At 33.9% G+C, this 65322-nt stretch overlaps 4 protein-coding genes across 6 annotated transcripts in view; 1 reads left to right on the top strand and 3 right to left on the bottom strand.

Moving 5' to 3' along the window:
- Positions 1 to 6208: 6208 nt before the first annotated feature.
- On the bottom strand, positions 6209 to 8378 carry LOC105958159 (universal stress protein A-like protein). The gene is made up of 4 exons (XM_088814910.1): positions 8082 to 8378; positions 7843 to 7952; positions 7623 to 7741; positions 6209 to 6480 (listed from the first exon to the last, which is right to left on the bottom strand). Exons 1-4 carry the CDS (start codon positions 8248 to 8250, stop codon positions 6375 to 6377), a joined length of 504 nt encoding a protein of 167 aa, XP_088671036.1. The 5' UTR covers positions 8251 to 8378; the 3' UTR covers positions 6209 to 6374.
- Positions 8379 to 41342: 32964 nt separating this feature from the next.
- LOC105958210 (universal stress protein A-like protein) lies at positions 41343 to 42513 on the bottom strand. The gene is made up of 4 exons (XM_012982214.2): positions 42098 to 42513; positions 41904 to 42013; positions 41694 to 41812; positions 41343 to 41553 (listed from the first exon to the last, which is right to left on the bottom strand). The coding sequence occupies exons 1-4, from the start codon at positions 42261 to 42263 to the stop codon at positions 41457 to 41459; spliced, it is 492 nt and encodes a 163-aa protein (XP_012837668.2). The 5' UTR covers positions 42264 to 42513; the 3' UTR covers positions 41343 to 41456.
- Positions 42514 to 62586: 20073 nt separating this feature from the next.
- The window catches only part of LOC105958227 (uncharacterized), an 8157-nt gene continuing 5421 nt past the window's right edge, over positions 62587 to 65322 (bottom strand). Inside the window, exons 10-11 of one of the 3 annotated variants that reach the window (XM_088826598.1) lie at positions 63354 to 64394; positions 62587 to 63231 (exon numbers count right to left, since the gene is read on the bottom strand). The gene's annotated coding sequence lies outside the window, so the exon portion shown is untranslated. Of the gene's footprint in view, positions 63232 to 63353; positions 64395 to 65322 lie in introns of those variants that run through there. The other 2 variants (XM_088826595.1, XM_012982227.2) reach the window with 2 other exon arrangements.
- Positions 63484 to 65322, top strand: part of LOC105958157 (zeatin O-xylosyltransferase) — a 1902-nt gene continuing 63 nt past the window's right edge. Inside the window, exon 1 of the mRNA XM_012982167.2 lies at positions 63484 to 65322. This exon is cut by the window's right edge and continues 63 nt beyond it. Coding sequence (XP_012837621.2) covers positions 63484 to 65172 — 1689 coding nt within the window. The 3' untranslated portion in view covers positions 65173 to 65322.

Below are 65322 nucleotides of genomic sequence, written 5' to 3'. Positions count from 1 at the left end.
TGTGAGATTTAGCCTATTTTTGGCGCGGCCGTGCCAACTGCAGAATTTGGACAGAAAGCTTCGGCGATTCTCGCGTGGCCGTGTGAGAATTGTACTGATTCTTCCGCGGCCATGTGAAAACACGCTGGAAGCAATTTTGGACTTTTATTCACACAAGGAAACCTATTTCTTCTACCAAGTTGAGACATCTATTTCAAGGCAAAGACCAAGCACGAATTAGAGAACCTTTTACACAATCTTAGAGGAAGAGGAGCGAGATAACGGAGAATCGAAGACGGAGAACTGACAAATCTTCATCATAATTCTTCATTCATCTATCTTTTCTGAATCTATGTCTTTTAATATTTTTATTATGTTTTTCATAGAGAATATAAGTAGCTAGGTTTTTAATCTTGGATTTTATTAAAACCATATGTGGTAATTCGAACCTATTTTTTCTAATATTATGCAAGTTTAAATTCCATGATTATTTTTTCTATCTGATCTTATTTAGGGCAAGAACCTAGCTAATTTATGGCGCTATGTGTTATTATTAGAATTGAATCGACAGATCGTTTTAATAATTAGAACAGAGATAGAAGAGCCTTGGAGTAGTTTTCACCGGCTAAGTGTGTTGATTGCATGTGTTATCGTAGACATACATATAATACCTTAGGTAGCTGTTTACGAGACTTGTTATTTAATGCTTTATTCATCATTGGTTTGCACAGACATATATTGAATCGTTTATGAATAATAGACTTATAATACACGCGACAGTGCGTTATGAGTAATTGAGTGTCTCGGGTTAATAATTGGGAATAGTAACTTGCATGATAGAGGTTTAAATGGGTGATGAATTATCGCATAGGGGGAAGATAAAATCCTCGATCCGTTTTTATATTGATATTCTTTCTTGTTTATTTGCTTTCTAATTAGTTTAATTATTTAATTAATTAAATTTGAAAACCTTACGTAGGCTGGATAAAAATCATAGTTGTTAGAATTCGGTACTTAGGATTAGATAATTTTAGTATTCCCTGTGGGATCGACATCCGACTCTCACGAGTCCACTTTTACTACTTGTTTGCGATAGGTGCACTTGCGTTTTAGTATTTAGCCCAACACACAGGAAAGGGATTCTCACGAGCTCGAGCTAACATTCGTGGTCGTGGTGGTCGTAACCCTGGTGGTCGGCACTTTTCCACCGCACCTCCTTGTTTCTCCTCCGACCGACCAACTTTTCAGGTTTGTCCAAAGCGTGAACACTCGGCTATGAATTGCTATCATCGGTTGGACTTCATCTATCAACCTCCGCCTCCGCCATCGCTCTCCGCCCACTATACGTCTACCCCAATTCTCTCCAACTCCAATGATTCTTCCTGGTATCCAGACACTGTTGCCGGTCATCACTTCACACATGATTTTAACAATCTCTCCATTAACCCTTCGGCATATAAAGGCAATGATCAAGTCCGAATCGGCGATGGATCTGGTCTTCCTATTCATCATGTTGGCAGCTCCAACCTTTCCTCATCTCATGGAAATTTACTATGTTCCTTCCATTGCCAAGAAAATAATCTCTGCTAGACAATTCTGTGAAGATAACCATGTGTATTTTGAGTTTCATGCATCTTCTTTCCTTTTGAAGGATTCTCGAACCAAGACCAATCTTCTCCATGGCCATACTAAGGATGGACTGTATGTTTTTCCGGCCCCTTCTCCTCCTCAAGTCCATCTAAGTGTTCGTGCCTCTTCATCTCTTTGGCATACAAGGCTTGGTCATCCTTCTTAAGATTTGGTGAATAAAATCATCTCTCATCATTCTCTCCCAACAACTCATTCTGCTGGCTCTTCAAAGTTATGCATGTTTGCTACAAGCTAAAGTCCACCAGCTACCTTATCCCACATCCCCACATCATTCTACCGCTCCTTTTCAATTGGTATTTGCTGATGTTTGGGGGCCTTCTCTACATATTTCACGTGGGGGTTATCGATATTATCTATCTTTTGTTGATGATTTTAGTCGTTTTGGTTGGATCTTTCCATTAAAATGTAAATAGGATGTTGTTGCTTCTTTTCAATCGTTCAAAAAGCATATTGAGAAACTTTTGGGATTTAATAGAAATTGATTGGGGTGGCGAGTTTTGTTCATTAAACAAAGATTTACGTTTATTTGGCATGAATCATCGCCTCTCATGTCCATATATATGCTCACTGTCAAAATGGATCGGTGGAACGTAAATATCGACACATTGTTGAAATTGAGCTTGCTCTTCTATCTCATGCCTCCCTACAATATTGCTCTGATGCATTTGTTACGGCAGTGTTTTTAATTAATCGTCTGCCTACCCCCACAATAAACTACACCTCACCATACGAAATCCTCTTTAACCAAAAACCAGATTATCGTTTCCTCAAAAAAATTGGGTGTCAATGTTAGCCTAATCTCCGACCATACAACAAACACAAAATGGATTTTCGATCCATCCCTTGTTTCTTTCTTGGATATAGCATCACCCATCATGGATATCTATGTTTTCATGTTCGTACTTCAAGAATATATATTTCTAGAGATGTTCGTTTTGACGAAAATAATTTCCCTTACTCTTCTTCTATCTCTTTTTCTCTTACACCAAGTCCCACCACTAACTCATATCTACCTATTTCAGTTCCATCTCCACCAAACCCACAAATTTTATCAAACTCACCGAATCCACCAATTTTATTAAACAAAAGCAGAATCACCAATTTTACCAAATCCACACCAGGCCCATGTCCCTCACCCTTTCCCCCCTTTTACCAACTCAAGTTCATCTGGCCCAATACCTACTAACTATGACCCAAGTCAATCCATCCCAAACCCCTCTTCTCCTCCACCTCTTGCTTCCAACAGACACCGAATTCCTGTAGGTCCCTCTCCCTCACAAGATAATGCAAACTCAAACTTGGATATTGGTCCCACCATCGTCGGGGCAAAATGTCGTTGGTTGTCGCTGGATTTTCAAAACAATGTTCATTGCTAATGGCTCTATTGAGCGTCGTAAAGCTCATTTGGTGGCCAAAGGATACAAACAATTGGAAGGATTAGATTATACGGAAACCTTCAGCTCCGTCATCAAAACCGACTTCTATTCGGTTAGTATTAACTATTGCTATCCCTTTCCATTGACCCATAACTCAATTGGATATTCAAAATGCATTTTTGCCCAGGTCCCTCGAAGAGTCGGTTTTTATGGTACAACCCCCTGGCTTTATTCATATGGAATATCCCAATCATGTATGTAAGTTAAACCAAAATTTGTATGGCTTAAGGCAGGGACCTCGTGCATGGTTCGTACACCTTAGTTCCAGATTGCTAGAGTTGGGTTTTGTTGCCTCCAAATCTGATGCTTCCATGTTTATTTATCGGCAAGGGTCAGTGATTCTCTACTTTCTTGTCTACGTGGATGATATTATTGTCATTGGATCTTCTTCGGATGTCGTGAGTCATTTAATGAATGTTCTTGGTCAAGATTTTCCACTTAAAATTTTTGGAGGTCTTCATTATTTCTTAGGTTTGGAGTGCTCTTGGACTGAGTCAGGGTTATTTATCTCTCAGCATTAATATATCAATGATTTGTTACGAATTGCAATCCTGTTAATAGTCCCATGACACCTTCAACCAAGTTATCAGCCTTTGATTATGCATCTTTTGAGAATCCAACTTTATATCAGAGTGTTGTTGGCAGTCTACAGTACTTCTCGTTCACTCGTCCTGACCTTGCCTTTTCCGTTAGTAAAGTGTGCCAATATATGCATGCTCCGTGCATCTCTCATTGGAAATATGTGAAACAAGTTCTTTGTTGTTTAAAACACACTGTAGATCATGGACTCCTTTTTCGACCATCTAAACTTCATAAGTTGACTGACTTTACGAACACCAATTGGGCTGGTTGTCCCGATAATCGCAAATCAACATGAGGTTTCTGTATATTTTTTGGAGAAAATTTTAATATCTTGGAGTTCCAAGAAACAGGCTACCATAGCACGCTCTTGTATGGAAGCCGAGTACAAGGCCCTTGCCCTAGGCACTTGTGAGTTACTCTGGTTGCAATCCCTTCTGACTGAATTAGGAATTATTTCTTCGTCTCCTTCAGTTTTACTCTGTGATAATTTGGGTGCCACTTATCTGTCCAAAAATCCAATTTTTCACTCCCGCACCAAGCATGTTGAAATAGATTTTCACTTTGTCTGTGATCGAGTTCAAGCCAAGACCTTGAAAGTTTCATTTGTCTCTAGTAAAGATCAACTCGATGATATTCTCACAAAACCATTATCTAGCTCGAAGTTTAATCCTCTGCGTACGATCCTAGCTGTCGTTCCTTCTTCGCTTGGCTCGAGAGGGCGTATTAACAATACATCTAATACAGTACATGGGATAATTCTATATCCAATTGTATTCTCTTTTGAGTCAATATACATCACAGTGTAAATCAATGAATTTGACGTTTGATGCATATTGGGAGAGCTTTGAGAAATTGAATAGGATCATATACATAGCCAATGTTCTTGGTTAAAGTGTTAGAATATTTTACTGTGGTTTCATACATATCGTCTTATTATAATTTATATCATTTAAAGTGTAACAAATTAAAATTAATGGTAGTACCACATACCAATATGTCGTGCCGAAAGTAACGGTATACCTGTTGAGTGTAGATTTTACACTCAATACGTTTACTTTATGTGGATCTTTTGTTTAGATTTAATTATATATGTGCTTTAATTGATTGATTATGTGTTCTATAGGTGAAAAACGAGAATTATGTGTCCATAAAGGAAAAATGATCAAGAGGAAAGGAAAAAGTTGCAATAAAGAAATAAATCAAATTGAAAGAATGAATCTCGACACATCTTTATCAAGAAAAGCCTATAAAAGCAACAAATCTCTATACCATGAGCACGAAATTTGACACCACATAACGCAAAGAACGAATATCGACGAAGACTCCAACATAGTTTTTTTTTGTTTTTTTTTTTTGTAATTCTATATTGTTTATCATAAGAATTATGAGTAGCTAAACTCTTTTCTTCTAGGAATTTATTCGAACCCTCTATGGGATTTATGAACCATTTTCTATGATTTTATGCAAGTTTTAATTCCGGGATATTTCTTCTACTTGTTTTATTAAGTGCATGAAACAAACCATTTTATGTGGTTTTTTGTTATTGTAAAACGCATGAGTCAGAAGATGGGTTTAATAATTAGAACGTAGAAGAACCTTTGTTATGCTATCATAGGAATATAGTTAGCCTCTTACGTAGCCATTATTGAGATATATACTTAAAGTTGTGTTCTAGATCTAATTGGGTAGGAATACAGTAATTTAATCTAGAATATTAGAATCGTAATACACGCGGAAGCGGGTTATGATTAATTTATCATCTCATGTTTCGGGTTAGTCACTTGCATAATTGAAGGAATTGGAGAATTAGGAATCACATGGGGGGAATATAAAATCCTAGGTTTGTTTAATTTGATAATCTTCATTTTTATTAGCTTGTGCTTGCCTTTTAATTTGCGCTTTAAAATTTTGTTTAGTTTAGAATTTATGATAGATCGTCTTTAATTAGGCTGTGTAGGGTGGGCCTGAATATAGTTGTGAGAATCTAGCGCTTAGAATTAGACGGTTGAATATTTCTCGTGGGATCAATATCCGTACATAATTGTCCACTATATTACATGTTCGATACGTGCACTTGCATGTAGGTATTTCCACCAAAAATACCGAATAGCGGTATACCAACTTTTTGGTACGGTAACGAGATTGAATTTCACAATACCATATGATTCGGTAGGTACACGGTATTGATCAAAATATTCGGCAATCGTACCAAAACCACCCCTATGAATGAATATTCATATGAAGATCTATGGGTTTTGGTTTGAAATGGGTTCATATAATTTCTAAATCTGTAAACTCCGTCCCGCTCCACCATGCAAACCGATATCGTTTTGCCAAAATTGCTTCTAGAGTTTCAGGTCAAATCGTTCTTTTATATATAAAGATTAGCTTTATTAAGAAAATGTTGTGGCGAAAAATAAAATATATTATTAGTATTCATGTAATATAATAAAAAATGTTAACGCAATTTTGCAATCTAAGTTTAAAAGCAACGAAGCAGATAAGATTTCTAAATACACGGGGCACGGCTAATTGTTAAAACAAATTGCCAATCTTACATATACTGCGAAACACACTTTCAGTTGATAAAAAAATGAACTTGGTCAAATGATAATTACATCTTATCATCGGCGCTCAAAACCATAAGAAATAAAGAAAAAAAAAATCATTCATGAATTCACAAAAGAGAATACAAAGCAAAGAGCAATTCGAAGCATTTGAAATTAATTAGTGATCTGCATTATCTGAGTTTGAGTTTGGCTTCTTCACTATCAAAACTGGACAACACCGCACGTTCTTCGCACAGTGATTACTCACACTATCAGGAAATACCCTGTCATAACAGACCAGACCAAATGAAAAGAAGAACACACATAAAAACAAAAAAAAACTACTTATCAGCGGATACTAAACATTAAATGTCTTATTAATACAATTACAATAATATTATTAATTTTGTTATGATTAAATTGTGATCATTTTAAATATCTTTTTCTTTTTCTTTTTAATTTAATGAAGTTGTTTGCTTATAATTCAATAAAAAAAAGGGTAAATTACAACCACACCTTAAGGTATGGTCAAATTATGAAAATCCCCCTTCTGTTTGGGTAATTACAACCACCCCTCAACTTTAAATCTTCTTATGTTCACCCTTGCGGTTTCAAATTAAGTGGAATTTTCTAGATTTTATGGAATATAATCACTTTTGTACCCGTTTTATAACATTTTAGCTCCACATATTGAAGTAAGATGATCATAAGATGTGTTCTTTGGCTTGTATATATCAGATTTTGGTGCATAAGAAACTGTATTTTTACACTAAACGAATACAAACTAGAGCACATTCCACGGAATCTAGATGATTATGTTGAATTTGACACCATAATGGTGGAGGTGTAAGAAGATTCATAGTTGAGGGGGATGGATGTAATTATTCAAATAAGAGGGGGTTTTTTCTTAATTTGACCATACCTCAAGGTGGTTGTAATTTACCCTAAAAAAATATTCAGTATGCGTTAATGATGTTTTAAGAACTTCCTCTATATAGTAAAATTATCATCTTTCACTTCATTGCGAGTATAGTTTCAGTGACATTGTTAGTTAAAATATATCATAATTCATATATTTGCAGTTGTTTTATCATTTTCATTTTCATGATACTGAAAATATATTCAACATCTATTAACTGGGATAATTCAACTCCGTAATTAAATTTTATAGTTCTTGTGTGCTTCATCGTCTAATCTAACCATTAATTAACATTCCGATAAAGTAATTTAATGACTCAAGTATAGAGATGACAATTCAATCCCATCCCAACGGGTACCCATGTTTAGGGTGCGAGTTTGAACATTTTAGACTCCTAAACGCGTATGGAGAACCACGAGTTGTACTTGTACCACATCTTATGCTTTATATTTAAAATGATACATTTCACAATATAAATGGTAGCTATAAAGGGCGAGAAAGGGGCACCTCTTAAGAGGACCATAGTCACGGCTACCGACGACCAAAAAGTCAACCTTCAACCTCTCAGCCACATCACATATCACATCCCTTGGATCACCGTGCTCCGCCATCGTCTCCACCTTAATCTGAGCACACACCATAAACATCTCAAAAGACCATTGTAACCCTCACTCACCAACAAATTTACATAACCATAAAAAAAAAAAAAAAAAAAAAAATCAATGACCTGGTCATTGAAATCTTTGCAAATTTGTGTGGCCTTGCCCATGACCTTTTCCGCCACTTCGTTTGCGTACTTTTCCCCGCTAGCAATTACAGTCGGGGAAATATCATGTCCTGATCATGACACGGAGTACATATATTAGATGTATGAATACTTCTACAAATTAATGAATAATTATTAAACCAACCATTGAAGTATTTGGCAATTAATTAATTAATGATTAAATAAATTAGATGTTGTACCAATGCCTGAGTAGACAGGTAGAGGCCTTTTGGCGAAGAGGAGGATGAGGGTATCTTTGTAATTTTGATGGTTGTCGGAGAGGAGATTCTGGATACACCATGACAGTGCGTAGCTGCTCTCCTCGCCATCATCGACTGCAACCAAAATCTTGCGCCCGTTTTCCCCCATTTTATTTCTTTTCTCTAATAATAACTCGAGGATATATGTATGACTTGATGATATATACTACTGTTTTATGGAATTCATCAATCAAATATATCTATATACACGTTATTGACTTATTATATACAAGAGAGAGAGAGAGAGAGAGAGAGAGAGAGAGAGAGAGAGAGAGAGAGAGATCCAATTGATGGTTTTTGTAGCTGATGTTTTCTTCGGTGGTTTTGTAAATAATATATGTGGGCATTAACGGTATTTTCATATATTAGTTTAGCCTTATTTTTGCCTTTTTTTTTTTTTTTTTTTTTTTTTATTTATTTTTTTTCTAATTGAGGCCTTATTATATATGTTCCAAAAATACAAGTCAAAGATCCCAAAATGTTTAATTAATAACGAGTTTCAACGTGTGAATGTTGGGAACTACGACAAACCCGCAGCATATTGAAAATACATTTAAAACTTACTGCGAGTGTCGATTTTGCTAGAAATGTGCAATTATAACTCACACAAACCCGTATAATTAAGGATATCATGTACGTACAGAAAATAGAGCAAGTTAAAGAGTTCTATCAAATCTCACTCAACAATTTTTCGAAGAGTTAAATTATGTTTTTTTGCTCGTTTTAATTATTTATAACAAATGGAATTTGCACAGATGAATTTTGAATTTTGTTCCTATATTGGGACATAAACAGTGAAGACCATGTAAATGAGTGAAATATATATGGTTAATAAATATAGGTTTTGTATGTCATAGTTTACAATTGTTTACGAGATGCTATACCCAATGAAAAATATCAGATAGTTTTATACTATTAATTTATACAAATAATAACTACCCAACTAAGTACATACGAGGGCGTGTGTGATTATTTGTAGATGAATGATATAGGATCACTCAGTGTATTCCATCGAACGTAACATTTACAAAATTGTTTACAATATTATTTCGAATAAAATACTTGCTCAAACTATTTAATTATATGGGTAAATTACAACCACCCCTGATGTATGGTCAAATTACAAAAATCCCCCTCTTATTTGGGTACAAAAATAATAAAATTCCATATAATCAAGAAGATTCCACTAAATTTGAAACCGCAAGGGTGGACGTGTAAGAAAATTTATAATTGAAGAGGGTGGTTGTAATTATCCAAACAAAATGGAGGTTTTGTAATTTAACCATACCTTAAGGGATGGTTGTAATTTACCCTAATTCTAATTATATCGATACGCTTCTTGTAGATATAAAGCATGTCACTTCGAACATGGTACAATAGCATACTTGCTCAAATACACAAATCTCTTTTAGATAGAAAGTATATATATAATATACGTAGACGAGATCTGACACAAAAGAGAAAAATTGGCACTTATCATCTATGATCTTATTCTTTTTTTAACTTTTCACTCAAAAACTTACAAGAGAAACATATTAGTCCAAAAGATTCATTTTTTTTATATCAAACACGATCGCATAAATTAGGCACCGAAGGCCAAATCAAAGGGAGGCGAAGAACCCTCCAAACAGTCTTCAACATCAAGAGAAGCAATAGAGTGGGCAAGTCTATTTTCGTATCAACATAAAGGAGCAAAACGAAAATAAACGGGAATAGAAAAAGTATTCTTCCAAAATCGGCCTAATGAATGGGGTGAAGACTCGTTAAACTTTGTTCTAATTTCATTGAGGGCAATGTAAATTTTAAGTTTGGGGGTGGAAAAATAACTTGTTTTTATGTGCGTTAATTTTTTAGTTTGCATGCATTAGAAATTTTTTTAGTTGTTTATTGCTTTCAAAAAGAAAAAAAAATGTTTGAGTTGAATGCATTGATGAATTTTGATGATGAAATATGACCAATGTTTGATGATGATATTGCTTGCTTTGTTGTAGTTATACTTGAATTTTTGTGAGCTTTCAATTCAATATAATTTAGGAGTGAGTCATTGTTGAGAATCATGAATTATGTGTCGCTTTTGTTGAAAATTTTGTTTTTAAAAAAAATAAAAAGAAAAAGAAAAAAAGAACGAAGAAGAAGAGAACTAGAAGGGAAAAGGAGGACATGCGCAAATATTCGAATAAGAACTCGAACCATACCTCAAGAGCAAAAGTGGAGACTTTTGAACTCTTGAGAATTGAGTAGGGTAATAAGTCCTTAGAGGTGAAAAAAATAATTCAAAAAAAAGACTAATCTTCAAATCTCGGCGAAAACACCTCGATTCAAGGAAAAAAAATATATAAGCATCTTTGAATTTTAAGCTTGTGAATTTTTGAGAAGTGGCATGACAATTGCAAGTTCAGAAAATGTGAAGTTGACCATAGTAATCTATATGATGAGATGCATTTATTAATTTCGTTGCTAGATATTGCTTGAGGACAAGCCAAAGTTCAAGTTTGGGAGTGTGTTGAGTGTAGATTTTACACTCAATACGTTTACTTTACGTGGATCTTTTGTTTAGATTTAATTATATTTGTGCTTTAATTGATTGATTTTGTGTTTTATAGGTGAAAAACGAGAAATAGGTGTCCATGAAGGAAAAAATATAAAAAAAAGGAAAAAGTTGCAAATAAGGAAACAAATCAAATTAGAAGAAGGAATCTCGCCACAGCTTTGGCAGTGTCCACCATTTCAAGCATATCTCTCTCATACAAACTTCGAATCAGCTGATTTTGGCGGCATTGGAAAGCTAATGTCAAGGGTTACAATTCTTATTCACGCAACATTCCAAAATTCGGACTCCAACGTGGCCAAAAACGAAGAACAAATCCTGATGGGGGAAAGTGGCGGAAATTGATTCCTATTAAGTTTCCACTACTTCCTTATCAAGAAAAGCCTATAAAAGCAACAATTCTCTACACCATAAGCACGAAATTTTACACCACAAAACGCGAAGAACGAAGAATCAAGCATAGTTTTTCTTATTTATTTTATATATTCTATTTTGTTTATCATACGAGTAGCTAAGTTTTTAATCTAGGATTTTATTAGAACCCTATGTATTAATTCGAACCTATTTTTCTAATATTATGCAAGTTTAATTCCATGATTATTTCTTCTATCTGATCTTATTTAGTGCATGAATCTAGGTAATTTATGTTGCTATGTGTTATTACTAGAATTCAATCGACATATCGTTTCAATAATTAGAACAGGGATAGAAGAGCCTTTGAGTAGTTTTCACCGGATGAATGTGTTAATTGCATGTATTATCATAGACATATAGATAATACCTTAGGTAGCTGTTTACGAGACTTGTTATTTAATGCTTTATTCATTATTGGTTTGCATAGACATATAGTGAATCGGTTATAAATAATAGACTCATAAAACATGCGACAGCGGGTTATGAGTAATTGAATGTCTTGGGTTAATAATCGGGAATCGTAACTTGAGTGATAGAGGTTTAATTGGGTGAAGAATTATCGCATATGGGGAAGATAAAATCCTAGATCCGTTTTTATATTGATATTTTCTCGTGATTATTTGCTTTCATAATTAGTTTAATTATTTAGTTGATTAAATTTGACAACCTTGCGTAGGCTGGATAAAAATCGTAATTGTTAGAATTTGGTACATATGATTAGATAATTTGAGTATTCCATGTGGGATCGACATCCAACTCTCACGAGTACACTTTTACTACTTGTTTGCGATACGTGCACTTGCGTGTTAGGTATTTAGCCCAACAAGTTTTTGGCGTCGTTGCCAGGGAATACAGCTAAATTATCTATTTATTCTAATATCAAATTTGAGCAATTTTCTTACTTCAACCATTTAATTTTAATTTTAATTTTAATTTTTAATTTTGGTCTTTTGTTGCTTGTGTTACATGTCTTGTTACAATGTTCGGGCACCTCAAACGGGATATGAATGCCTTCCATCTGACCAATACCTCCAAAACACCTATGATATGCCTCCGTTTTGTTAAGCATGTGGTGGAAATCATTATTCCAATCAATGTTGGGGATCAGCAAAAGCGACAAATTTCGTCGAAATTACCAACGGAGGTTATTGGAACACTTACACCAACACATGCGAGCAAAGCTTTCAAGACCAAGATTTGAACGAGTTTCAACATAGAGAGCCACAATTTTATGATTTTGAAAATTATTATCCATCGCAGCAACAAACCATTTATGAACAACTTGATCTGGTATCCCTCATTGCCGAATTCATGAAGTCACTTCAAGCATCATTTCGAAACATGGAAATACAATTGGAAGAGATGACGCTAAAATTAAAATCTGAGTCTCTTGAAAATATTCCAGACGAAATCGGCAATGGTTATATCAAGGAAAATTCTGGTAAAGCCTGCGGTGAGAAAAATCTCCTATGTCCGGAAAATAGTGTCGATATGAGAGAAATATAAATTACGAAGACACTTGAGCATGATGAATCTGAGAAGGCAATCGAGCTAAACCACGAAGATGCCTCAGAACAAGAGAAGAAGGAGATAGATGTAATGATTGAAGATATTCTAGTTGTGGACCCTGTCGTTGATCTAAATGTGGATTTGAAGGCATCAAAAGTGGTTGATGAGAAGGCTAATGTTTTTGAGATGGAGGTTATACGCAGACTGGAGATTTTTGTATACCGATTTGAGGGAGCGGATGACAAACATCCTATCTTGATATTGTACCGATTGTTGATTAACAAAGAAGGGTACCAACTAAGGTGGATGTGGACACTAGCATATTGCAACCCTGTCCATGCACTGGTTGAAAAAGATGTAGTAAAGCAAATGGATGGATGTGCAATCTACAAGGCTTTGGATTGGACATAACAGTTTTAAGAAGCAAAGTCCGGCTGAAGAGTTAAAACTTAGCGTTTCTCAGGAGGCAACCCGAGCATTTATCGATTTTCGTATTTTTCTTAGGATTTTAGCATGCGTAAACTTATAATTTAATCTTTTTTTTTTTATTTTTAGGTCGAAAATCAAACACTAAGGGATCAGACGTTAAAGGTGGAGCAAACGAACATTAAATAGTGCATCCTAGAGAATGACCTTTCGACTAATCAGTTGTATTCTATCCTTAAACTTTGTTCTAATTACATTGATGGCAATGTAAATTTTAAGTTTGGGGGTGGAAAAATAACTTGTTTTTATGTGCGTTAATTGTTTAGTTTGCATGTATTAGAATTTTTTTTAGTTGTTTATTGCTTTCAAAAACAAAAAAAAAATGTTTGAGTTGAATGCATTGATGAATTTTGATGATGAAATATGGCCAATGTTTGATGATGATATTACTTGCTTTGTTGTAGTTATACTTGTATTTTGGTGAGCTTTCAATTCAAAGTAATTTAGGAGTGAGTCATTGTTGAGAATCATGAATTATGTGTTGCTTTTGTTGAAAATTTTGTTTTTAAAAAAAAAAAAAAAAAAGAAAAAAAGAACAAAGAATAAGAGAACTAAAAGGGAAAAGGCGGACATGCGCAAATATTCGAATAAGAACTCGAACCATACCTCAAGAGCAAAAGTGGAGACTTTTGAACTCTTGAGAATTGAGTAGGGTAATAAGTCCTTAGAGGTGAAAAAATTAATTAAAAAAAAAAACCTAATCTTCAAATCTCGGCGAAAACACCTCGATCCAAGGAAAAAAAAAAATATAAGCATCTTGTTTAGTGCAACTCTTTATTCAATAATGAGAAGATGGAAAAGAGAAGAGTAGCCACTTATACCCATATTTCCTACCTTGCACCAAAGAGCCCAACAATTGAAAGCCAAAAAGTCCCAATGATCCCAATAGCTCAATTTCAAGGGCTACAAATCTTATTCACGCAACATTTCAAAATTCGGACTCCAACATGGCCAAAAACGAAGAACAAAGTCTGATGGGGGAAACTAGCGGAAATTGATTCCTATTAAGTTTCCACTACTTCCTTAACAAGAAAAGCGTATAAAAGCAACAAGTATCTACACCATAAGCACAAAATGTTTACATCACAAAACGCGAAGAACGAAGATCAAACGAAGACTCAAGCATAGTTTTTCTTATTTATTTTATTTATTCTATTTTGCTTATCATAAGAATTACGAGTAGCTAAGTTTTTAATCTAGGATTTTATTAGAACCCTATGGTAATTCGAACCTATTTTTCTAATATTATGCAAGTTTAATTCCATGATTGTTTCTTCTATCTGATCTTATTTAGTGCATGAATCTAGCAAATTTATGTTGCTATGTGTTATTATTAGAATTGAATCGACAGATCGTTTTAATAATTAGAACAGGGATAGAAGAGCCTTCGAATAGTTTTCACCGGATGAGTGTGTTAATTGCATGTATTATCATAGACATACAGATAATACCTTAGGTAGCTGTTTACAAGACTTGTTATTTAATGCTTTATTCATAATTGGTTTGCATAGACATATAGTGAATCTGTTATAAATAATAGACTCATAATACACGCGACATCGGGTTATGAGTAATTGAGTGTCTCGGGTTAATAATCAGGAATCGTAACTTGAATGATAGATGTTTAATTGGGTGAAGAATTATCGCATATGGGGAAGATAAAATCCTAGATCCAATTTTATATTGATATTTTCTCGTGATTATTTGCTTTCATAATCAGTTTAATTATTTAGTTGATTAAATTTGACAACCTTGCGTAGGGTGGATAAAAAATATAATTGTTAGAATTTGGTACTTAAGATTAGGTAATTTGAGTATTTCCTGCGGAATCGACATCTGACTCTCACGAGTCAACTTTTACTACTTGTTTGCGATACGTGCACTTGCGTGTTAGGTATTTAGCCCAACAGTCACCTCGGAAGAGAACTTTGCAGACCCCTTAACGAAGCCTTTACCAAGGTCGGTCCACGAGAAACATCAAGATTCGATGGGATTACGATTTATGGGTAGTTGGCTTTTAGGTCAAGTGGGAGATTGTTAGAGTAGGTGACCAACAAGCCAACTTGTGGCTGTGGTCTTTCAATTTATTCTTGTAATAAATAATCCCTTTTTATATTAATGTTAAAACACCTTGGCATTCTATATTTTTATCCCTTGTTCAAACATTTATATTGTCTATAGAGTTATTACAATTACTTGTAATTGATCTTTTAGGATCGTGAGATATTTAGTTAAGTATTATAACTGTTAAACCGTGTTCCTAGTCGAAGGGTTACGCCACCAATGAGGATACCGGCCTTTCCCATTAAGAGACTAGAACTTATTGTATGTGTACTCCGTCTCATCAGTAAACAGTACTGTGATATCGGCATGCATAAGTGGGTGCTCGTAAATTGACGAGTTCACTGAACTCCCTCATCCTAGAAATCTCTAAGTGGTTCTCAATAATCGAGTAGAGATCTCTATGATATAGTTGTACACCATTAGTCATTGAGACCTACACCGTGACTTCACTAGAGGACCATCTGTATTGTGACCTGTCCCCAAGGTCTGTGCATTGTAGTCGGGGATTCAATCGCTAGAACAGTCTTGGATGTCCTGTGTGTTCTCATAGTTTGTAATCTTTAAGTCTCTGGCCAGAGCTGACTAAGTGATGATTAGGGAATTCGATTCTCTAAGTCATGCATGTATCCATTACAATACTTAGAACAATCGCACATGTATTGAACTACTAAGGAGGTCTCGATGAACCAATGCCTCTAGTTCAATCGGGACATATAAATCGAAGGGATCGTACTGTACGTTAACTATATCACACGATTCTTGCAGGCACTTCATTTGTATCTAGGGAATTATGACGCGTAGTTGCTAGACTCTAAACTTGATTCGTTGGGTGATTAAGTTGAAACGAGCTTCATCTTAATTGTAACTCTGGGGACGAGTTTAAACCACAATGAGTTGTGGACCCACGGCTAGCTTACACCCGAACCATCGAGGGTCACACTGCTTGTGCACTCGAGTTCTTCGAATAAACGGTCAAAGATAAAAATGTTTACTCTTTGCATAATTGGAAGTCAATATGATTGAGTCCAACATTCCTAATTTGGAATTATGAATGAGAATAAGAAAAGGAAAGAACTAGGCGAACATCTTAGTGAACTTTCTAAATTGGGAAGTTTCCAAATTTAGAAGATCCACTGATTAGGGTTTCCACTTTTAGAAATTGGAAACCGAGAATTGGCATTCATAATGACGAGGACATTTCAATGATTCCGAAAATATAATTGTTATAATTTTCCAATCATTGAGTTGTGAGAAAATAGCGAAGAAAGACTAATGAACTTAAGTTGTTGGGCCCCATCCAACTTAAGCCCGTTACGGCTTTTATACAAGACACTATAAATACAAAATTTATAGGTCTTGCACAAAACAGACAACACAAACAAGAAACCCTAGCCGCTCACACACACGGCCGTTGCCATCTCCATCGCCGCCGTCGCCCCGTCGCCTGAAATCGGTGCCCCACGCGCCGATACTCTTCGGTAGTTCCATTCCTTTTGTTTTATTCTTCCTTTTATTCTAACTTTTGCGTGCCTAGTGCCACGTATTTAGTAGAACTTGGTATACGAGGTGAAATCCGAGAGGAGGAAGAAAAATGAGTCAATCTTCCGAGAAGCCGCCGTCGAACCACCGTCGCACGCCCCCTCACGCGCCGCCCAAAGACAGCGCGTGAATCTCACGCGCCGCCACTGATCCGCGCGTCTGCCGCCGCTTCTTCACCGCTGCTCCTCCCAACTGCATGGATTGGTTTCCGTGGCAGTTTGTTTCAATCCGAGAACTCGCCTCACACTTCAAGAGGTAAAGTTCGGATCCGTATCGTATTAGGTTTTAATTTAATTAGATTAAATTAAATGTTGGTATTCGCACTATGATTTTTCTTGAATGTTTTTCGTAAAATTGTTTATGTACGATTTTGCATGAATGTTTTTTCGTGAAATCGTTTATATATGAATTGTGATTCACTACGAGCATGCTACATGGTTTAATTATCGAACTAATATGCATGTTCTATTTTAATTTGCGTTAGAAGCATTAAGGTACGCAATTAATTACTATTATCGAGTACTTGTTTATGTGATTAAAATTGTTTTTCATGTGAAATTTTTGTTTCCGCTGCGTACACGTGCCTGATTCCCAAAAGGGTGATAGGGGGTCACCTTGTCGGAGTCCTCGACCCGGTTGGAGCGCACCATGCTTGGAACCATTTAACAAGAATGAGTAATTAACATATGATACACAGTTCATAACCAAATCAATCAAATTAGCAGGGAAGCCCAAACAATTCAACCATTTCCGTAAATAGGACCATTCGATTCGGTCACAGGCCTTACTAATGTCTAATTTAAGGGTCATATACTTTGATCTTTCCTTAGAGGTAGTTTTAATGTAGTGGTTGATTTCAAAAGCCACCAATACATTATCAGTTATTAGCCTTTGAGGAACAAAAGCCGATTGAATAGGGAATATCAAATCGCTCAACACCGTTTTTATTCGATTAGCAATGACTTTAGAGCCGAATTTATAAATGACATTGCAAAGACTAAAGGGCCTATATTCGGAAATTTTTTAGGGGCTTTAAGTTTAGGAATCAAGACAATAAATGTAGAATTAAAACCCCTAGGCAAACAATTATTGTTTAAAAATTTAAGCACACAATCAATAATACTCGAGCCCAAAATAGGCCAAAATTTGGTGTGAAACAACACCGGGAGCCCATCGGGGCAAGGTGATTTAGTAGGGTGCATTTGTGAAATAGCTGGGGTTACCTCATCATCTGCTGGAAAATGAATGGAAAGCTGATGAGTGATCTCGCCTGAAATCCGGGGCTCGATATGGCTCAAAACTTCCTCGATCACACTCTCATCCGGATTAGAAGATTCAAACAGATTAGCAAAATACCGCGAGATGATCCCTTCAGTATCCTTCCTACCCTCTTCCCACAACCCATTCTCCTCCTCTATACGGTGAACCCAGTTATTCTTCTTTCTCTTGGAAGCCCTATAATGAAAGTATTTGGTATTCTTATCCCCTTCTTTAATCCATTGATCCCTGCTTCGTTGTTTCTAGTATATATCAGGATCCCCGTAGCATCTCTCCAACTCCATTTTTAACTCATTCTGACATTCCAAGGATTCTCGAGACTGCACCCCCATGCTTAACCTATGAATCTGCTCCGTCAGATTGGTTATACACTTTTGTGGCAATCCAACTGAGGTGTGACTCCAGTGGCGAAGGCTCTTGTTTGACCAGGTGAATGGATCGCCAAAGAATCCCAAGTCCGACAAATCACAATCTGATAGTGCATTACCGAAAGGCAACATCTGATTCTAATTACCACCTTGTTTCTCATTCCCTGTTTGAATCTTGTTGAAATCACCTCCCACCACCCACGACAGGTCAAGATTGGTGGATAACTTGCGCATGAATTCCCATGTCTGACCGCGCCTAGTAACCTCTGGGAAGCCGTAGAATCCTCTAAACCGCCTATTTGGGGCAACCGAGTTTTCCTGGACGACAACATCAATGTGGTTCGTTGAAAAACTAAGCAACTCAACGCAAATCTCCTTCTGCCATAATAAAGCTAGCCCACCAGCCTTCCCTACACACGGGATCTCCTCACTAAATAAATTCCATTTCCTTTTTAGCTTATCCATATACGTAGATTTTTCCTTCGCCACCGAGAGGAAAACTAACGAGGGGTGAGAGTTTTCAAAGGAAACCTCCGAGAGAATGAATCGTCAGGGGCACCCCCAACCCTCGACAATTCCAACTAAGGCAATTCCTGAGGCTCGGCGGGACTGCAACGTAGTCTCCGCCATTTTGTAGAAAGATCGTCGTCTCGAAGCACCAACGAAAGCCTCTTTCCCCGGCGTGCATTCTCGCTTTCAATGCACTTGTCTAATTTTTTTTTCGGTCGTTTTGCAATCACTACTTTCTTCCTAGTCCCTTGGGCTCGAGGATGAAGCTAGTTGCACTGGGTTATTATAAAGTGCCATCGCTTCTGCATTGATGTCATTTTCTTTATTCCAGACACTCATTGCATGATCACGGTTAAATGGGGGTGTCGACGCCGCAAAACCGAATATCTCCACACCTTTGGCCACATTCCAAGTAGGTAAAGTGTTGGTCGGATTTTGAGGAATTCAGGGTTGTAGTGGGGCTCTTGGTTGGTCAGATTCATTATTTTCCGATGCTCTCATCCACTTTCCATAAGGAAAAATTTCCCCCGGATCTACAAAAGCATCGTCGTACCTCATGGGGCATCGGTTCTCAGCATGTCCCGCCATACCACAGAGGAAACAAAATTGAGGGAGACGTTCATAAGTGAACCCGATCCAAATCTTATTACCATTAGAACCACGCATGAACATACCCCTATGTAGCCGATTATTGACGTTCGGCGTGACCTTGACCCTCAAGAAAATCAAATCCTCCCTATTCTTAATGGTCATCAGTTCCCGAAACTTGCCCATCTTATTCGCCATTTGTTCCACCACCTCCTTCTTGCATTGACACACCGGGAAGTTGTGCATTCTCATGATGATGTTCATACTGCCGACTTTAATCAGATTCGCATCCTCCCCATTGTCTAACCTCTGAAATAGGATAGCATGTCTGTCCACCAGCCACGGGCAACCTTCAAGTGCTTGTTTCCGATCCAACTCATGGAAGAGAGTCATTATAACTTTGTTAAATCCAGCGGGCCTGACCTCGCACCCCTTCATCGGAGCAAGGAGGCGGATTAGATTAGATTTAAGAATATGAAAAGAAATCTCTCTTGAACACACTAGTCTTCCCACCACTCTGATCATATTGCCAGCCCCGAATCGAGGCTGTTTCATACTCGACCCCATCTTCTTCTCCATCTTCCGTAAGGGAGAACCCTTTATCCATAGCCGCTGAGTGTGTTGGAGATATTAATACTAAATAATACATTTCACTAACAACTTAAATTTTTGGTTGAGATGGTCATTCAACATGATATCAGAGCCATGCCAAATGAAAGGTCCGGAGTTCGAATCCCACCGCCACCCATTCAAATATTTCAAGTGCAAGGCTTCAAATGTAATTTGCCGACACTTGAGGGGGCGTGTTGGAGATATTAATACTAAATGATAGATTTCACTAACAACTTAAGCTTTTGGTTGAGATGGTCATTCAACATGGTATCAGAGGTTAACCTCCAGCAGAGTGTGAGCGATGAGGTGTGACCAATTGAAGATCCGGACTCGGGGAGACCGACAAACAACTAAAAGAGAAACGGTGTTGAGCGAGGTAAAAATTAGGTTAAGAGGCGAAAGTAGAAAAAAGTAAACCATCAACGGCTGATAAATGAGTAAACTCACGAAAAAACCTAAACACATAAGACCCTAAAAAAGGCGTAAACCCTAGAAACCAAACCAAACAAATCCCAATAAACGGAAGATCCGAGCACGCAAGTCCTTCTCCACTGCCACCACTCGGAGAAAATTGGATGATGATTAGGGGTGAAAGTCGGATGGATCGGATCGGAATTAGCTTTTTCGAAAAATTTCCAAAACATTTCGGAAGTACAAAATCAATTCCAATTCCAATTCCAAAATTTTCGGAATCTAAAAATTCATTCCAATTCAAAAAGGCCCGGAAATTTCGGAATTTCGGAAAAAAATCGGAAATCACGTAAGCTTTAAAATTTCAAAACTTAGCCGAAATTTTCTAAAATGTTCATAATTTTTCAAATATAAGAACATCCACGTCGATAAAAACAAAACTAATAACTGCTAAATTTCAGTTTACAAAAATAAATAAAAATAAACACAACATAATATCCAATAAAACTTCTAGCAACAATTCATTATGTGAAATTCCTAAAACAAAAATTATAGGTGTATTTTTCGGAAAATAAGTATTATATAATATATATTATTTATAGGTGTATTTTTCGGAAAAAACTCGGAATTTTTCGGGATTATTTCGGAATTAAATCTGATCAGAAATCGGAAATTCCAAATTTATTTTATTTAATTCCAATTCCAATCCAAAAAAATCGGAAAAATTCGGAAATCGGAATTTCGGAAGTCGGAATGAAAAAATTGTTCCAAATTCAGAACTTTTCGGATCGGAATCGGCGGATATTGGAAATTCCGTTCCAACTTGCACCCCTAATGATGATAGACACCGGAGGGGCAGTTTACCCAGGATAATCCAAGCCTCTCAGATGAGAGAAGGCTGTCTCTGAGACGAGAGAATTTAGCTCCGTGTTCAAAAATATTCATTTATACTATCTATAAAAGTGTAATATTTGGTGACATTTCTACCATTTTTTGTGTGTCCTAAAATATTCTTTAGCCAATATCTAATTGAAAGGATAATATGGTAAAAAAATTACCTACAACCACAAAGTGTAAAAAAAAAATCCACATGTAATAGTAATTAATATTAAAATAATTATCTCAGTATACTATTAATTGCCCATGGTAAACAAAAAAAATCATTTCCACAAGTAGTGTGCATTATATTGAACTTAAAATTGCCCAAAGTTAAAAAAGCATAAGTCACTTAAACAATAAAAATATAAATTATCATTAGTCACTTTATATAATTATAAAGTCAAAACAAAAAAAAATTCCACATGTAACATGAATTAACATTAAATAGTTATCACAGTATTAATTGTCACAAGTAAAAAATAATTAAATAATATCCACTTGTAGTATGTATTAACTTTAAAATTGCCCAAAGTAAAAAAATCGCCAAAACAATAATATTATATAAAATTCATTTTCACAAATATTAACCTCAAAAATTGCACCAAGTCAAAAAAACAAAAAATTACAAAACTATAATAATTATATCAATTATCATTAGCCACCACATTACAATTAGGGATGGAAAAAAAAAACCCGACCCGCTAGCTATCCACGGGTATCCGCTCCGTTTAAAACCCGTTACGAAAACCATTAGGGTTTGGTAATGGTTTTGGTATGCTTCTGGTTTTACCTTTACAGCCATGGGCACCCGACCATTTAATATATATATAATGTTAATAAAAAAAATAATTTTCCACAATTTTAAATAAAAATATTAAACAATTTAGGGAGTATATATAATTTTTTTTCTTCCTTTTTATTGAGAATTACTTAAACGTTATCGGACCCAAAGTTATTTTTATTACCATAATTTAAATGGTAAATGGGGACACGTGGCTACCCGAATATTCGTGGTAATGATTTTGGTATTTCCATTAACTTTTTAAATGGGGATCGTATGATCATAGTTTGAGCTATAGTAAATGGTAATGATTCTGTTATTGTACTTTTTCGATGGTACCCGTTCCGCTGCCATCCTTAATGACAATTACAAAGGTAGTAAAAAAATCATTTCCACAAATCATATGAATTAACATTAAGTAATTATATCTTCCCATAAATATATATAACGCCAAAAAATAAAAAAAGACATTTCCACATGTAATATGAATTAACATCAAATAACTATATCAATTTTAATTGAATATTTTTATTCATTTCCACAAGTAAAATAATTATATCAATTTTGATTGTTCGCTGTACAGAAAACAATCATTTCACACAGGGATGATAGCGAAGCGGGTATCGTAAAAAAAGTGCAATACCAGAACCATTACTATTTAATATTGCTTAAACCATGACCATACCAAACTCATTTATTAATTTAATCAAAATACCAGAACCATTACCACGAATATTTGGGTACCCACGGGTACCCATTTACTATTTAAATTATGGTGATAAAAATAACATTTAAGTAACTCTCAGAAAAGAGGAAGAAAGAAAGACAAGAAAAATAAAAGGTGAATTATACAAATATATCCTTCCTAAATTATTTAATACTTTTATTTAAAAAAAAATTATTCATATATTCATATTATGTTGAATTAATATATATATATATATATATATATATATATATATATATATATATATATATATATATATATATATATATATATATATAATTGTGTACCTATGACCGTAAAGGTAAAACCAGAATTATACCAAAATCATGACGGTTTTCTTTCCTTTTACCAAAACCATAACAAACCCTAATGGTTTCGGTAACTGGTTTTAAATGGAGCGGATACCCACAGATAACTAGCGGTTCGAGCTTTTTTGCCATACATAATTTCACAAATTCAATTTTAATTGTCCACTATAAAGAAAATCATTTTACAAGTCAATTTTAATTGTCCACTATAAAAAAAATCATTTCATAAAGTCAATTTTTAATTGCCCAGTCCCAGAAAAAAATCAGTTCACAAAGTCAACAAAAATAAAAATATTGCCAATATTATAGAATAAATATTATATATGTACTGTGTATTAAAAGCAGTGTTCTAAAAATCGGTCGAGGCGGCCGATTAATCGGTCTCCGAGGCGGAGGCGGTCCAAAACCTTTACGATTTTAGTGTAAAGGTTTGAAAAATCGGTTTTTTTTCTGTAAGGCGGTTTGAGGCAGTCTGAGGCGGTCAAACCTTTAAGGTGGGTCAAACTCGGTGGCAAAAATCGGTTTTTTATTTTTTATTTTTTTATTATTATTTTTTATTTTATTTTTTATAATTCAAAATAAAAGTTGAGATTTTAATTAAAAAATATGAGTTTATGCTTTATTTTGTTTATGTTAACTGTTATTGTTAAAGAACTAATGATTATGTTAGTAATGTTCAAGAATAAATGTAAATTCAAAAAATCTGTCTTTTTATTTTATAAGGATATTTATGTATTATGATCTTATTATTATTAAACTTTTATTATGTTATTAGGATATATACATGATGGAGATATAACTATGTTTAAATATATTTTTATATATGCTTTGAGTATTTATAAATAATATCTAGAAATATATTATATTAAATTTTAAAAACCGATTTATTTCCGATTTATCACCGATTAATCACCGCCGTACCGATTAATCGTGAATCAGTGCTTGACCGCCTCCGACCCGATTACTGATTTTTTCAACCTCGATTAAAAGTAAAGAATAACTATAACCGAGGGCGAGAGAAGAGATATTAGTCTATATATTGCATTCATTTGGAACACATATTTATACATGAGAATTACAAGCATAGTCATAAAAAATGCTAACTCGTCATATTGATGGTGATGACGCGTGTCTTGGAAGACTTACTCCATAAGTATAGGATATATATTATAATACTCCCCTTTGGATTAAGCATTGTAGCGACTGTAAATTCGGATGAGTAAAATGTATAACTCGTTAAAAACCTCAAGCCGGAAAATCTAGTGGGATAAAACTGGTCAGAAGGGAAAAATAGTGCATGGCTCGAATCCAAGTTGAGTGCATAAGCTGCCTCATTGAAAACCTTTACTAGAAAACCCAACGGGACAAAACAAGTCATAAGGGAAAAACAGTGCAGCGCACTGTTGCTCCCCCTGTGATGTGCTATATAATTAACATTATCATGACAATGGGCATGTCTGTTTGGTAAATCAACAACATGTACTTGCAACATTATAAAACATTGTTCACTCTTATAATCATCATACACAGTCTATTGAGAAATTGAGAATGTAAAAATATTATCGATGATTACCTCATTCATATCCCATATTTCATTGAAATAACTTATGGGATTCTCGGTATTCTCGAGATTTAATATCGCTTTTTAGATATCAGTCTCAACAGATTCATCTGAATCATACTCACTAGCAACCGCCTCATTTGAGGGTTCATTGATTTTCCCTTTCCCTATTCAAGGAACAACGTCCTTTAATCCAACAGGTTTACCCTGTTTTTGTCGTGGGCAATCATCATTCAGTTTCGCATGTTCTTCAGGGACAGCGATAGTAGCTGGCACATATACTACTGGAATACAAGACTTCGTGACTTTAGTGGATCATTAGATGCATCAGGAGGTCTATTGGCAATATTTTATAAATGAATGATTCTATGGATCTCATTTTTTACATTCAGAGGTACTTGGGTCTAGATGAGATAAATGTTGCTCACGCCATGTGAGATTCTCGATTGGTTTATTTTTATCATTATCACGGATATTCTGAATATCCTTACTTAATCGGTATAAATAATGTCTCATCAAAGTGACAATCCACAAATCTAGCGGTAGATAAATCCCCCGTCATTGGTTACAAGAACCTAATAATTGACGGTGAATCAAATCTAACGTATATGCCAAGTCGGCGTTGGGGACCCATTTTAGTTCTCTAAGGAGGAGGAAGTGACACTTGCACAGCGCAACCGTGCGAAGGTGCGAAATATCGGGCATAAAGCCTAATGACAATTGTATTGGGGAATGCATATGATAAGCAATGGGGTCTAATGTAATTTAATCAGTGTTGATGCATGCAAAGTACGAGCAATTATTTGGACGCGTTTAATCAAAGATCCTGCCAGTCCATTTTGAGTGTGAACGTATGCTATTGGGTGCTCGACATTTAGTCCCAGAGTTGCACAATATTTTGTCCTAGCAAAATGCGCAAATGCCACATTTCGCGTAGTACTGTTAGGCAACATAATTGTTGCTATCCCGGAGCCATTTATTATCTCCATGGGATCTGATATGGTTTTAATTTGTGCGTTGCACAATGTCACACTGAGGAAATATATTTTCTTATTGAGTATTGAGTGTTTCGTTGCACTATTAAGTAGGCAATATGCATATGTATCCATATTTTTCATGTATGTGTATCAAAATCAGCTCGACCTCGGGTATTTATCCTCCAAGGGAGATATGTATATGTGGGTTTATTCAAAACAACTCAATCTTGGGAATCACACCTTTCAAGAGAGATTTATATACAGTGGGAACAAAATAACCCAAAACCCTTTAAATTTGGACTTGTTATCAATAGCCTCTAAGTTGGCTCTTGACGGGTTTTACCCTCTTCTACTGACTCTATGAGCTTCAAGCTCGGAGTTATTTTCAGATCTCTGGCCTTCAACTCGTCTTTTGACAGATACTACCACGTCTTGACCAAACAATCTTTAGGCTCGGAGTTATATTTATTATTTAGCCTCTAAATCAGCTTTCTCGTCTCAACGAGTTTAGACTCGGAGTTATATTAAAGATTTAGTCTCTAAATTGGCTTTCTTGTCTCCATGAGCTTAGGCTCGGAGCTATATTAATGGTTGAGCCTCTAAATCGGCCTTCTTGTCTCAACGAGTTTAGACTCGGAGTTATATTAAAGATTTAGCCTCTATATCGGCTTTCTTGTCTCAACGAGTTTAGGCTCGGAGCTATATCAAAGATTTAGCCTCTAAATCGGCCTTCAACGGAGATTGTTTATTTGCCCAGCTCCACAATCTTGTGGTTGGAGTTAATCTCATAGTCTCTAAATCGACCTTCATTTGAGATTATCATATCTTTTACTCGACAAGCATCATGCTCGGAGTTCATATATAATCATCTAAATCGACCTACAGATCTGTTAAACTTAGCACGTGCTTATAACACTGCATGGGATCCACAAGGTTGCGAATATAAATTTCAGTAGCAATTCAGCAAATATATGAGCTATATATGTATATATACGAATCCATCATGTCCTCTTAGAAATGATAGCGTATAAAATGCGCGCCGAAGTATTCGCTCATTATTCTCATTTATCTTTTCGACAATAGTATCGAGGATCTGACTTTTCGTAAAATAAAATAAGAAGAAGAATACGAAAATAGCAAATCCCTATCGAGCAAAATATCGTACTGATAACGTGTTATAGAATAAATATTATATTATATACAAGACAAATTAGGAATATATGTACTGTGTATTGAAAGCAAAGAATAACTACAACCGAGGGAGAGAGAAGAGACTAGTCTCTATATTCCATTCAGTGGGAACACAGATTTATTTATACATGAGAATTACAAGCATAGTCATAAAAAATGCTAACTCATCAGATTGATGGTGACGACGTGTGTCTTGGAAGACTTAGTTCATAAGTATAGCATCTACATTATAATAGCCAAAACAATAATAATTATATAATTGCACAAGTAATGTGCTTGGCCAAAGTCCTAACAAAAAGTATTCCAAATTATATTTGTAACCGCCATAAAATGGATTAATCCAATTTTACACCCTTGAAATATTGTATTTTGGCACTTTGCACTCTGAAACAAAAGTAATAGCATTTTGCAATTGCCATAAAATGGATTAATCCAATTTTACACCCTTGAAATATTGTATTTTGGCACTTCGCACTCTAAAAAAAAATTAATAGCATTTTGCACCCTCGAAACACATGAATCATTTATAATGCACCATGAATTCAATATTTAAAACTTAATAAGAGTAATTTTATATTTTGTTTATTTTTTCTCTGGTGCAAAATTAACAAATTAAGTTTTTTATTTTCTTCTACCTCCGACCTAATTTCAAGTGTACAATGTGCGGAAAAAACAAAACTGACCCTGAATTACTAAAAAAATTATATTTTCTTACAAATACAAAATAAAATAAAACTTTCTCACTATAGTATTCGTTTGGTGGATCTTTTATCGTAATTGATGAAAATATTTAGTACAACTATTTAGGAAAAAAGCATAATTCAAATAATATGATAACAAACTAGCTAAATGGATTTTTTTTTTTTGGTAAAATCTCTTTTTGTGATAAAACATATAAGTTCAAGAAAGATATTTCTTTTATTCACATTGAAGGTTCGAAATGATTAATGAATATACAAAGTTTTATTCCATATTATGTATTAAAAAACACCACTAAAAGTATTAAATTACCTGTATTAGCTTTAAAAATTCATTCGGGGTGCATTGTGCATGATTTATTGTGTTTGAAATGTTCAAAGTGTTATTAATTTGTTCGAGGTACAAAACGCTCAAAAGCTATATTTCAAGAGTTCGAAAGGAAATTAAGCCCTAAAAATCTTAATTTGAAATGAATAGTGCTCATCATTACAGTATAAAAAAAACGAATGGGTTACATAAGAACCGCTGCACGTCATCTGCAATTTAAGTCCACGTCAATGACTCATTCTCTATCAAATATTGTTACACCTCATTCGCTCATAATTGCAAAATAAATTACATTTAATTAATTATATCAATAGTTCTTGCACGGATGCCCACTCCCTTTCTATTACATTATACTATTATTTCACTCGTACGATATATGGTGATTAAATTTAAAATTAAAATATTATTAAACAAAACATGATTTTTTTGAAAAAAATGACAATATCAATGTGATATAACTTAGGATATTGGAAAAAAAAAAAATCAGACAACCTTTACCTTAACAATCGTCCAAAACAAATACTTAACATAATAGGATGGAGACGTATTGCGGACCATGCTATAAATACATGACTAAAAGGGGTAATATGCTATGAGCCCCTTAAATCAAACCTAATTTGAACTAAATGACAAGTCTAAATCTAATATTTTATTGAAATCCTTAGTTTGAAATAATATTGACTCACATCCTTAATTTTTCTTTTATTCTTATTTTGACCTTATTTAAATCATATAACTTCACGTTTCTCTACTCATATTTATTTATTTTCTTTTGTCTTCTCTCTCGCCTCTTCTCCTCCCCCTGTCTCTCGTTTTCAGTCTGTCAATTTCTTCTCTCTCTCTTTTTTTTTTTTTTATCTCCCACCTCTTTATCTCTATCTCGCTCTCTCAGGTAAACATAAAAGCCGGGGGCGACGGCTGAGGGAGCAGGAGAGGGGGCAACGACAGAGAGAGCAGAAGCTGAGGGCGACGGGGAAAGTGGTGGTGGAGGCGGCGGTGGGTGCGTGGCGGAGGTGGCGGAGGCGGCAACGGCTGCGTGGCGAAGAGAGCAGAGTTCTTATATATATATATATATATATATATATATATATATATATATATATATATATATATATATATATATATATATATATATATATATATATATATATATAAGGATTTGCTATTTTTTTGTATTTTTTTACAGATCTATTATTGATAGTATATTTTGATTGATTGCATATGATTTTAGTGATATTTAAGATTTTTTGTTTGGTTTGGATCTGATTTGTTACTTTAATTTGACTTGTTGCAGGTTATTAAGAACGTTCTTAGGGCGAGATGATTGCGTGGCGGCATACGTTAGGGTTCAACATGACAGATCTAGGTTTTTCAAAAGTAGGTAGGTGACTATGGATGCAGCGGCTGCGTGGTTGGCTGCTAGGGTTTTCACGGTGGTTGCGTTGATTGCTAGGGTTGGCAACGGCTGGGAGTTATTGGCGACTAGGGTTTGGAATATTATATTGTAGTAAATTATAGTACACCGTAGTATACCATAGTAAATCGTAGTTTAGCATAGTAAACCGTAGTAATGTTGTTGTACTATATATGAACAACCATATGGTGTTGTACTGTATATGTTGTGACTATATATAACTACATTTATTGATAGAAGATAAAATTAAATTAAAAAAGATAAATAACATGTTTTTTTATTTTTTTTATTATTGTAATTTTCAATATATATATATATATATATATAATATTATATAAAATGCTAAAATGACGAAAGAAAAAAAAAGACAAACTAGAAAAAAAAATTAAAAAACGTAAGATGGAAAAATGAAAAAATTAAATGCATCATCAAAAACTGATAAATGCAGTTTAAATTTACTTAATGCAAATTTTGAATTTTGTACTGGAGGGGTATTTTTGGAATAAATTTTATGAAGAATGTGAAGCAAAGGTTTAGTTGGACTTGTCATTTAGTTCTAATAAGTTTTGTCACTAGAGACCTATATCTTAAGGCCCCTTACTAAAATTAATGTAATGGAACCCTAACGTAATCTTGTACATCCAAAATATTTCTCAAATTGTAGATCAAGCTATTAAAGTAAATTTAAACACATATTGGGCAGTTAACATGTAATTTTTTTGTAATTAGTATTAAGTAAGTGCAACACATTACTCAAACAACATCAATAAATGTGAAACAAGAAAATATTTACATTAATGTACCTTAAAAACGACAGCACCAAATGCATCAGAAAAAATTAACCTCGTGAAAATACTTAATGAGTAAATGTGTGATACCCCTTGTTTTGATAAATTATATGAGGAGTTCTTATGAGTTTTTTGGCCCTATTAAAAAATTCAAATTTTGATCTTTATTCGTCAAACCCCTCTAAGGTATAGTGATGTGACTGTTTTATCCTTAATGGACAATTTTTATGAAATAAGGCCGAGGAATCACAATCTGCCCATTTGATTCTCTCTTCCCCACTCAATCCCTAACCCTTCTCTCCACCCACAACCCCTCCCCTCCAAGTGCCGCTCGCGCCGCTCCACCTTCATCCTTTTTGTTTTGCCTCCCTCTCTACCGTCTCTCTTCTGTAACGACGGGAAACAAATCAGCAAGGAGATCAAAAGCCTCACAGTCCAAGTCTACCACCTCGATCGACCAAATAGGGCGTGAACGTCTAGCCGTACAACGGCTCTCCGGCGACTTTCGCCGCATACACGGCGGTGCTCGACCCACACAATCGGACCATGGGTGGTGGCCAGAGAAGCATTCATCTGACACAGCTGAGAAAGCAAAGATGCAGAGCGTCAGCAGACGATTGGGTTACTAATACATCAGGCATTCGGCCGTGTTGGTTGAAATACCTACACAGAAGTGCACGTACCGTATAAGTAATATAATGGATAAAAAGTCCGGGTGTCGATCCCACGAGGAATATTCAACCGTCTAATTTTAAGCGCTAGATTCTCACAACTATGTTCAAGCCCACCCTACACAATCGAAAGCTGATTGATATCTAAAATTAAAAAGGAAGGAAAAACAAGTAAGCAACTAGCACGAAGATTTATCAAAGTAAAAAGTCTTAGGATTTTATCTCCCCCCATATGTGATTATTGAGCCTCCAATTCCCTCAATTATGCAAGTAAATAATTTGAATTACTAACCTGAGATTTTAAATTAATCATAACTCGCTTCCGCGTGTATTATGATTCTATTATTCAAGACTAAATTATTGTATTCCTACGCAATTCAATTAAGAACAAAGCATTAAGCACAAATCTCAATAGTGGCTACGTAAGAGGTTAACTATATTCATATGCTAACACCTCAAAGGCTCTTCTACCACAGTTCTAATTGTTGAACCGACGCTCCGATTCATGCATCCAACAATAGCAATAAATCACATAAATTGATCAAGTTCATGCGCTTAATAAATCAAGTAGAACAAATAATCTAAAATTAATACTTGCATTAAATCATAGAATTGGGTTCACAAATCCCATATAGGGTTCGAATAAAATCCTCGAAACTAAAAGCTTAGCTAGCTACTCATAATTCTTATGATAAAAAAAAATACAATTAATAAAAGAAATAAAAAAAAAAAAATTGTGCTTGAGTCTTCGATCTTCGATCTTTATTCTTCGCGTTTTGTGGTGTAAAATTTCGTGTTTATGGTGTAGAGACTTGTTGCTTTTATAGGCTTTTCTTGATAAAGATTAACTGGAAGCCTAATAGGAATCAATTTCTGCCACTTTTCCCCATTAGGATTTGTTCTTCGATTTTGGCCATGTTGGAGTCTGAATTTTGGAATCTTGCGTGAAATAACAATAGTATCCCTGGAAATAATCTTTCCAATGCAGCCAAAATCAGTTGAGTTGGAGTTCGTATGAGAGAGATATGCTCGAAATTGTGGACACTGCCAGAGATGTGGCGAGATTCCTTCTTCCAATTTGATTTATTTTCTTATTGCAAATTTTTCCTTTTGTTTTTTATCCTTTCTCCTTCATGGACACCTAATTCTCGTTTTTCACCTATAAAACACAAAATCAATCTATTAAAGCACAAATATAATTAAATATAAACAAAAGATCCACGTAATGTAAATGTATCAAGTGTAAAATCTACACTCAACCACCCCCAAACATGAACTTTTGCTTGTCGTCAAGCAATATCTTGCAACTTGCAAAGCAACGAAATCAATAAATGCATCTCATTATATAAAATAATATGGTCAACTTCACGTTTTCAGAACTTGCAATTTTCGTGATACTTCTAAAAAATTCACAAGCTTAAAATTCAAAGATAGTTAATTGATCATCCTTGCCAAGAACCAAAAATCACGTTATCACTTCAAACATCGAATATTTGTAATCTAAAAATAAAGAAAATTTATACTTACATAGGAAAAATGTTTTAGCATTTAAACACTTGCACAATTTAGCAATTAATGCGTACCTTCTTTGCTTCGAGCGCAAATTAAAACATAAATGAATATTATAAATATGATTTGATTAAAACATGTAACATGCTCGCATTAAATCAAAGCTCATGTGTCAAATAACTCACGACATCATTCATTAAAAGAATCCATGTAAAGAATCTCAATTCACTATTAATCATAATTAACAATGACAATAATCAATCACTAACGGATTCGAATTTTACCTCTTAGAGCGTGAGGTAGATGATTCGACGAGAGCAGACTTTCCCAGAAACCAAAACGTACAACCTGGTGGAGCAGCGGCGAAGCGGCGGTGTCAGAGGCGCGGACAGCGGTGGCACGTGGAGATCACATGCTGGTCTACAAGCAGAGCATACGGGCTCGTGGGGTGGCGGTTCGACGACCTGACTGCGGCGATCCGACTCCCTTGTCTTCCTCTTCTTGGATTTCACCTCGTATATTGAGTACTACAATCACGTGGGACTAGACACGCAAAGGTTAGAATAAACGGAATAAAGGACAAGGAAAATGACTACCAATCAACAACAACGGTGCGTGGAGGCGAAGGCCGGCAACGGCAGCGGAGAGGAGACGACCGTAAGCTTGGGAGAAAGAGGGAGCGGCTAGTGTATATATCATGTGTGCAAGACCTATAAATATTGTATTTATAGTGTCTTGTGCATAAACCCTAACAGGCTTAAGTTGGACCGGGCCCAATAGCCTAAGCCCGTTAGTCTATCTCTACTTCTTTCTCACAAACCAATGATCGGAAGAGTATAAAAATTATATTTTCGGAATCACTGAAACGTCCTCATCAATACGAGTGTCAATTCTCTATTTCCGATTTCTACAACTGGAAACTCTAATTTAGTATACATGTTAATTCGAGAAACTTCCCAATTTAGAAAGTTCACTAAAATCATCGCCTGGTTCTTTTCTTTTACATTCTCATTCATAATTCACAATTATGAATGTTAGACTCAACCGTATTGACTTCCAATTATGCAAAGACAAACGTTTTAATCTTTGACCGTTTATTCAATGAATTCATGTACATGAGCAGTGTGACCCTCGATGTTTCAGTTGTAAGCTAGCCATGGGCCTCAACCCATTGTGGTTTAAACTTGTCCCTAGACTTATAATTAAGATGAAGCTTGTTTCAACTTAACCACCCAATTAATCAAGATTGACGTCCAGCAACTATGCGTCATGATTCCCTAGATAAAAATGATGTATCTGCAAGAACCGTGTGATATAGTTAATGTACAGTACGGGCCCCTTGATACATGTCTCAATTGAACTAGAGACATTAGTTCATCGAGACCACCTTTATATTTCAATAATTGTGTGATCGTTCTAAGTATTGCGATTAGTTTGTGCATAAATAGGAACATGGTTTAATAGATATATTACTTAACTAAATATCTCATGATTCTACTAGATCAATTATCAGTAATTATAATGACTGTAAGTACTACATCTATGCTTATGCAAGGGACAAAGATATAGAATGTCAAATGGGGTTTTATCATTCATATGAAAAATTATTATTTATTACAATAATAAATAAAAGACCACAACAACAAGTTGACTTGTTGGTCTCCTACTCTAACATTCTATTGGTTGATGGTTTATCATTTTCAGTCTAACTTTATTGGTTATGTTTGTTAAGCTTTTCAAATTCTTTCCACACTTTCTCCAAAATGAAAATTACCTTTCTACACTATTTTCAAAAAATTTCCCCAAAACAAATTCAAATATTTCTCTCTCTAACAAACATGATTTGACCGCTACAGTGAAAATTGTCTTCACTAAAATACAAAATCAAATCACTTTATTTTTTAAATTTTTCTTCCAAAATACCTTTTTCCAACACCTTTCACACATGATTTGACTTGCTACAGTACAAATTGTCTCCTCCCAAAACACAAACAAACTTTATTTAATTTTCAAATTCTTCTCCCAAAACATCTTTCCCCAAAATAAAATGGAAATGGAAGCCCAAAAGCTTACCAAACACAGCCATTGTTTTTATTTACGCATGGTATTATCTATGAGATAGGATGGTATTCTTTCTGTTGGGTGATTGTTTATCATTTTCAGTCTAACTGTGTTGTATTTATTTACACATGGTATTATCTATGAAATAGGATGTTATGCCTTACTCAATTTATGACCGTTACAAACTAATATAGCCGTTGTTTATTTTTTGAAGTAATCAAGTCATAATATGAGCATAAATGGCACATATGTTTATTTTGATTCTCATTCATGGCTTCTTCGAGTAGGACCACTAAAATGTGTGGATTAAAATATAAAAAAAAAAAAAAAAAAAATGCAAGCGTCTTGATCGTGGGAAGATCAAAACAGTAATCATGGTTTTGGAAACTAGTTTGAATTCCGAAAGACTATTTTACGATTGCCCACACCATGGCTACTCTCATTGGTGTGAACCATTTGAATTTGGGAATTTTTTTCCCACAACAACACTAATCGTGATGATAATTAAGCTACAAGTGCATCGATGGAAATTTGTACAACTCAATTTATCACAAAATATAGTACGCTTTGTTCCACAAGTAAGTACAATGTATAAACTGGTAAGCTTATGATTATTCATGCATATAGTAATATGAGTTCATCCATAAAGTATATGTTGGCTATTCATATTGTACTCTCACGTTCTATATATTATTATGGGGCCAATGCATCCATATAATCGCATTTCAAGACACATTTCTTCATTTTAAGACTATTTAAAATGAAATGAGACAATGTGAGGGTCGATCAACATCTATTATGGTAACATTTGAGGAAAATATTAGTTTTACACAGGAGAATTATACACTTACATGAATATCATGTAAGAAATCCAGCACATTGATGGTATCTTGTACACTTATATGAGTATCATGTAGAAAATTCAACATATTTATGGCATCTTGTACTCCAAACGCAACAATAATGCTCACCTACCTTAAAATACTCATATATAACATAATTTATACATCTCCCATACTAATTGATCTTTAAAGTGTAAAGGAAATTGGTGCAACTTAATTCATCACAAAATATAGTACGCTTTGTTCTACAAGTAAGTACAATATATAACCTGGTATAGTTAGAGTTATTCATAAATATAGTATTGTGAGTTCATTCATAAAGTATATGTTGGCCACTCATAATGTATTGTTACATTCTATATATTATTGTGGGGCCAATGCATCCATATAATCGCATTTTAAGACACATTCTTCATTTTAAAACTATTAAAAATAAAATGAGATAATGTGGGAGTCGATCGGCATCGATTATGGTAACAGTTGAGGTAAATATTAGTTTTATTCACGAACCTTATACACTTATATGAGTATCTTATATGTTTATGTGAGTATCATGTAGGAAATTCAACATATTTATAGCATCTTGTACTCTAAATGCAACAATAATGCTCACATACCTTAAAATAACCATCTAAAACATAATTTATGCATCTCCCATACTAATTGATCATTAAAGTGTCAAGGAAATTGGTACAACTCAATTCATCACAAAATACAGTATGTTTTGTACCACAGTGAAGACACATGTGAAATACAGGTCTAAGATCGACACGGTATCTTCAAATAAACTTAAAGTAGTTGTTGTTATTACTATGGTGTGCTTATATTCTTTATATTATTTTGGGGCCAAGTGAATCATATAAACTCAATTCATCATAAAATATAGTATCATGTTTTCAACAGGTAAGTACAATTTATCGAAACATATGATACGATGTGTTCAATATAAAATTACGAGTAGAGCTAACCAATAGTATTGTTAGCTCTACAAGAAAAAGGACAGATTGTTTATGGCACAAAAATACTTTCATCTGTTCATGAAAAAGAAAAAAACACAAAAACCCTAATCACTTTTTCATGACACAAAAACAGACTGTTCACAATAACCTTATAGTACTCTCATCTCTAGCTTCCACTTCCCCTCCCCAATGCCTCATAAAAATAATTGTTAGCTTTCGACGAAGTGTTTTGATATCTCAAGTGTTTGCTTAAACCAGATATCTGGCTTGTCTACAACATGACAGTATGACCACACACAGAAAAACAATCCGTAATCAAGATTCTCATCCTGCATCCAGCATCCATAAACCCATTTAGCTTCCGGTTCTACTCCAACCTAGACCTATTTCAATCACATTGCGGTAAAACAAGGCGTACAAAAATAAAATAGTGTATTAGTCTACAACCAAGCCAGTATATAAAGGGCATCTTTGGTTGGAGGGTTTGGACAAATATATTGGGATGGGATACTTAATAGTGAAATTAAAATATTGATCATTAATTTTTATCATGTCAAATGGTTTGTGGTATTAGTTACACAGTGATAATCTATTGACTAACTGTGTGATGTTTTGTTTTGTTGACATAAAGGAATCGGTAGGGATTAGTTGCAAATTGTCATAAATGTACTCACAAGATAAAATATTATATACCCAACTTTCGTCTTCTCTCCATCCCCATTTGAAATCCCCAAATCCGCATTGCTTGTTGATGCAACCCTAAATAGCATTTTTGTAAAATTGAATTCATCATTTGTTTGTAGTCTACTCTTCACTAGTCCTTCACAAATGAGTAGTGTCAGTAGTAATTTGAAGAGGAGGACAAGTACCAACATATATGGCGGAAACGATTTACACCGCCGGAGGCCAGAATTTTGCCATTGTGGATACATGGCCGCCGTACAAACTTCATGGATGGATGCTAACCCGGAACGCCGGTTTGAAGCTTGTCCACAACATGGGGTAATTTTTTCTTTATCAATTCCAATAAATTGGCCCTCGTTTATGATGCCTTGTATTTGAAAGAAAAGATGATTGCGTTTTATTCAGTATGGTGGATGTTGTATAAGGTTGGGAATTTGTTGTGCTCAAACTTAATGGCATATTTTGAATATTGTCATTGTTTGTTTCAACTCAACTATCTGCTTCTTGAACGATAACCACGGTTGTTTAAAAAATCAATTTGACGCATATTGGATGATATTATTTGAAAAGTTATTCATGATTGAGTATTGAGTTAAATTTTATCTTATACAACACCGTTTGTATTAACACTGCCAGGTAAATAGTTGCAAATTTTTTTATTGTTGTGATCCCGAAATGTGTGACCAATCAAAGCGAATTATTTCGGGTTTGCTCAAGAGAATAAATGCTCTGGAAGCGCACATTCCATTGCAAGTTCCCGTCTTACTGAAAAAAATATCAGATTTGGAAACACAATTGGAGCGGATGAATAATGAGAATAGAGAAAATGAGGTAAATAACTCGTATGCTCGATTAGTTGCTTGGGCGACTGTTGTTTCATAATTGATTTTTTTTAGTATGTGTTACTCATAATTTATTTTGAAGAGAACAAACAAACCCGTCTAGCTTGTTAGGTTACTCATGTATGATCAGTTTTATTTTTGGGTATCATACTTCAACAGTGAGGTTTAAATATGGTCGATGATGGTCTATATCATTGTCAGTCTGAAGTTGTTGTAAATTGTAATTGATTGAACAATATACTACCTTTTATAAGCATATGTTCTATATTATTGTTAATATGGAGTTGTAAATTCTAATAAACTGAACAATTTATTAGCTTAAAAATGCATATTTTTTTTTTTTTTGATAATATGAAGTTGTAAATTTGAACAATAGTATCAATGTTTGATCGATTACATATGTTCGATTACAACGGGCTTCAACATTTTATATATATATATATATATATATATATATATATATATATATATATATATATATATATATATATATATATATATATATATATATATTCGATTAAATTGGGAACTTAGTCCTTTACAAATGTAAAACTAACCGGTAACCGTCCATCATATTTGGAAACATTGGGGACTTAGTCCCTTCCAAAGAACTTAATCTGATTACGGGTTCATCGGCCTCGACATTAGTACGTAAAACAAATGATTAAGAAACCAACAAAATATGAGGAAATTAATATGAAAAAAATACATCTTTTATTGATTATTTTGTACAACATTTGGGTCCATGAGAAATTGTAATAAGTACATTGCACTTCCCTAAGTAAATAAATGAAGTAATGTTGAACTGATGTGGTGAATCAAATGGTCTATTTCATCACTTTCCCTACGTTTCGTTACAATTAATTCTACAGTGTATAATTAATGCAGTATACATAAACTCTGCCAAAAGTTTATTAATGTGCTCTAAGACGAATGAGTTTAATGCACACCTACCCACTGACCCGTTGAATGTATTTTTTTTGGTAAGTATTTACTGTCACACCATATTCCCTTATAATATTATTTAATCTACCACACTTTGAGGATTAAATATGTTGTCAAATGACAATTGAATGCCAAGTTTATAGCTGGCAATATTAATTGCAACATACAATCTAATTATTACATGTATTCTCTACCATATCTTGATTGATGGATTGTGTTGTCAAAAATTAATATGGAATTGTGACAATATTAAACTCGCTCACCTAACATCAGTTATTAGGGCTTTTGTTAATTTATAAATGGTGACAATGGATTCCCAAATGTAACAAATTCATTTATCCAGTAATCAAATTTTTGCATGGCACCAAAGAAGAAACCAATATTTAGGCAAGAAGATTTTTTGTACGAGTTAGAATCGAGTGAAAAAATCGATGGTTATTTCGTGGAGCTACTTTGTATGGAATCAAAGAGGCTATTCAGAACAAGTATGGAAAGTTCTTCACGTACAAACATCTCACTAAGAAGATGAAGCTCCTACGCAAAAGGTTTACTACGTTTCATTGGATGTTGTCACAGGACGGGGTTGGCTATGGTTCGTCGACAAATATCATTTTTGCATGGGAAATTGTTTGGGCTAATATGTTGAAGGTAATAATTTCAACCAACCTTCTCATATGATTTATGTTAATGATTACTACATCATCTGTGACCTCTATTTGTTTTGGTAATGAAAATATTATTAAATATCTTTTCCGTTTTACAGAATAGTAATTTGGCCGGAATTTACAACCAGTATGGAGAAGTTAAATATGATGGGTTGAAAATTATCTTTGGCTTGGAGCCCGTAGAAAATCCAAATGATTGTGAAGAGATCATCGCGGTGTCGTCTGATGACGAAAATGCACAACCCAATGATATAGTGAATCGTGGAAATGTAGTTGATGGAATTGGTGCAGAACAATTGAGATTGAATGCTCATGCTTTTGAAAATATTGACGAACTGGAGTTTGCAAATGTATTCCCTAATGACCCGCCTAACACGGTAATTAACATTTCATCGGGTAATTTGGAGAATGTGGATTTTGATATGATGAATTATCCTAATTACGTCTCCAGTTCTGCGGGTTCAAGGGACACGAATTTAAGCACGGCTAACTCACACTTTGAGGATGCACCTTCTTCACTGAAGGGGAACTCTATTTTGCGATCGAGGGTTGACAACATATCAAATTTCAAGCCATTTGGTACTCCAAAGAGTTCAACAACTTCAAACAAGCCGCCGTTGGATGCATTTACTACCCCGATAAAAAATTAAGTATCCTACTTTTGGCGTTTGTGTTTTCTATAGAAAGTAGGGTATCTTACTATATTGTAAAAAATGTGTGTTTTTTACATGTATAATATTGTTTTGGTGCATGTTGTTTGTGCATGTAGAATAGGGTTGACATGGAATCTATCTCGCGTGTAACATATTTGCTTCTAATTTTTTTTTATGTCGTTGTGATCGTTGGTGAATGTTTGCGTAGTGATTGTGTCATTGTTATCATTATAAATCTTGTGTTAGTGTGATGTTTTGGTATCTATTATTTCACTATTGTATAATATGAATGTTGTATTGACAAGTATTGCTCTTCTTTACTATCTTATATTAACTATATTAACTCCTACACATTTACACTAACAGTTAATAAAACACCAAAATTTGCAAGTCAAACATGAGTTTTAATACAAACAGTTAACAAAAAAATTATATGTGTAAGTCAAAGTACATTTGCACTACTTCAAAAAAAAAACATTACAAGGTAACTCGATAATATTACATCATGAAGTCAACCAATAGTTTCAAATGATTACCATAATAGTGAGATACGAATACAAAACAGACACCAAAATGTTTCATAATTCACCAAACCCAAAATAAAACATACAAAATAATATAACACAAGTTCTTGACATCAAGCAAATGTAGCATAACAAACAACGAAAAATAAAACTGATAATAATTAATAATGACCTTCTAATATCAATTTCAATATTGAATTTGAATTAAAATTTATCAATTTCAATTTTTTTATTTGTTCTATTATTTAAAAACAAAATTGTTGATGAATTTGAATTTGTTTATGTAAATATTTTTAAAAAAATCGCAACCTCGTGAATTTACTTGTGCGCTAATACATAACTTTCTGGTGCTAAAATAAGGAATAATTTTATTTATTATTTTAGTTTGGTAAAATATTATTATTTTATTTTTCCTTTTGCATTAATTAATGCATCGCATCAATAAAAAAATAAAAACTATATTTTAATTAGAGGACCCAATATTTTTTCTTTGCCTCGGGCCCCAGCATGCAAGAGCCGGCCCTGGCAGTGGCGGAGCAGCGGCGGTGCGAGGTGAGACAAAGAAGAGAATGAGAGTTTTGAGAGAAGAGAAAACGACGATGGGAGGAGGAAGAGAGAAGAAAAACGACTGGAAGAGAAAAGAATGAAAGAGAGGTTTAGAGTTTTAAATTGTAATTAAAAAGGTAAAATGGGTATTTCAATATGTATAGAGGTCTATCAAATTAAAATTAGAATTTGGGTTTTTAACTGGAGAAAACATATCCCTATATATTTTCAAAACTAGGAATATCCCACATTCTCCACTACAGAAACTATTAGTCTAAATACTTTTCTATATATATAAATTGATGAAATTATACTAGATACAGTTCAAACAATAAAAATATGGAGAAAATTTAACACAAAACGGGGCAACACACGTCCACCTTGTACATTAGAAAAAAAAATACAAAATCAACACACACAGGAACTGGTGAGAAACTAGTGGTGGGCATCGTTTGATTTTGGCTTCTTCACTATGAGAACCGGACACTTGACCTTGTGTGCACAATGGTTGCTTACACTACCAAGAAATGCCCTGTCACATTACAAAAACCAAATTAGTTATCATTTTATTTAATAATTATAATTCCCCAAATTTCGTCTAAATAATGATATTCCTCAATATCATCTTTAATTTGTTAATTAGTTGTAAAATATTTGGCGAATAGAATATACCTCTTAATGGTACCATAGCCATGGCTACCCAAGACCAAAAAGTCAACCTTCAACTTGTCGGCCATCTCACATATCACATCCCTTGGATCCCCAGTCTCCACCATCGCCTCCACCGTAATCTACATACACCCAACCACACAGAATCACGATTCCGATACACATAATAATATTATATTAAAAGAAAGAAAGAAAAAAACAATGATTACTTACTTGATCATCGAATTCGCTGCAAATCTTCTTAGCCTTGTCGATCACACTCTGAGCCACTTGATTGCTTAAAATCTCCATATTTGCGATTATATCAGCAGTAAACAAGTACCCTGACAACAAATATCAACACAACCTCAATAAATTAATAATAATTTCTTCTGGTTTCGACTCGTGTCAGCATTAATTCACTGTACCTGTAGAATCGATGGCGGTGTAGACAGGTCGAGGTTGTACGGCATAGATGAGGACAAGGGTATCATTGGAATTACTCAAATTCTTCAGACACCATGAGAGTGCGTAACCGCTCTCATCGCTTTCGTCAACTGCTACCAGAATCTTGCGCCCATTCTTTTCTGCCATTATTAATTTTATTTTATTTTATGAGATGATGAATTGATGTTGCGTAAGGTTTATATGTATATGTATATATATATATACATCATGTGTAAGAGTATGTTGTGGGCTGGGGGCACTAATGGATTGGTGGACTGGTTCAGTTTTGCCGTTTCGGGGGGCTCTCGTGGTTTTTGAAATGGTGTGCTTCAATTCTAATTTTTCTTTTTCTTTTTAAATTGGGAGTTTATCTTTGTTTGTTCTTATCTCTCCGTTTACTTTTTTTTGTTTTTTTCTTAATGGTAGGAGTCTAGGAGATAATTGTTATAAGGTTTGTAATCCAAATAGAAAACGATATAATCGTAATAACACTGCTAATAGGATTATTTAAATGGATTTGTCTACGGAGATATAAACGTAATAACACTGCTAATAGGATTATTCCAGCAACGCAGTTCATATGAGATATGCCTCTCAAAATGTGCCACGTGTTCCGATAATATAATTCAATTTCTAATGACACCCTTATTATAAATATTTAATATTTAAAAATATAAACAATAAATTTTAGGGGTAATATGCCATGAGCCCCTAAAACGAACATAATTTGAACTAAATGACAAGTTCAAATCGAATTTTTTAATTAAATTATTAGTTTGAAATAATATTTAGTCACATTCCTAATTTTTTTGTTATCCCTATCTTATCTTTATACCATAAATCATATAACATATAAATTGACGTTTCTTCAATTTAGATTTATTTTTATTCCTTTATTTTTCTCTCTCTCACGTTCTCTCTCTCACCGGTCTCTCTCTCTCACGTTTGCTCCTATCTCCCTTTCTCTTTCTTCTCTCTCTTTCTCTCCTTTCTCTCCAGTAGCAGCATGAAGGCCGCCGCCGCCGCCAGCGTCGGAGGGAGAAGGAGCAGTGGCGGCGGAGGCGGCGGCGGCAGCAGAAGGCGTGGTGGAGGTGGCGGCAACGGCGGCGGCAGTAGAAGGCGTGGTGGAGGCGGCGGCAACGGCGGCGGGTGGAGGCGTGGTGGAGGAGGCGACAACATGGGGTTGTGTGGTGGGGGGTTGTGGTTATGGTTGGGGAGTTATTGAAAGCATATTTTGACTAATTAATCGCATCTAATTTTCTTATCTTTTAAGAGATTTTGTTTGATTTTGGGTTCATGTGGCGGATCTAGGTTTTTCCAAAGTCGGTAGGTGACTACAGTCGCGGCGACTGCGAGCGGTAACTGCTAGGGTTGGCGGCTAGGGTTTGGTCGTAAAGCATAGTATAAAATGATAAAATGAAGAAAGAAAAAAAAAAAAAAAAAAAGGAAGATAAACGGATATTCTGTAAAAAAAATGGTATATGAAAATTTGAAATATGAAATGCATAATAAATAAAATGATAAATATTATATTTCGAATTTATGAGTGGAGGGGCATTTTTGGATGAATTTTATAAAGGATGTGAAGCAAAGATTTAGTTGGACTTGCCATTCAGTTTTAATAAGTTTTGTCACGAGTGTATTTTTATAAATTTTAAATCTATTTATTGATGAATTTGTAAAGTCAATTATACCTTTATTCGTAAAAATACTTAAACCACTCGCCCAATAATGAATCATATAGCATTCGAACTTGTAACCCTCTTAAACCACACAAGAGTACTTATCGTTGGGACACAACACATTATTGAAAATTATCTAACAATAACCATATATATCACAACGCTACTGTATGTAATGATTATAAGACTTATTTAAATAATATTAAATAAATTACCAATTCTCATATAATAATTATTATTATATATTAAAAATATCCAATATTGACATATCTATATATAATAAATTTTAAAAATCTAAGGAAATGCATATCAACTCGTGTAATTTAAAAATGAATTTCGAAAGAATTTGAAGTTTGAATTGAATCTTAAATCGTAAGATTTGAATCAATTAAGCTCATGTGTGTTCAATTCGAAAACAATATTCAAAGATTTGAAACGATTAAGTTCAGGTCATTTCAATTCGTAGACAATATTCAAATATTTGAATCGGTTAAACTCTACAATTTACAGTAACGTATTAATCGAAGTAACTATGCATAGTTAAAGTTTAGTTTTTTTATTAAATTTGATCATCAAAATAATAAAATTTAATTTGTAAAAACCGTAAGATCGTAAGATTTAATCGATTCAAATATTATGGTTAGATTAAATCTTACAATTTACAATTTGATTCTTACAATTTTGACAAATTAAACTTTTTTTTATTAAAATTGAATTAAAAGGATATTAGACTTCAATTATAAATAGTTAACTCGAATAATACGTTCTTGTCAATGGTTCAACTTAATCGATTCAAATCTTTGAAGCATATTTACAAATTGAACGAACTTGAGCTTAATCGATTCAAGTCTTACGATTTGATTCTTACATATGTTAGAAATTAAATTTATTATTTTTTATGATAAAATTGAATTAAAAAGAAATTAGACTTTAATTATAAATAGTTACTTCAATTAATATGTTCTCATCAATTATTAAGCTTCATTGATTCAAATCTTTGATTAACGTTTAATAACTGAAAATATTTGAGCTTAATCAATCAAATCTTACTATTTGATTAAACTAAATATTAAAAGAAAAATCACAATATAGTATTTTGAGTATAGAGTTTTATTTTAAAGTAAGAAAACTAATTGGAATGAGTTGTAATCTATTTTTTTCTTCTAAATAAAAATCTTATTTATTTTTTTAGAATTTGTAACACTGTCGATTTAATAAGTCAGCTTGTATTAAATCATACATTTATTTATATTTAATTGAGTATTCTTTATATTTTTCAATAGTGGAATTTATGAATTTATATAATTAATAATAGATGTTTGGGGATATTGAACCGCTGTTCTTTATATTTATTTAAACTTTATTATATTATTTTTTTAATATTTTATTTAACATTATTTAATAATAATGAATGTCGCATTTAATATTCTATTAACATTATTTAAATAATTATATTTATTATCACTTTACATTGTGTCATGGCAACATATAACATGATTCTTAGATGTGTTAATAAAAGTTAATGTGCCGTAATGATTACTAGTGATGAAAGTAGTTAAAGCTCTCAAGTTTAATTCCCAACTAATGCGGGTTTGGGTCTAAGACTGGTTCAATTTTTTTTAATACCTGTTAATCCCGTCCTGTCCCGCCATACAAACCGACATTGTTTTGTTATATTCTATTGTATAATAAATTAATTATATATATAATACATGAATAAAGTATCTCCTACCTGTCAAACTTTATATCTATAACGACGATATCGTATTGTTTTGTCTATAGTTATCTATTTTTATTTTAAATCTTGTCTTATAAAGCTTTTAATTTATGTACTCTTTATAATGAATTTATAGTTAAATTATTAATTTTTATTTACTCTTGGCAGTTATCATTGATATTATTCATATTGGTTTCAATTTAAGATTTTACGTTTGGTCATTTATTTTAATTTCTAAATTGTTTCGCGTAAAACTTAAAAATTATTAAAATTAAATAACATGTTTAAATTATAGACCCGTGAGGGTTGGGTCCTACTATAAACCTGCCATGGACCAGCCTATCCTGAACCCATCGAAAACCCACAAGTTTGGTTCCTTAAAATCAAGAACTGTTTATTGACGGGATGAGGGCGGATTTTGTTAGAACCGGCGTGATTATGATCCGCGCACACCCCTAGTCTTGGCTTCTAAATTACTGTCTCCAATAGTAATTTAACTATCGGAGACAGTAATTTAACTGTCTGATAGACTGATAAAGTAATATTATTGTCTTCGGCGTTGAACTTTTTTCTGTCTAAATTATTGTCTGAAATAGTAACATTGAATACCAAAACAGAAATATTACTAATATTACTGTCCCAAACAGTAATATTATTGCATGAGACAGTAATATTAAGGTCGGAGACAGTAATATTACGGTCGAAGACAACAAAATTGCATGCCAAGACGATAAAATTAATTAATACAGTAAAATTACTGTCTCAGACAGTAATATTAATGTCTCCAATAGTTAAATAACTATTGGAGACAGTAATTTAGCAGGCAAGACAATAATATCAATTAAAACAATTTATTTTAAGAAAAAGTAAAAAATTTAAAAAAAAAAACGAATTAACAGTTAAATTACTGTTGGAGACAGTTAAATTACTATTGAAGACAGTAATATTAATTAAAATATCTTTTTTGAGAAAAAAACAATGCTGGAGACCGGCTGTCAACGGCGGTTGACCTGTCGGAAAAAAAAATTCAGAAAAAAAAAAAAAGTTTCCAAAAAAAAAAAAAAGAATTCAACGATGGAGACTGGCAGCCAACGGCGGTTGACCTGTCGGGAAAAAAAGAAATTCAGAAAGGAAAAAAAAAAGTTAAAAATAAATAAATAAAAAAAGAAAAAGTCAACGCCGGAGACCGATTGTCTCCGGCGGTGGTGGGTCAAAATCTGAATAAAGATCAAAATTGGTTAATTAGTGAAATTAGGCTAAATTGGGACGTAAATGATGAAATTGGAGTTGAATTGGGTTTCAAGAAATTTGGGGTGATTTTGATATATATGAAAGGGTTTCCTTATTTGCAAATAATATATATATATATATATATATATATATATATATATATATATATATATATATATATATATATATATATATATATATATATATATATATATATATATATATATATATGGAGTCTGAAGAAGGGGACGAGATGCAGAGGAGGGCGGCGGAGGTGGGGGGCTGAGCTCCGGCGGCACTTCTCGACTGGAATTGGATTCGTTTCTCGCATATTACCAGATAGAATGTTTGTTGAGCCCACAAATAGGCTGAGCCTGTGGCCCACTTAGCTGGCATAAAACGGGTCGGGTCCACACTCAGTGCACAATCTATAGTCCAACTTGTTCAAGAGTTTTTTTGTTTTCATTATACTAGTATTCACCCGTGCTATGCACGTGGTGACATATTTTCAACTGAAAATACATGTCCGTAAAACAAATTTACGCAGATATCAATTGTTACGTTTATTGAATTTAAGTACAAACGTTATCGACCAACAATATTAAAAATATGTTAAGAATATCATGTTTTTCATAGTTACAATATAAGAATAATATTAAATATTAGTATATCGACAAACATAAATCCTAAAGATAATAAGATTTGCACTTAGCATCCTAGGGACATTACTGAAAACACCATCGCACGGGGGAAAACATATAGGAAAGATAGACCTGCCAAAGAATAAGGTGTTAAAAAAATAAAAACCAAGACATGTTGTAACATGAAGAACTCATAATATGAAAATATTTTCTACCTTCAAATTCGATGAAATACTTCCTTGTACACGACATTTCTAGTAACATTGGTGAGTTCACCCAAATCCGACTTGATGAATATCTTAATGCCTCTATGCTCTTAACTCTGGATGGTGCAACATATAGTTGACCATGGCTGAAGACAGGCCTAGGAAGATACAAACCAACATGCGAAAGAGTTTGGTCTTGCTTTTATTGATCGTCATTGCACAAGAAACAATCAACGGAAACTGTCTTCTTTGAAATTTAACATATTGGCAGTCTGGAGTTAGATGGTATTAAAGTCATCCGGGGAATGAACAATATGTCACCGATATTTTTACCGGAAAGGCAATTCATAACATGAATGCCGGTTCTAATAATTTGAAGTCTGGTCACGTTGCACAATCATCTAGCTTGATCGATGTTTCTTATTTGCATAACTGGTGCACCGACCTTGAACTTCAATACATGAGAAAGAACCCCCGAGAATCTTATTGTGTTGAGAAATTCAGTCGAATAGATTTCTGCATTATCCTCCGTTGTTTGCTCGTCCCTACACATACTATATGAGGTCAGGTACACATTCTCCTCACCTGGATGGAGAGACATTAAGTGATCGTTCACAAACTCGATGCATTCATTAGTTGGTGCAAGAATTGCCCTCCTTTGAAATAATCTGGATCATACATGTTACTTAACAAATCAGGATAAACGAAGTTCAGTAGGTCTCTGAATGGATCTTCTGAATCACCAATCAGCATGTCCTCAGGAATCTCTAGCGAAGCTTCACCATCATTTTGTTCCCTAACATCCCCATTACCAACCTTCAGTATCCACTCTCCAAACTATCTTACCTCGTCCACATTAGATGGAGAAGAACACGACTGCAATCTGATGTTCTTACTCAAGTTCATGACACGAAAGAAATGCCACAACGGAGAAGAGTTTACCGTAGCAAGTACTATGTCCTGCCTTGATGCTTTGAGTACAACTGGTAAAATCACCTAAAATCTCCTCCAAGAACAACCACCTTACCTCCAAATGGTTTGTCTACCTGTAATATTGACTTCATTGTCTTGTCTCAAAACAGTAAATATGCATCATAGGAGCCTCGTCCCATATAATAAGCTTAGCCCTAATCAGCAACTCCACCCGTGGGCTTTGTTGTGTTATGTTGTTGGTGGAAGTCTCGTGTACATTTATGGGTAGTCCAAATCGAGAATGAGTTGTTCTTTCACCGGGGAGTAATAGCCGATGATATACCACACGATGCAACATTAATTACAATCTCTCCCTTGGAACGGACTGCAGTCGAAAGAGTTTTCCAGATGTTTTTCGTTCCACCATGACCATATAGAAAGAACACTCCACCACGGTCATTGGATACAACATCCATGACTACGTCATAAACCTTTCTTTGTTCGTTTGTAATTGAGGCAAGACACCGTTGAAGTTCTTTACCCATTTCAAATCGGTCGTAATCCAGTTCTTCTAAGACCTACTGTGTCATCCACCGCGAATTTGATTGGAAATGGCATGCGCGCGTAATTACATAGACTTTTACCATTACTTTGCAATATTTTCTCTATTTCAGTGAGAGTATATTCATCAAGCTTTCTTCGATATAGATAAATTTGCACAAAAATTGATACATTATGTGCATATAGTTCAAAACTTAAAGAGACAATATTAAAAAAAATGAGTAATATTTAAAATTTAATTGAATAATGTTCTATACAAATTGCCATACCTGGATTATTATGAAGTTGTTGTTGTTTGTAAGCAATACCCTTCGCCAAATCCGACCAACAACTTTGCCAAACATGTTCGGACTGGCTTAAGCTATTGGAAAGCAGTATAACCGCAAATAGCCTCCTTATATAATCCCCAGATGCCCAAGCATTCACTTCTCTTATCGCATCTATGTATTTTTTGTCGCCGTCTAACAAACCCAACACATAACACGCATCCCTGAACGTAGGGTAGACGTAGCCGGCAACTTTTATGATGTTCTCGTAACACGTGCAGCCCCTCTGAATGTTAAGTAACAACTTAAGGTAATAGTCTTCCCCCTTTACAGGGGGAACATTCGCAATCCTACCAATAGAAAATCATTTTTTTCTTGGCGCCCAAGTGCGAGAATCCTCCTTATACACAAACTGCTGTGAAAAATCTCCGTACCTCAAGTCCCAGACATCATTTGCTTGGCAGATTGCTTATATATCCAGAACACTTTGTAATGGTTGGTTTTCATTGAAGAAAAACGGCTGATGATCGGGGTGATGAAAGCGTAGCCTAATTACAGATGGGTCTCTATAATGACTATCAAAATTAAACAGCCTCCACATTGCCTCACATGCCGAAAGATATGTGTAGTCGTAGTACATCTTTATCTTGTCACGAATCTCAGCACCGCCATTTGTATTGTGTGTTTCATAAAATGCCGTCATAACTCGACCATGGCCCTTGTTGACGTATTTGAACAGGTATTTGAATGACTTGTTTTGATTGCACAGCTCTATATTAATGTGAGCTCTGTATTTACTCAACAATACCCGATTGTACGGAACTACAAACCCATTGTCAAGAGTAGTCTTATTCTTCATAACTTTTCTGTCATCTTCCCTTCTCATGTACACAGTATAACCATCTGCATCTGACTCAGTTCGCTGCACAAATGGCTTTGGAAATCACTTCGTGCAAACTCGATCAAATTCTCCTGACCGAACGGTCCATGTATCATATACTTCTCCACCAACTGGTACATCTTTCTGTTGGTTTATTCGTCAGGAATTTCAGCACATATAATCCTGTCAATTTCTTCTATGGTCTTGGGCTTGTCATCATTATGCAACCACAACAAAATATGTGCATGCGGTAGACCTCGTTTCTAAAATTCAATAGTGCACACGTCTGGAGAGGAACTGTTAACAAATGATATTAAACAATATGCATTAATTTAGTTAATGAATAAATAAATATTTAAACTCACACGTGATCCATATCTCCAATTCCTATGAATGTAGTAAATTTATAATTATAAATTTAAGATTCTATTTAAATCTTACATGCTCTAATACGTCCGAATATACGTCATTTTCTTAATTTCTGTCATCATACTATTGACCTTCATCTTGAAAACACGACACATAATGTATGGCCGATCCTCCGGCCTGAGATTTGTATCTTTCAACACCCTTTGTATATTAGGCATTGAGGATTGCATGTGATGGTGATAAAGAGAGTTGGAAATCCTATAATGTGAAAATAAACAATAGTGAAATATAGTTATAATCAGATTTGATAAATGGTTCCTATTTGTATTTTATTGATAATATACGAATAAATAATGTAGAGAATACATTGTTATTACCTCATTTGTGTTACTCAATTCGTCCAAATTCTTTCTAACAGTCTTACATATGAAATCATCTTCCATCGAGTAAGAAGACTGCGACGACATCTGATTTATCACTTGACCACTATTTGGTTTACTCCGAATGAAACTAAAATAAAAAATACATGCTAATAAATCATAATGAACGAAATAAATGTAAAAACAATGTAATTAATTTATTTAATGGTAAAATTATAACCTTGATTTGAATTCGTTAATTGCAGGAATATCCTCATTTATAAGGACACGAGATGAATACCAATGGTTGGATACTTGGACTTCACCTAAGAAAACATAAGAACAGTCATGAAATGTAATAAATGTCCTTCACATTCATTAAACCAAATACATAAGAGAAATATTGAACGAATTAATAGCATTCTTAATTTAACTTGTTGCAAATTTCACTGTGTACGATTTTGAACTACCACGGCCGCCCGGAGAAAACCACTGTTTTTTCGGACGACCGTACGAAACGCCAAAATTGGGCAGTAGCGATTTAGCGTTTCATACGTCCGTATGAGATTTTAGGATAATTTGGTGCAGCCGTATGAAACGTCGAAATTGGGCAGTAGCCTTTTCCGATTACCACACGGCCGTATGAGATTTTGGCCTTTTTTTGGGACGGCCGTGCGAGAATCAGAGTTGCGTTTTTCCTTATGACAAAATAAAAAAATAAAATCGCTTAGTTCATTAGTTAGCATGCTTTTATAAAAATAAAATAATAAATAAATAAATATATAAGACTACAAAAAAATACAAATAAATAAATAAAACATTAAAAATCTCGGGTTGCCTCCCGAGAAGCGCTAAGTTTAAAGTCTTCAGCCGGACGTTTGCTTCTTTATTTTCAAGAAAAAGTGACCGAAGTCACTTGGCAATCTTTACTTGCTTCCCACAAAGGCTTGTTTGGTTCTTTAGGTGGCAACATTTTCCTCTCACTTTCATCACCGTTAACACCCCAACTATTTTTAGTATCTCTCGGAGGAGTAGAGATCGAGTTCACAAAATAAACTTGCTCCTTCCGACTCCCGTTTCCGCCATCATCTCCTGCACTGAAAGATGTTTTATCATGGCCCAAGATCAACACATCAAAATTTTCATGATTTGTAAAATCCATAAGATCAATAGTAAAACAATCATTACTATGACATGGATTTTTATTAGCACTAAAAACGTTAAATTTGATCGTTTGATCATGCACCGTCATTGTAAGATCACCACTAGCACAATCAATTAGGGTTTTCGACGTGGCTAAAAAAGGTCTCCCTAAAATAAGAGGTATATCCCTATCTTCATCTATATCAAGTATAACGAAATGAACAGGGAAGATAAATTTGTTCACTTTTACTAGCACATTCTCTAAAATACCTTTCGGGTAAACCAAAGACCTATCGGCTAATTGAAGAGTTATAGCCGTCGGTTCAATCTCACCTAACCAAAGATTTATATAAGTGGAATAAGGCATAAGATAAATCCTAGCACCTAAATCAATGAGCGATCTAAAATTTTTACCTCCTATAGTACAAGGAATAGTGAACTTACCCGGATCGCCGAGTTTTTGTGGAAGAGGTCGTGTAAGAATTGCACTTCATTGCTCCGTGAGTTGGATCATCTCGTTCCCTTGCAATTTCTTCCTCTTTGTCACGAGATCCTTGAGGAATTTCACCCACTTTGGCATCTTTTGAAATGCTTTGATAAAAGGGATATTTATGTGAATTTCCCTCAACTTTTCCAAAAATCCTTGGTATTCGGCATCGAGCTTTTTCTTTAGAAACGTTTAAGGATATGAAATCGGAGGGGCTCGTGGAATCACTGTTGATGATGGTTCTTCTTGAATTGCTTCTTTTTTCCTCAATCACTCTCGACTTCTCGATTACCGTGTTTCTCTTCTCTTTTCGCGGGGCTTCCTCCAATTATCTCCCATTCCTTAAATTTAAAACATTGCACTGCTCGATGCTACTCTTTCGAGGACCTTCAATATTTGACGGCACTGCTCCCGACGGTCTCGTGTTTAGTTGGGTTGCAAATTGGCCCATCTGTGTCTCCAAATTTCGGATGGAGGCTTGAGTTGATTTCATGAATTGTGCTAAGATATTTGCAAGATCTACACCTTGAGGTGGAGCTTGAGGTGGAATTTGGAATCTGGGAGCTGGTCGTGAATAATTAGGAGGTTGACCTTAAGGTGGTGCTTGTCTTTGTCCTTGCTGATTTCCTCCCCATCCAAAGTTTGGGTGATATTTCCATCCCGGATTATATGTGTTGGAGTACGGGTTCTTCTGTTGTCGGTTGGTGTCATTCACGTAATTTAGAGACTTCGTTTGTTCTAAGCACTGGTCGGGACTTTGGACTGCATGGACTTGCTGAGTCTGCAAAGCTGCTACTTGCTTTGATAGCTTTTCTAACTGGGCAGTGATTGCGGTGACCCCGTCTAACTCTAAAATTCCTCCCGTCTTATTGGCTCTACTATTTGACCGGTCTGATGCCCGCATGTATTTATTTCTAGCGATTCGCTCCAAAAGTTCGTATGCTTCGTCATAGGTCAAACTCATGAACATTCATCCAGCTGCAGAGTCGAGCATAGTCCACGAGTTATCTTGCAATCCATCGTAGAATATTTGCAGCTGGCGCCACTCTTGAAGTCCGTGATTCGGGCATCTTCGAATTAGTTGTTTGAACCGCTCCCACGTCTCGAATAATGCTTCACCGGCTTCTTGTATGAAGTTCTGTATTTCTCTCCAGATTTTTTCAGTTTTGGTTGGGGAGTTGTATGTGTTCATGAAGAGTTGTGCTAGCTGGGGCCAAGACGAGATGGAGTGCGGTGCATGAGTTTGTAACTATTCTCGGGCTGCTCCTTGTAAAGAGTGCTTGAAAAGGCGGAGTTGCAGTTCTTCAGGTGATACTCCATTATCTTATCATACGTTTCGAGAAAATTAACCAAGTGGAGATGCGGATCTTCATGAGCTAATCCACTAAACAAACTATTGTTTTGAAGCATTGTGAGGAGTCCCGCTCTAATTTCAAAATTGTTGGCTTCAATAGGGGGTTGCTGAATGCTTGACTGAAACCCATTGAGTGTCGCAACGGTGTACTCATGCAATGCTCTTTGTTGAGGTCGTTGAGGTTGCTGCCCAATGGGCTGGAGTTGTTCCTGCTCGCTAATGATTTTTCCTTCCGCATCTAGTAAGCGTCCTTGGTCATCTCTCCTGCGAATATTTTCTCCTTCCATTGTTGCGGGAACGTTTTGAGCTAACCGTTGATTTCTCCTGGCGTGCCTAAAAGTTCACTCAATTTCGGGATCAAAAGGTACCAAGTTCGTGTAGTGTCCTCTTCGCATAAAAAGTACCTAAAAAATAATAAAAATAAAAAAGCAAATAAAATAATTAAATAAAATAAATAAAACGGCTGAAGTAAATATATAGGAATTAAAATCTAAAAATATATATTTTAGTGAGTATTAAATTACTCAATATCTTCAAGTTCAAATGGGATGTTCTGTTTCGTTCCACCCGCTAGGTGAGCCAATGAACCTATCGACAAAAGCGAATCAATATAATTTGCAATCAATATTAACACATTGTAAGAAAACACTTTATAAATAAATGCTAAATAGAAAGAAAAAAATCATATCAACAACTAATGCCTATCGTATAATCATTGTTGTTCGACGCTTGTTGGATATCTGCGTAAGATGTGACTTTACATGAATACATTGGAATGGACGGAACGTCAACTTCTCTCACCGTGGATGTATATTCCAAAGTGACTCTATAATCATTCAATGCATGCTTGTAGGTCTTGACACTAAAAAAAAAAATAGATAGGTTTGACATTACATAACATCTGTTTTCTTTGATCTTAGACTCAAATATGTATAACAATGTATACTTAATGGAAGATTGCACTGTGTCGCCCTGCGTAATAGTTGGGCTAAATACCTAACACACAAGTGCACGTATCGCAAACAAGTAGTGAAAGTGGACTCGTGAGAGTCGGATGTCAATCCCACAGGGAATACTCAAATTATCTAATCCTAAGTACCAAATTCTAACAATTATGATTTTTATCCAGCCTGCGCAAGGTTGTCAAATTTAATCAACTAAACAATTAAACTAATTATGAAAGCAAATAAATACGAGAAAATATCAATATAAAAACGGATCTAGGATTTTATCTTCCCCCTATGCGATAATTCATCACCCAATTAAACATCTATCATACAAGTTACGATTCCTGATTATTAACCCGAGACAATAAATTACTCATAACCCGTTGTCGTGTGTATTATGAGTCTATTATTCATAAACGGTTCACTATATGTCTATGCAAACCAATTATGAATAAAGCATTAAATAACAAGTCTCGTAAACGGCTACCTAAGGTATTATCTATATGTCTACGATAATACATGCAATTGACACACTCATCTGGTGAAAACTACTCGAAGGTTCTTCTATCCTTGTTCTAATTATTAAAATGATCTGTCAATCAATTCTAACAATAACACATGGCAACATAAATTAGCTAGGTTCATGCGCTAAATAAGATCAAATAGAAGAAATAATCATGGAATTTAAACTTGCATAATATTAGAAAAGTAGGTTTGAATCACCACATAGGGTTCTAATAAAATCTTAGATTAAAAGCTTAGCTACTCATGTTGTCTACGAAAAACATAATAAAAGTATTAAAAGACATAGATTCAGAAAAGATAGATCAAAGAAGAATTATGATGAAGATTTGTCAATTCTCCGTCTTCGATTCTCCGTTCTCTCGCTCCTCTTCCTCTAAGATTGTGTGTAAAGTCCTCTAATTCGTGCTAGGTATTTGCCCTTAAATAGATGTCTCAACTTGGTAGAAGAATTAGGTTTCCTTGTGTGATTAAAAGTCCAAAATTGCTTCCAGCGTGTTTTCACACGGCCGCGCGAAAATCAGTACAATTCTCACTCGGCCGCGCGAGAATCACCTAAACTTTCTGCCCAAATTCTGCAGTTGGCACAGCCGTGATAAAAATAGGCTAAATCTCACACGGCCGCGCCAGGCCAATTTTCAGCCTCCGAATGTTTTCTTCCGTTTTTGCCCATTTTTGACCTTTTTCGCTCGTTTCATCCTTGGAACTCCCAAATCTTCAAATTGTACCTAAAATACAATAAACCAAGAATTAAGCACCATAAAATCAATCAAATTCTACAAAAAAACCTCGTAAAAAAAGTATATATTGAGTGTAAAATATACACTCAACAGTAATGAAAAAACGAATGTGATAATATGCTTTGCTAACAAATCAAATTTGATGTGTAAAAGTAAAATTATCTCCTGTTCATTAATAAAGATCGTCTCCATGTCTTGAAGATCTTTCTTAAAATAATTTGGTTGTTTCCAAATGTGCAAAACACGGATTTTGAGATTCCATGACATTTTTTCGCCCCCCAAGTTTCTAATGAGATCTACTTGCCTTGACATCTATAAATATTTAATACACATAATCAAAATTTTGTTTGTTAATTAAGCCGCATAATAAAAGATGAATATATTATTATAAATCTTGAACTATATATATTACTTAATATGAATTAAGTTACAATATATAATCTATATGAAAAAGTACATTAATTCCTATACTCGAATATTGTGAAAGAAAAAAACATAAAAAATTAAACGATTATTCTCAAAAACTATTATACTTACGATTCACACAAAGAGAACGATGACCAGATGATGAAGTTTTGAGAGCATAATATTATCCTGCAGTTTAGAGTAACATTGAAATGAACGTGTAGATATAAGATGGTGAGATTTAATAGTTTCTAAATTATAGTAAATGGAATACAATTGTACTAATGAAATTATAGTTCCTAAATTATAGTAAATGGAACAACTATAGTTAATAGTTCCTAAATTATAGTAAATTATAGTTAATAAATATTCATATTCCATGTAATGAAATACAATTAAGAAATTTTCTATCAATAAATTCCCCAAATTTTGATTTAAATATATTTATATGCCTAATTAGAACTAATTTATAGATCGGATACATAATTATAAAATAGTACATCAATATTAATTATTATAAAGGAAACAAAATCTATATTGTGGGAAAATATTCATATAAAAATAAATATACATATGTATAGTGGGAAATATATATATATATATATATATATATATATATATATATATATATATATATATATATATATAATATATATATATATATATATATATATATATATATATATATATATATATATATATATATATATATCGGGGGTTCTTTTATAATTTTAATAAATTGCAATGTGCAAAAAAATAATTAACGATCATCATCATGGGCATAGTCCATATTTAAATAAGTATTATCGGTTTCTTTACAATAATTACAACTATGGGTGGGTGGGGTTGTTTTTGCATTAGTATAAATTGTTGTGCAAATAGGTTAATTACAAATTATTGTTGTGGATAATTAATGGTTTAACAATAATATATATATATATATATATATATATATATATATATATATATATATATATATATATATATATATATATATATATATATGTGTGTACATTTAGTATTGACTGAACATTAGCAATGATTTTACTCTATGATTGATTTTAATATTTTGGAAACATGTGGGAAGAAGAATTAATTTACGAAATTTTGTCTTGCAATAAATATTCACATTCCATGTAATGAAATACAATTAAGCAAATTATCAAAAAAAAATACAATTAAGTAATTTACACAAATTTCGATTTAATTAGATATATATTCTTAATTAGAATTAATTATAGATCGATACATAATTCTAAAATTTTACATCATACTAATTAATGTCTTTTTTTTTTTTTAAGAAAGAACGATGAGCATATATTAGGCATAACACGCCAAGTTGGGGGTTACATATGAACCCTCCAGACAAGCTAAGTCTGAATCCCTAGCAAGGAAGTGAGCAAGTTGATTACAATGCCGTTTAACAAAAGAAAACGAGCAACTATTAAAAGTTTTGGCAGTAATTTTAATTTCCTCTATAAAAGCACCATAGGACGTGAGAGAATGATCTTCAGCTTGAAGGGCTCTGATAATATTCAAGCAATCCCCTTCCATAATAACGGCTGGCCAACCTCGACAGGATGCTTTAAGGATTGCTTTAAGGGCGGCGTGGGCTTCCCCTTCGACTGGATGAATCATACCCGGTATCCTTTCTACGCTCCACCATATCGTCTGCCCCAATGAATTCCTAGCCACCATAGTCGTCGAATAGAAATTGCTGCCTGGCGGGATTGCCACGTCATAATTAACCTTAACGACCCCATGTGGAGGAGGCTACCTGGCTATGGGATTAGACCGTACCTTCAAGGGAAGGGTAGGAGATCGCGCCTCGTTAAACATGATCAAATAGCTTTTGCACCAAGGCACTAACTCATCAACTCTGAATTCGGATTCTCCATGGATAATATTATTCCGCAGATCCCATAGCTTCCAGCACACCACCACCGCAAGTAAAAAAATTTCATTGCTCAAACTTATTTTGAGAAATTGTAGCCATGTCCAGAAAGATGGAAACTCTCCATTCAGCTTCAAGTTAAAAGGGGAACCAAGCCAAAGTTGCAATATACTTCGGCAGCCAAGGACCACATGCAATTAATGTCAAGGAAACAAAATATATATTGTGCAAAAATATACATGTAAAATAAATATCCATATATACAGTACGAAAATATATATCCGATATATAAAATATCCATATGTATTTTATATATTGTTAATAAATTTTAGATATATTATATGGAAAAGAATACATAATTGTGTACATTATTGTACATGTGAAAATTTGTATATATCCGATTTGCTTATTCTACATTATTACAATAACAATTAAATATAATTTTGTACAGGATTTTACACTTTTACATTGAATTGTTGCATAGATTATGGGTTTTTTACTATAACAATAAAGACAGTAAATACATAATTGTTAACGATAAAATATTAACATTATATGGGCTTAGATGCATATAACATTAGTTTCACAAATTATAAAAGCAATACATATCTATGTAGCAGATATATAACATCTATGTAAAGATTAGTTATTTAAATATTTTTCAAATTTCCTTTTTTGGCCCAATTTTGTGGTTCTTTTGTTATATAGTATAATAGTTTTTCCCTTCCATACATTTATTTGGTTTATCTTATGGGCACTCGTTTCCGTGTGGATGCGCACAATTATGTTAATAGAATACAATGCTCTTCCACGTGGCTAGTATATGCATTCGATTCCTATGAATACATATGTTTGTATAATGTATAAATGATAGATAACATAATAAAGAAAATCGAAATTATTTGAAAATCGATGCAACTCATATTATTAATAAAGTTTTAACGAATGCCAAGACATATCATAACATTTAAAAGGTTGGGCCAAGTCAGACCTGAAGTACATCATCCCATTGGTTAAAATAAAAAGAGTACTTGTTGCCGCAAACCATGTTATTTGCGTAACAAAACTCTGTCCAACTCTTAGTCAACAACACATACATTTTTTCATGTTTTTTTATCGCGAACACACAACAACTTGAAAATGATTGTCGTCCTCGTAGTGAAGGTTGATAGTGGACAATCCTGTCAACCGAGAAGCTTCAACAAAAGCATTACTCAAAGGTTGCAAATAGAATTGAATGAAGAAATCAAATACAAAATAAAGCAATAAATTAAAATTATACTACAAAAGGGACTAAAATGAAATATACCATTGCATGTAGGTGATACCAATGCAATTATTTCTCAAGAATTCTCTCCATATCTCCGAAACAGAAAAAATGTATGCGGAAAAGTTGAAGTGAATGTGTTGAATGGTAATTTATAGGAGACTTAAGGAATGTGATAAAGGTAACAAATAAAGTAATTAATTTAAATTGATATAATTTCTAGATTTATCTAAATTAATTTAAATATAATAATATGTGAAAATTATAAATATTGCATTTAACTCCTATGTTTTTTTTATCAAAATATTGCTTATAAAAACTCATTAACCAATAAAAAGACACAATTTTGACACGTATGAGAGATAAAATTTGAAAACCAATACATTAATTCATTAATAATATGGGTGATTCCTCTAAGTGGGGGTATTTTGCAATTAATATAAATATTGTGTATAAAATCTCCTCAATTGGAAAATTATAAAAATTGCATTTAAGTCCTATGTTTTTTTAATCAAAATATTGTCTATAAAAACGAAACTCATTAACCAATAAAAAGACACTATTTTGACATGTAGGAGAGATAAATTTTGAAAACCAATAATGTGAAATTATTTCATTAATAATAGGGTGATTCTTGTAAGTGGGTTTTTTTTTTTTTTTTTTTGCAGTTAATATAAATATTGTGTATAAAATCTCATTAAGCAAAAAAAAAAGAAAGAATTATGTGCCTTTATTAATTTACGTTTTATTATGAAACAATTGATTAAAAAAAAGAAACTCATTAACCAATAAAAAGACACTATTTTGACATGTAGGAGGGATAAAATTTGAAAACTAATAATGTAGAATCAATTAATTAATAATATAGGTGATTATGGTAAATGGGGTTTTTTTTGCAATTAATATAATATTGTGCATAAAATTTCCTCAATTGGGAAATTAAAAAAAAATTGCATTTAAGTCCTTTTTTTTAATCAAAATATTGTTTATAAAAAGGAAACTCATTAACCAATAAAAAGACGCTATTTTGACATGTAGGATAGATAAAATTTGAAAACCAATAATGTGAAATTATTTGATTAATAATATGGGTGATTGTTGTAAGTGGTGTTTGTTTGCAAATAATATAAATATTGTGCATAAAATTTCCTCAATTGAAAAATTATAAATATTGCATATAACTCCAACGTTTTTTAATCAAAATAATGTTTGTAAAAAGCAAACTCATTAACCAAGAAAAAGACATTATTTTGATATGTAAGAGAGATAAAATTTGAAAACCAATAATATGAAATTATTTCATTAAGAATATGGGTGATTCTTGTAAGTGGGGTTGTTTTGCAATTAATATATATATTATATATATATATATATATATATATATATATATATATATATATATATATATATATATATATATATATATATATATATATATATATATATATATATATATATATATATATATATATATATATATATATTGTGTATAAAATCTCATTAACGAATTATGTGCATTTATGTATTTACGTATTTATTATCAAACAATTGATTAAAAAAGGAAACTCATTGACCAATAAAAAGACACTATTTTGACATGTAGGAGAGATAAAATTTGAAAATCAATAATATGGGTGATTCTTGCAAGTGTGTTTTTTTTTTATGCAATTAATATAAATATTGTGTATAAAATCTCATTAACCGAGAAAAGGAATTATGTGCCTTTTTGAATTTACATTTTTATTATGAAACAATTGATTAAAAAAAAAGGAAACTCATTAACCAATAAAAAGACATTATTTTGACATGTAGGAGAGATAAAGTTTGAAAACTAATAGTGTGAAATCAATTAATAAATAATATAGGTGATTATGCTAAGTAGGTTTTTTTGCAATTAATATAATAATATTGTGCATAAAATTTCCTCAATTGGGAAATTAAAAAAATTGCACTTACGTCCTCGTTTTTTTTAATCAAAATATTGTTTATAAAAAGGAAACTCATTAACCAATAAAAAGACATTATTTTGACATATAGGAGAGATAAAATTTGAAACCCAATAATGTGAAATTATTTCATTAATAATATGGGTAATTATTGTAAGTGTGGTTTTTTTGCAATTAATATAAAATTGTGCATAAAATTTCCTCAATTTGGAAATTGTAAATATTGCATATAGCCCCAATGTTTTTTTAATCAAAATAATGTTTGTAAAAAGACACTATTTTGACATGTAGGAAAGATAAAATTTGAAAACCAATAATATGAAATTATTTCATTAATCATATGGGTGATTCTTGTAAGTGGGGTTGTTTTGCAATTAATATAAATATTGTGCATAAAATCTCATTAACCAAAAAAAGGAATTATGTGCATTTATGTAATTACGTATTTATTATCTAACAATTGATTAAAAAAAGGAAACTCATTGACCAATAAAAAGACACTATTTTGACACGTAGGAGAGATAAGATTTGAAAACTAATAATGTGAAATCAATTAATTAATAATATATTAAAAAAAGGAAACTCGATAACCAATAAAAAGACACTATTTTGACATGTAGGAGAAATAAAATTTTAAAACTAATAATGTGAAATCAATTAATTAATAATATAGGTGTTTATGGTAAGTGGGGTTTTTTTGAAATTATTTAAACAATGTGGACTCAATCTCCTCAATTGGAAAAAATTGATTGTGTATATTAGGTTTATATATAATATAGATATGTATTTCAAAATTTGTTAAAATTAAATTTATAGTATTAGACTATTAGTATTATGTATTTATTTTATAATTTAGGTGAATAAAGAAAACATAATTTTTAATTTCACAAATTTTAACCTGAGAATTTTCACTTTTAGAAAGAAAAAAAAATCAGTCTGATATTTAAATGTTTTTTGAAAATTTCGAAATGGAATTGAAAACTAATTTTTCACATAAATAAATTTGAAAATTAAAAAAAAAAACAAAAAAAAATAAATAACTTGATTAGCCGGTGTTTTTAGCCTTGCCGGAAATGCGGGGCCCTACCGCCACATGGCCTACGTTGTTCAGGACGTTTCTAATATCCCTAACGTGGAATCTTACGCGTACAACGCAGTCTCCACCTTGTCTATGGCATCTTTCAATCGGACCTGATGCAGAAGCTTTCATCAAAAGGAGCAGCCGGATATCGAACAAGGATTGCCACAAGAAATCGGTTGTCTCGTTGCTTTACAGTTCAAGCCATTGGAGAGCACAGTGGAGATTTACACAACACCTCCAGATTGATCGAAGCACCTTATTTGGACACACCTGATAAAAATACGAAGAGTTGGGCAATAGGGCAGGGCCAACTCTCCCTTCTTCAGAAACTCAACAGTTCCACAAATTCTTAGAATAGCTCGACAAACATGAGGGTAATTCCGTCATTCACTATTAATACTCGCTGCAAATATTGGCTCATCGGTCAGTGGTTTCTTACATAAAATTAAAAAATAAAAAATAAAAATTAAAGAATTGTATATAGATGAGTTGTTCAAGAATTTACTCTATCATATTAGAAATAGAAATTGCAGTCTTATTTCCTACCTTTAGAATTATGAGATAATAAGGAAGAAGAGAATTTCAACTGAAACAAGATGAATAATATAATTAATAAGAGAAGACGTACCGAAATTTCACAGCACTACTGAGTAGCTTGGAAATACTCACAGCTTTTGTCTACTTCTTCATTTGTGCCCATATCCACGTACACCTTCTTGATCAGACATCTTTGTATCCTTCTCCGTTCAATTACGGTAATGATTCAACCGTCCACCAGATATCACATTCGGCAGATCACGCACATCAAACCTCAGATTACGAAAATCTTCCAACCAAACACGAAAATATCAAAATGTGGAAGGCACTTAAACACAAAAATTTCACATGTCCCTCTATTCAACGGCTCACGAGATGCCACCATTTATATAGACAACTCCCACATAACTCAAATATATATACCCGTCTTACTCGAGATTCTTGTACAGACAGAAACTCCTCCAGAAAACTTCCATTTAACGGGCTGCTTAAGCAATCAAAAAGAGCATACCGATACTACCACCATGGAAAAGCCTCGAGTTGCGGTTATCATGGTTCCGTTTCCAGCTCAAGGGCACCTCAATCAGCTGATGCAGCTCTCTTGCCTGATATCTTCATACGGTATCCCTGTTCACTACGTTGGCTCAGCAATTCACAACCGTCAAGCCAAAGTTCGTATCAATGGGTTGAAACATGAGGATGTGGAGAAAATACATTTCCACGATATCCCAACTCCATCTTTCGTCTCTCCCCCACCAGACCCCAACTCGCCCGACAAATGCCCCACACAGCTCCAGCCGTTGTGGGATTCGTTAAGTCTACGCGAGCCCGTCGCTTCCTATTTGCGAGACATGGCAAACAAATTTGAAAGAGTTGTTGTCGTTCATGATTCCTTGATGGCTGTAGTGGTTCAGGATGTTTCTTCAATCCTTAACACAGAATCCTATGTATTCAACTGCACTTCTGCCTTTACTAAGGCCGTTTTCTCCTTGGACCTCCTAGGCAAACCATTGCCGATAGAACATCCGAAAGAGTTGCCCTCTTTTGAAGGATGCATAGCAGATGAGATCCGGGATTTTTTGGCTTTACAGTTTGAGCCATTGAGTTACAGAGCTGGGGATCTCTACAACACCTGCAGATTGATAGAACAAGCTTATATGGAATTAATAGAAAAAGAAGAGATTGTCGGGAGTAGAAAGAGTTGGGCAATAGGCCCAATACTCCCTGCCAAGATATCGTCTTCAGCAAACCAATCGGAGAGCCATAACAGATGCTTAGAATGGCTCGATAAACAGGAGATAAACTCTGTCATCTATGTAAGTTTCGGAACCACAACTTCCCTATCAGATGAGCAAATAAAAGAGCTAGCGTACGGATTAGAGCAAAGCAAAGTGAAGTTCCTTTGGGTATTGAGAGACGCTGATAAAAGAGATATCTTTGATGGACAAGTCAGAAGAGCTGAACTGCCCGACGGGTTCGAAGAGAGGGTGGAAGGAGTAGGGATGGTGGTGAGAGAATGGGCCCCACAGCCACAGATATTGGCTCATCCATCGACTGGTGGGTTCGTGAGCCACTGTGGCTGGAATTCATGCATAGAAAGCATTACAATGGGAGTGCCTATTGCAGCATGGCCTATGCATTCTGACCAACCAAGTAACTCTGTTCTCATTACGGAAATACTGAAGATGGGCCTTTTTGTGAGGGACTGGAAACAGAGGACGGAACTCGTGAAAGCATCAACTATCGAGAATGTTTTGAAAATATTAATGGCATCAAAAGAAGGGGATGAGTTACGGAAGAGGGCAGAGGAGTTAGCGGCTACTGTTCAACAGGCAACCCAACAAGGTGGAGCTTCTAAACTCGAGCTGGATTCATTTATTTCCCATATCACCAGAGGGAATGATATCTAGGCAAAAAGACAAAGTAATTGCAGTTCTACTTGATACGTTATCCAATCCTACCTTTAAGTGTATGCATGTTTTATTAATTGTTTTTATGATTTTATCATACCCCTATTAGTTAAAAATATAAATTAATTATGGTTAATTGGCTAAAATGTG

This window comes from Erythranthe guttata, chromosome 2 (genome assembly GCF_056151865.1).
Source record: "Erythranthe guttata isolate IM_541 chromosome 2, IM_541, whole genome shotgun sequence".
NCBI classification, from domain to species: Eukaryota; Viridiplantae; Streptophyta; class Magnoliopsida; order Lamiales; family Phrymaceae; genus Erythranthe; species Erythranthe guttata.
The sequence above is the reverse complement of the archived record's forward strand: the minus strand, read 5'-3'. Positions and strand labels throughout refer to the sequence as shown.

Excerpts from the sequence above, each read along its gene's own strand:
- LOC105958159 (XM_088814910.1), bottom strand. The coding sequence starts at position 8,250 with ATGGGGGAAAACGGGCGCAAGATTTTGGTTGCAGTCGATGATGGCGAG. Across the intron at positions 7,742-7,842 it reads GCAAAGATTTCAATGACCAG|ATTAAGGTGGAGACGATGGC; the intron begins GTCATTGATTTT and ends GTGTGTGCTCAG. Across the intron at positions 6,481-7,622 it reads GACTATGGTCCTCTTAAGAG|GGTATTTCCTGATAGTGTGA; the intron begins GTGCCCCTTTCT and ends CTGTTATGACAG.
- LOC105958210 (XM_012982214.2), bottom strand. The coding sequence starts at position 42,263 with ATGGCAGAAAAGAATGGGCGCAAGATTCTGGTAGCAGTTGACGAAAGC. Across the intron at positions 42,014-42,097 it reads CACCGCCATCGATTCTACAG|GGTACTTGTTTACTGCTGAT; the intron begins GTACAGTGAATT and ends ATTTGTTGTCAG. Across the intron at positions 41,813-41,903 it reads GCAGCGAATTCGATGATCAA|ATTACGGTGGAGGCGATGGT; the intron begins GTAAGTAATCAT and ends GGGTGTATGTAG.